Genomic DNA, 71,975 nt, shown 5'->3' with positions numbered 1-71,975 from the left:
GATGCTTAAAGCATCCACACAACTAGAAAAATTTGCATTTCCTGCGAAAATGCAGTGTGGATGCTTAAAGCTGAAGCTGCATGCAAAAAGTAGCTGAAAAAGCTGAAAAGTTGCAGAAATTGTAAAAACTTTGCAGAAGCAAAAGAACTTTGCTAAAATGGAATAACTTAGCAGAACTGCAATATCTTAGAGGAAACATAATACTTGGCAGAAATACAATAGCATAGCAGAACTTTGCAGAAATATTGTAACTTACCAGAAACATGATAACTTCTCAAAAATACAAGAACTTAGGAGATATAGTATAAGATAACAGAAAGAATATATTTAGCCAAAAATACTTAAACATTACAGAAACACTATGATTTAGAAAAATAGTACAACATAGCAGAAATACTGTGATTTACCAGAGACACTGTGATGAACTATGAATATTGTAATTTTAAATTAAGACTATGTTTTAGCACAAATACTATAATTTGACAGAAATACTATCATTTGGCAGAAATACTATGATACAGGAGAAGTACTGAGATGTAGTAAAAGTACTTTGATTTAACAGAAATACAATTATGGAGGAGTAATACTTTAAAATGGGAGAAATATTGATACACACACACACATACACAGAGCCTAAAGGGAAGAGTATTTGTGCCATGGAGTGTTAACAAGAATGTGAGGTCCATATTAGAAAAGCTCGTAAAATCACAAAAGTTTGCAGAATTGTAATAAATGATGAATATGAATTACTGGTCTGTGACAGTGTATTAATTTGTAGGGAAAAAAAATGTTGACCAAGGTGGAATCGAACCGGCGACCTTTGGCTTGCAGACCCGTGTCATTACCAACTGCGCCACTGGGAAAAAGAGCAGCCGCTTGGAAAAACAGGGTGATGAGCAGTCAGAATTAGATCGAGGTGAGAGGCGAAAAACGCAGTTTTTTGGAGTTACAAAACGTTGTGTAACTCAAAAACTAGGTGGACTAGAAGCATAATTCTTCTACTGGCTGAATCAGCGGACTTTGGTGTACTTTGACTGTGATTTTCATTGCTCTTTGTACAACCGTCGCTGAGATATGACGAGAGAGGAAACGGAAGACCTCAGATATGATTGGCTGGCTGGGAAGCAGGCCCTGATCTGTGTATTTGAATGTCTGAGTTCTCACAGAGGATTGGCTGCCTGGGGACCTGGCAGAAATATATAGAAATAGTATGATTAAGCATAAATACTACATTTAGCAGAAATACTATATTAAGCACAAATCCTATAAAAAGCAGAAATACTATATTAGGTACAAATCCTATAAAAAGCAGAAATACTATATTAGGCACAAATCTTATAAAAAGCAGAAATGGTATGATTAAGCATAAATACTACATTTAGTAGAAATACTTTGTTTTAGCACAAATCCCATAAAAAGCAGAAATACTATAATTTAGCAGAAATACTATATTAAGCACAAATCCTATAAAAAGCAGAAATGGTATGATTAAGCATAAATACTACATTTAGTAGAAATACTTTGTTTTAGCACAAATCCCATAAAAAGCAGAAATACTATACTATGATTTAGTAGAAAAACTATAATTAATCAGAAATACTAAATTTAGCAGAAATACTATATTAAGCACAAATCCTATGAAAAGCAGAAATAATATGATTAAGCATAAATACTACATTTAGCAGAAATACTATATTAAGCACAAATCTTATAAAAAGCAGAAATACTATATTAAGCACAAATCCTATAAAAGCAGAAATAGTATATTAAGCACAAATCTTATAAAATAGCAGAAATAGTATGATTTAGCACAATAGTAATAAGTTAAACAGAAAAATTGGAAAAGCAAAATGGACAGCTGAAAAAATGCTGAACATGCTGAGGGTCCCCCAAATATACTTGTTAAATGACAAAAATCTGAAAAAAAATTTATGACAGCCACACAATTACAAATATGTACACATGAGGAAACACACATGCACAGAGAGACACACACACAAGATCCAATTCAGTCAACCAGTCTAACTATATTCAATTTAAATCCTACAATGACATGCTGCCAAATAAGGGCAGGGTCCTCTCTCTCCCACTAAACACACACACACACACACACACACACACACACACACACACACACACACACACACACACACACACACACACACAGACAGACACAGAGGGAGAGAGCTGCCGAATTTAAATCCACCAATCAGAGTGGCTGTTTACGTTTTCCCGCCAAAACAGGTGCATCTTTTTACACACGCAGCACAGAGAGGCACAGGATTATTGCAGTCTATTTCTCATAGTGAGGACTCCCCTCAAACAAATGACCATAATTTCCTAACTGTAGGGGCTAGAGCGGTCATTCTTACACCGTTTTGTTCAGAAGTGATTGGGGAATCTTCAAGTGTTGACAATTTATCATTCAAATATGAATTTTTAGAGATATATGACATGGATGACTTGTTGACTTAGAAGCCACGAATTCCCCAATATGCAAATTTGAATGCCTGAGGCCACATATATGATTGGCTGCCTGGGAAGCCATGCAGGCCCTGATTTGTGGATTTGAATTCCTCAGCCCTCAGATATGATTGGCTGGTTTAGAAGCCATGAAGGCCCCAATATGCAAATTTGAATGCCTCAGGACACATATATGATTGGCTGGGAAACCGTGCAGGCCCTGATTTGAAAATTTGAATGTCTAAGTCCTCACAGAGGATTGGCTGCCTGGGGACCTGGCAGAAATATATAGAAATACTATGATTAAGCATAAATACTACATTTAGTAGAAATACTATGTTTTAGCACAAATACTATAAAAAGCAGAAATACTATAATTTAGCAGAAATACTATATTAAGCACAAATCCTATAAAAAGCAGAAATAGCATGATTAAGCATAAACACTACATTTAGTAGAAATACTATGTTTGAGCAAAAATCCTATAAAAAGCAGAAATACTATATTAGGCACAAATCCCATAAAAAGCAGAAATAGTATGATTAAGCATAAATACTACATTTAGTAGAAATACTATGTTTTAGCACAAATAGTATAAAAAGCAGAAATACTGTAATTTAGCAGAAATACTATATTAGGCACAAATCTTATAAAATAGCAGAAATAGTATGATTTAGCACAATAGTAATAAGTTAAACAGAAAAATTGGAAAAGCAAAATGGACAGCTGAAAAAATGCTGAACATGCTGAGGGTCCCTCAAATATACTTGTTAAATGAAAAAATCAGCAAAAAAATGCACAGGGAGAGAGAAGTAAGTTTCTAGGTCAGCCTGGGAGCTGCTGAATTTGAATCCACCAATCAGAGAGCCTGTGTACTTTTTCCCGCCAAAACATGTGCCTCTTTTTACACACGCAGCAGAGAGAGGCACAGGATTATTGCAGCCTATTTCTCATAGTGAGGACTCCCCTCAAACAAATGACCATAATTTCCAAACCGTAGGGGCTAGAGCGGTCATTCTTACACCGTTTTGTTCAGAAGAGATGGGGGAATCTTCCAGTGTTTACAATTTATCATTAAAATATGAATTATTAAAGATATTTGACTTCTAATGCACCATAACTGAGTAGAGCGAAGCAAAAACTGCCTTGACTTGCCCTCAAACAACGCTTTGTGACTTGAAATCTATTTGGAGTATCGATATCATTCTTTCACCGTAAGAGACAGCAGGCTTTGGTGAACAATCATGGAAATTTTCAGGTCTCTGTGGAAATCCAACAAAAAGTTATGACGAGAGAAAAAAGTGGTTCATTTCCACAGTTTGAAATCTGAAGAAATCTGAGCGAAGGACGAATTTCCTACCCTCAAACAAGTCCAACTCATTTCAGAACGGTAATAGGTGAGAAAGAAATTCTTGAATTGTGAGCGTCAGGGGTGTCTGAAGATATTCGGGGACAAGCCTCATGTCTTAACTTTGCTTCGTTAAGGAGATATGACGATTCGAATATGCCTCTCATTACAGAAATCCAGCGGTGATTTTGAACAAGCTCTCCATTGACTTTATATGGAGAGTTTTGAGACATTGTATTGGTCTGAGGAGATTTGCGAAAATTCTATAAATCCCACAACAATGATAGTGACATTTCCTGAAAGCCAGCAAAAATACCTACGTTTTGATGTATAATTTGTGGAAGTTGAGTGAAAATTGAGCAAGTAGCAAACAGTTGTTCGGACATGAAGAGAAGACTGCAAAACCTTCAGTGACACACTGGAAGCCAAGAGCATAGCAACCATAACAACGCATGTATTTTGTGAAAAATCACAATTGTGCAACTCAAAACTTTAAGAGGCATAAAAGTAAAACAGTAGAAGATTTGAAAAAGCTGAATCATACCTGAATAGCCCAATAATTTGTGAACATTTTAAAATTTGAATGGTTGTTCTAGGTGAAAATATGAGGAAGTAGTTAAGTTTCAAAAACAAGCAAATTTTAGCAGAATTGCTGAAGTTTCCCATTCATTTCAATGGGACAAATTAAAGGAAAAAAGCTTAATATTTTAAAAAGTATAATAGCAAAAAATACCAAAAGTCATAGCGCACATTAGCAGAAATAGCAGAATAGTTTAAAATTTGAACGGTGAAAATCGGCTGAAAATTGTGGAAGTAGTTAAGTGCCAAAAAGTGTACGGAAGCAACTAGAATAATAATAATAAAGAATAAAGAGAAACAGGAACTCAATAGTGTGGATGCTTAAAGCATCCACACAATAACTAGAAAAAATTGCATTTCCTGCGAAAATGCAGTGTGGATGCTTAAAGCTGAAGCTGTATGCAAAAAGTAGCTGAAAAAGCTGAAAAGTTGCAGAAATTGTAAAAACTTTGCAGAAGCAAAAGAAGTTTGCTAAAATGGAATAACTTAGCAGAACTGCAATATCTTAGAGGAAACATAATACTTGGCAGAAATACAATAGCATAGCAGAATTTAGCAGAAATATTGTAACTTACCAGAAACATGATAACTTCTCAAAAATACAAGAATTTAGGAGAAATAGTATAAGATAACAGAAAGAATATATTTAGCCAAAAATACTTAAACATTACAGAAACACTATGATTTAGAAAAATAGTACAACAGAGCAGAAATATTGTGATTTACCAGAGACACTGTGATGAACTATGAATATTGTAATTTTAAATTGAGACTATGTTTTAGCACAAATATTATAATTTGGCAGAAATACTATAATTTAGCAGAAATACTATATTAAGCACAAATCCTATAAAAAGCAGAAATGGTATGATTAAGCATAAATACTACATTTAGTAGAAATACTTTGTTTTAGCACAAATCCCATAAAAAGCAGAAATACTGTACTATGATTTAGTAGAAAAACTATAATTAATCAGAAATACTAAATTTAGCAGAAATACTATATTAAGCACAAATCCTATGAAAAGCAGAAATAATATGATTAAGCATAAATACTACATTTAGCAGAAATACTATATTAAGCACAAATCTTATAAAAAGCAGAAATACTATATTAAGCACAAATCCTATAAAAGCAGAAGTAGTATATTAAGCACAAATCTTATAAAATAGCAGAAATAGTATGATTTAGCACAATAGTAATAAGTTAAACAGAAAAATTGGAAAAGCAAAATGGACAGCTGAAAAAATGCTGAACATGCTGAGGGTCCCTCAAATATACTTGTTAAATGACAAAAATCTGAAAAAAATTTTATGACAGCCACACAATTACAAATATGTACACATGAGGAAACACACATGCACAGAGAGACACACACACAAGATCCAATTCAGTCAACCAGTCTAACTATATTCAATTTAAATCCTTCAATGACATGCTGCCAAATAAGGGCAGGGTCCTCTCTCTCCCACTAAACACACACACACACACACACACACACACACACACACACACACAGAGGGAGAGAGCTGCCGAATTTAAATCCACCAATCAGAGTGGCTGTTTACGTTTTCCCGCCAAAACAGGTGCATCTTTTTACACACGCAGCACAGAGAGGCACAGGATTATTGCAGCCTATTTCTCATAGTGAGGACTCCCCTCAAACAAATGACCATAATTTCCTAACTGTAGGGGCTAGAGCGGTCATTCTTACACCGTTTTGTTCAGAAGTGATTGGGGAATCTTCAAGTGTTGACAATTTATCATTCAAATATGAATTTTTAGAGATATATGACATGGATGACTTATTGACTTAGAAGCCACGAATTCCCCAATATGCAAATTTGAATGGCTGAGACCACATATATGATTGGCTGGCTGGGAAGCCATGCAGGCCCTGATTTGTGGATTTGAATTCCTCAGCCCTGATATGATTGGCTGGCTTAGAAGCCATGAAGGCCCCAATATGCAAATTTGAATGCCTCAGGACACATATATGATTGGCTGGGAAACCGTGCAGGCCCTGATTTGAAAATTTGAATGTCTAAGTCCTCACAGAGGATTGGCTGCCTGGGGACCTGGCAGAAATATATAGAAATACTATGATTAAGCATAAATACTACATTTAGTAGAAATACTATGTTTTAGCACAAATACTATAAAAAGCAGAAATACTATAATTTAGCAGAAATACTATATTAAGCACAAATCCTATAAAAAGCAGAAATAGGATGATTAAGCATAAATACTACATTTAGTAGAAATACTATGTTTTAGCACAAATAGTATAAAAAGCAGAAATACTGTAATTTAGCAGAAATACTATATTAGGCACAAATCTTATAAAATAGCAGAAATGGTATGATTTAGCACAATAGTAATCAGTTAAACAGAAAAATTGGAAAAGCAAAATGGACAGCTGAAAAAATGCTGAACATGCTGAGGGTCCCTCAAATATACTTGTTAAATGAAAAAATCAGCAAAAAAATGCACAGGGAGAGAGAAGTAAGTTTCTAGGTCAGCCTGGGAGCTGCTGAATTTGAAGCCACCAATCAGAGAGCCTGTGTACTTTTTCCCGCCAAAACATGTGCCTCTTTTTACACACGCAGCACAGAGAGGCACAGGATTATTGCAGCCTATTTCTCATAGTGATGACTCCCCTCAAACAAATGACCATAATTTCCTAACCGTAGGGGCTAGAGCCGTCATTCTTACACCGTTTTGTTCAGAAGAGATGGGGGAATCTTCCAGTGTTTACAATTTATCATTAAAATATGAATTATTAAAGATATTTGACTTGTAATGCACCATAACTGAGTAGAGCGAAGCAAAAACTGCCTTGACTTGCCCTCAAACAACGCTTTCTAACTCGAAATCTATTTGGAGTATCGATATCATTCTTTCACCGTAAGAGACAGCAGGCTTTGGTGAACAATCATGGAAATTTTCAGGTCTCTGTGGAAATCCAACAAAAAGTTATGACGAGAGAAAAAAGTGCTTCATTTCCACAGTTTGAAATCTGAAGAAATCTGAGCGAAGGACGAATTTCCTACCCTCAAACAAGTCCAACTCATTTCAGAACGGTAATAGGTGAGAAAGAAATTCTTGAATTGTGAGCGTCAGGAGTGTCTGAAGATATACCGGGACAAGCCTCATGTCTTAACTTTGCTTCGTTAAGGAGATATGACGATTCGAATATGCCTCTCATTACAGAAATCCAGCGATGATTTTGAACAAGCTCTCCATTGACTTTCTATGCAGAGTTTTGAGACCTTGTGTTGGTCTGAGGAGATTTGCCAAAATTCTATAAATCCCACAACAATGATAGTGACATTTTCTGAAAGCCAGCAAAAATACCTACGTTTTGATGTATAATTTGTGGAAGTTGAGTGAAAATTGAGGAAGTAGCAAACAGTTGTTCGGACATGAAGAGAAGGCTGCAAAAGCTTCAGTGTCACACTGGAAGCCAAGAGCATAGCAACCATAACAACGCATGTATTTTGTGAGAAATCACAATTTTGCAACTGAAAACTTTAAGAGGCATAAAAGTAAAACGGTAAAATATTTGAAAAAGCTGAAACATACATGAATAGCCCAATAATTTGTGAACATTTTAAAGTTTGAATGGTTGTTCTAGGTGAAAATTTGAGGAAGTAGTTAAGTTTCAAAAACAAGCAAAATTTAGCAGAATTGCTGAAGTTTCCCATTAATTTCAATGGGACAAATTAAAGGAAAAAAGTGGAATATTTTAAAAAGTATAATAGTTAAAAATACCAAAAGATATAGCCGGAAAGAGCAAAAATAGCAGAATAGTTTAAAATTTGAATGGTGAAAATCGGCTGAAAATTGTGGAAGTAGTTCTACGGCGAAAAGTGTACGGAAACACCCGGAATAATAATAATAATAAAGAATAAAGAGAAACAGGAACTCAATAGTGTGGATGCTTAAAGCATCCACACAACTAGAAAAATTTGCATTTCCTGCGAAAATGCAGTGTGGATGCTTAAAGCTGAAGCTGCATGCAAAAAGTAGCTGAAAAAGCTGAAAAGTTGCAGAAATTGTAAAAACTTTGCAGAAGCAAAAGAACTTTGCTAAAATGGAATAACTTAGCAGAACTGCAATATCTTAGAGGAAACATAATACTTGGCAGAAATACAATAGCATAGCAGAACTTTGCAGAAATATTGTAACTTACCAGAAACATGATAACTTCTCAAAAATACAAGAACTTAGGAGATATAGTATAAGATAACAGAAAGAATATATTTAGCCAAAAATACTTAAACATTACAGAAACACTATGATTTAGAAAAATAGTACAACATAGCAGAAATACTGTGATTTACCAGAGACACTGTGATGAACTATGAATATTGTAATTTTAAATTAAGACTATGTTTTAGCACAAATACTATAATTTGACAGAAATACTATCATTTGGCAGAAATACTATGATACAGGAGAAGTACTGAGATGTAGTAAAAGTACTTTGATTTAACAGAAATACAATTATGGAGGAGTAATACTTTAAAATGGGAGAAATATTGATACACACACACACATACACAGAGCCTAAAGGGAAGAGTATTTGTGCCATGGAGTGTTAACAAGAATGTGAGGTCCATATTAGAAAAGCTCGTAAAATCACAAAAGTTTGCAGAATTGTAATAAATGATGAATATGAATTACTGGTCTGTGACAGTGTATTAATTTGTAGGGAAAAAAAATGTTGACCAAGGTGGAATCGAACCGGCGACCTTTGGCTTGCAGACCCGTGTCATTACCAACTGCGCCACTGGGAAAAAGAGCAGCCGCTTGGAAAAACAGGGTGATGAGCAGTCAGAATTAGATCGAGGTGAGAGGCGAAAAACGCAGTTTTTTGGAGTTACAAAACGTTGTGTAACTCAAACACTAGGTGGACTAGAAGCATAGTCCTTGTACTGGGTGAATCAGCGGACTTTGGTGTACTTTGACTGCGATTTTCATTGCTCTATGTACATCCGTCGCTGAGATATGACGAGAGAGGAAACAAAAGACCTCAGACATGATTGGCTGGCTGGGAAGCCGTGCAGGCCCTGATATGTGATATGAGTCTGAGTCCTCACAGAGGATTGGCTGCCTGGCAGAAATATATAGAAATAGTATGATTAAGCATAAATACTACATTTAGCAGAAATAGTATGATTAAGCACAAATCCTATAAGAAGCAGAAATAGTATATTAAGCACAAATCCTATTAAAAGCAGAAATAGTATATTAAGCACAAATCTTATAAAATAGCAGACATAGTATGAATTAGCAGAATAGTAATACGTTAAACAGAAAAATTGGAAAAGCAAAATGGACAGCTGAAAAAATGCTGAACATGCTGAGGGTCACTTAAATATACTTGTTAAATGAAAAAAATCAGCAAAAAAATATATATAACAGCCACACAATCAGAAATATGTACACATAAGGAAGCACACATGCACAGAGAGAGACACACACAAGATCCAATTCAGTCAACCAGTCTAAATATATTGAATTTGAATCTTAGAATGAGATCATCCCATTAAAAGCCTCTCTCTCTCTCTCTCTCTCTCTCTCTCTCTCTCACACACACACACACACACACACACACACACACACACACACACACACACACACACAGGGAGAGAGAAGTAAGTTTCTAGGTCAGCCTGGGAGCTGCTGAATTTGAATCCACCAATCAGAGTGGCTGTTTATGTTTTCCCGCCAAAACAGGTGCATCTTTTTACACACGCGGCACAGAGAGGCACAGGATTATTGCAGTCTATTTCTCATAGTGAGGACTCCCCTCAAACAAATGACCATAATTTCCTAACTGTAGGGGCTAGAGCGGTCATTCTTACACCGTTTTGATCAGAAGAGATGGGGGAATCTTCAAGTGTTGACAATTTATCATGAAAATGTGAATTTTTAGAGATATATGACATGGATGACTTGTTGACTTAGAAGCCATGAAGGCCCCAATATGCAAATTTGAATGACTCAGGACCAGTATATGATTGGCTGGGAAGCCGTGCAGGCCCTGATTTGAAAATTTGAATGTCTCAGTCCTCACAGAGGATTGGCTGCCTGGGGACCTGGCAGAAATATATAGAAATAGTATGATTAAGCATAAATCCTATAAAAAGCAGAAATAGTATATTAAGCACAAATCCTATAAAAAGCAGAAATAGTATATTAAGCACAAATCCTATAAAAAGCATAACTAGTATATTAAGCAGAAATCTTATGAAATAGCAGAAATAGTATGATTTAGCACAATAGTAATAACTTAAACAGAAAAATTGGAAAAGCAAAATGGACAGCTGAAAAAATGCTGAACATGCTGAAGGTCCCTCAACTATACTTGTTAAATGAAAAAAATCAGCAAAAAAATCTAAAACAGCCACATAATCACAAATATGTACACATAAGGAAACACACATGCACAGAGAGACACACACACAAGATCAAATTCAGTCACCCAGTCTAAATATATTGAATTTGAATCTTACAATGAGATCATCCCATTAAAAGGCTTTCTCTCTCTCTCTCTCTCTCTCTCTCTCTCTCTCTCTCTCTCTCTCTCTCTCTCCCTGTCACACACAGACACACACACACACACACACACACACACAGGGAGAGAGAAGTAAGTTTCTAGGTCAGCCTGGGAGCTGCTGAATTTGAATCCACCAATCAGAGAGGCTGTGCACTTTTCCCCACCAAAACGGGTGCTTCTGTTTACACACGCAGCACAGAGAGAGACACTGGATTATTGCAGTCTATTTCTAATAGTGACGACTCCCCTCAAACAAATGACCATAATTTCCTAACCGTAGGGGCTAGAACGGTCATTCTTATACCGTTTTGTTCAGAAGAGATGGGGGAATCTTCAAGTGTTGACAATTTATCATTAAAATATGAATTTTTAGAGATATATGACATGGATGACTTGTTGACTTAGAAGCCACGAATTCCCCAATATGCAAATTTGAATGCCTGAGGCCACATATGTGATTGGCTGGCTGGGAAGCTGTGCAGGCCCTGATTTGTGGATTTGAATTCCTCAGCCCTCAGATATGATTGGCTGGCTTAGAAGCCATGAAGGCCCCAATATGCAAATTTGAATGCCTCAGGACACTTATATGATTGGCTGGGAAACCGTGCAGGCCCTGATTTGAAAATTTGAATGTCTCAGTCCTCACAGAGGATTGGCTGCCTGGGGACCTGGCAGAAATATATAGAAATAGTATGATTAAGCATAAATACTACATTTAGTAGAAATACTATGTTTTAGCACAAATACTATAAAAAGCAGAAATACTATAATTTAGCAGAAATACCATATTAAGCACAAATCATATAAAAAGCAGAAATACTATATTAAGCACAAATTCTATAAAAAGCAGAAATACTATATTAAGCACAAATCTTATAAAATAGCAGAAACAGTATGATTTAGCACAATAGTAATAAGTTAAACAGAAAAATTGGAAAAGCAAAATGGACAGCTGAAAAAATGCTGAACATGCTGAGGGTCCCTCAAATATACTTGTTAAATGAAAAAATCAGCAAAAAAATGCACAGGGAGAGAGAAGTAAGTTTCTAGGTCAGCCTGGGAGCTGCTGAATTTGAATCCACCAATTAGAGAGCCTGTGTACTTTTTCCCGCCAAAACAGGTGCATCTTTTTACACACGCAGCAGAGAGAGGCACAGGATTATTGCAGCCTATTTCTCATAGTGAGGACTCCCCTCAAACAAATGACCATAATTTCCAAACCGTAGGGGCTAGAGCGGTCATTCTTACACCGTTTTGTTCAGAAGAGATGGGGGAATCTTCCAGTGTTAACAATTTATCATTAAAATGTGAATTTTTAGAGATATACGACATGGATGACTTGTTGACTTAGAAGCCACGAATTCCCCCAATATGCAAATTTGAATGCCTGAGGCCACATATATGATTGGCTGCCTGGGAAGCCGTGCAGGCCCTGATTTGTGGATTTGAATTCCTCAGCCCTCAGATATGATTGGCTGGCTTAGAAGCCATGAAGGCCCCAATATGCAAATTTGAATGCCTCAGGACACATATATGATTGGCTGGGAAGCCGTGCAGGCCCTGATTTGAAAATTTGAATGTCTAAGTCCTCACAGAGGATTGGCTGCCTGGGGACCTGGCAGAAATATATAGAAATACTATGATTAAGCATAAATACTACATTTAGTAGAAATACTTTGTTTTAGCACAAATCCTATAAAAAGCAGAAATACTGTACTATGATTTAGTAGAAAAACTATAATTAATCAGAAATACTAAATTTAGCAGAAATACTATATTAAGCACAAATCCTATAAAAAGCAGAAATACTGTACTATGATTTAGTAGAAAAACTATAATTAATCAGAAATACTAAATTTAGCAGAAATACTATATTAAGCACAAATCCTATGAAAAGCAGAAATAGTATGATTAAGCATAAATACTACATTTAGCAGAAATACTATATTAAGCACAAATCTTATAAAATAGCAGAAATAGTATGATTTAGCACAATAGTAATAAGTTAAACAGAAAAATTGGAAAAGCAAAATGGACAGCTGAAAAAATGCTGAACATGCTGAGGGTCCCTCAAATATACTTGTTAAATGACAAAAATCTGCAAAAAAATCTATAACAGCCACACAATTACAAATATGTACACATGAGGAAACACACATGCACAGAGAGACACACACACAAGATCCAATTCAGTCAACCAGTCTAAATATATTGAATTTGAATCTTACAATGAGATCATCCCATAAAAAGGCTTCCTCTCTCTCTCTCTCTCTCTCTCTCTCTCTCTCTGTCACACACACACACACACACAGACACACACACACACACACACACACACACACACACACACAAACACAAAGAGGGAGAGAGCTGCTGAATTTGAATCCACCAATCAGAGTGGCTGTGTACTTTTTCCCGCCAAAACAGGTGCTTCTGTTTACACACGCAGCACAGAGAGACACAGGATTATTGCAGTCTATTTCTCATAGTGAGGACTCCCCTCAAACAAATGACCATAATTTCCTAACTGTAGGGGCTAGAGCGGTCATTCTTACACCGTTTTGTTCAGAAGTGATTGGGGAATCTTCAAGTGTTGACAATTTATCATTAAAATATGAATTTTTAGAGATATATGACATGGATGACTTATTGACTTAGAAGCCACGAATTCCCCAATATGCAAATTTGAATGGCTGAGGCCACATATATGATTGGCTGGCTGGGAAGCCGTGCAGGCCCTGATTTGTGGATTTGAATTCCTCAGCCCTGATATGATTGGCTGGCTTAGAAGCCATGAAGGCCCCAATATGCAAATTTGAATGCCTCAGGACACATATATGATTGGCTGGGAAGCCGTGCAGGCCCTGATTTGAAAATTTGAATGTCTAAGTCCTCACAGAGGATTGGCTGCCTGGGGACCTGGCAGAAATATATAGAAATACTATGATTAAGCATAAATACTACATTTAGTAGAAATACTATGTTTTAGCACAAATACTATAAAAAGCAGAAATACTATAATTTAGCAGAAATACTATATTAAGCACAAATCCTATAAAAAGCAGAAATAGCATGATTAAGCATAAACACTACATTTAGTAGAAATACTATGTTTGAGCAAAAATCCTATAAAAAGCAGAAATACTATATTAGGCACAAATCCCATAAAAAGCAGAAATAGTATGATTAAGCATAAATACTACATTTAGTAGAAATACTATGTTTTAGCACAAATAGTATAAAAAGCAGAAATACTGTAATTTAGCAGAAATACTATATTAGGCACAAATCTTATAAAATAGCAGAAATAGTATGATTTAGCACAATAGTAATAAGTTAAACAGAAAAATTGGAAAAGCAAAATGGACAGCTGAAAAAATGCTGAACATGCTGAGGGTCCCTCAAATATACTTGTTAAATGAAAAAATCAGCAAAAAAATGCACAGGGAGAGAGAAGTAAGTTTCTAGGTCAGCCTGGGAGCTGCTGAATTTGAATCCACCAATCAGAGAGCCTGTGTACTTTTTCCCGCCAAAACATGTGCCTCTTTTTACACACGCAGCACAGAGAGGCACAGGATTATTGCAGCCTATTTCTCATAGTGAGGACTCCCCTCAAACAAATGACCATAATTTCCAAACCGTAGGGGCTAGAGCGGTCATTCTTACACCGTTTTGTTCAGAAGAGATGGGGGAATCTTCCAGTGTTTACAATTTATCATTAAAATATGAATTATTAAAGATATTTGACTTCTAATGCACCATAACTGAGTAGAGCGAAGCAAAAACTGCCTTGACTTGCCCTCAAACAACGCTTTGTGACTTGAAATCTATTTGGAGTATCGATATCATTCTTTCACCGTAAGAGACAGCAGGCTTTGGTGAACAATCATGGAAATTTTCAGGTCTCTGTGGAAATCCAACAAAAAGTTATGACGAGAGAAAAAAGTGGTTCATTTCCACAGTTTGAAATCTGAAGAAATCTGAGCGAAGGACGAATTTCCTACCCTCAAACAAGTCCAACTCATTTCAGAACGGTAATAGGTGAGAAAGAAATTCTTGAATTGTGAGCGTCAGGGGTGTCTGAAGATATTCGGGGACAAGCCTCATGTCTTAACTTTGCTTCGTTAAGGAGATATGACGATTCGAATATGCCTCTCATTACAGAAATCCAGCGGTGATTTTGAACAAGCTCTCCATTCACTTTATATGGAGAGTTTTCTGACATTGTGTTGGTCTGAGGAGATTTGCGAAAATTCTATAAATCCCACAACAATGATAGTGACATTTCCTGAAAGCCAGCAAAAATACCTACGTTTTGATGTATAATTTGTGGAAGTTGAGTGAAAATTGAGCAAGTAGCAAACAGTTGTTCGGACATGAAGAGAAGACTGCAAAACCTTCAGTGACACACTGGAAGCCAAGAGCATAGCAACCATAACAACGCATGTATTTTGTGAAAAATCACAATTTTGCAACTCAAAACTTTAAGAGGCATAAAAGTAAAACAGTAGAAGATTTGAAAAAGCTGAATCATACCTGAATAGCCCAATAATTTGTGAACATTTTAAAATTTGAATGGTTGTTCTAGGTGAAAATATGAGGAAGTAGTTAAGTTTCAAAAACAAGCAAATTTTAGCAGAATTGCAGAAGTTTCCCATTCATTTCAATGGGACAAATTAAAGGAAAAAAGCTTAATATTTTAAAAAGTATAATAGCAAAAAATACCAAAAGTCATAGCGCACATTAGCAGAAATAGCAGAATAGTTTAAAATTTGAACGGTGAAAATCGGCTGAAAATTGTGGAAGTAGTTAAGTGCCAAAAAGTGTACGGAAGCAACTAGAATAATAACTAGAAAAATTTGCATTTCCTGCGAAAATGCAGTGTGGATGCTTAAAGCTGAAGCTGCATGCAAAAAGTAGCTGAAAAAGCTGAAAAGTTGCAGAAATTGTAAAAACTTTGCAGAAGCAAAAGAACTTTGCTAAAATGGAATAACTTAGCAGAACTGCAATGTCTTAGAGGAAACATAATACTTGGCAGAAATACAATAGCATAGCAGAACTTTGCAGAAATATTGTAACTTACCAGAAACATGATAACTTCTCAAAAATACAAGAACTTAGGAGAAATAGTATAAGATAACAGAAAGAATATATTTAGCCAAAAATACTTAAACATTACAGAAACACTATGATTTAGAAAAATAGTACAACATAGCAGAAATACTGTGATTTACCAGAGACACTGTGATGAACTATGAATATTGTAATTTTAAATTAATACTATGTTTTAGCACAAGTACTATAATTTGACAGAAATACTATCATTTGGCAGAAATACTATGATACAGGAGAAGTACTGAGATGTAGTAAAAGTACTTTGATTTAACAGAAATACAATTATGGAGGAGTAATACTTTAAAATGGGAGAAATATTGATACACACACACACATACACAGAGCCTAAAGGGAAGAGTATTTGTGCCATGGAGTGTTAACAAGAATGTGAGGTCCATATTAGAAAAGCTCGTAAAATCACAAAAGTTTGCAGAATTGTAATAAATGATGAATATGAATTACTGGTCTGTGACAGTGTATTAATTTGTAGGGAAAAAAAATGTTGACCAAGGTGGAATCGAACCGGCGACCTTTGGCTTGCAGACCCGTGTCATTACCAACTGCGCCACTGGGAAAAAGAGCAGCCGCTTGGAAAAACAGGGTGATGAGCAGTCAGAATTAGATCGAGGTGAGAGGCGAAAAACGCAGTTTTTTGGAGTTACAAAACGTTGTGTAACTCAAACACTAGGTGGACTAGAAGCATAATCCTTGTACTGGGTGAATCAGCGGACTTTGGTGTACTTTGACTGCGATTTTCATTGCTCTATGTACATCCGTCGCTGAGATATGACGAGAGAGGAAACGAAAGACCTCAGACATGATTGGCTGGCTGGGAAGCCGTGCAGGCCCTGATATGTGATATGAGTCTGAGTCCTCACAGAGGATTGGCTGCCTGGCAGAAATATATAGAAATAGTATGATTAAGCATAAATACTACATTTAGCAGAAATAGTATGATTAAGCACAAATCCTATAAAAAGCAGAAATAGTATATTAAGCACAAATCCTATAAGAAGCAGAAATAGTATATTAAGCACAAATCCTATTAAAAGCAGAAATAGTATATTAAGCACAAATCTTATAAAATAGCAGACATAGTATGAATTAGCAGAATAGTAATACGTTAAACAGAAAAATTGGAAAAGCAAAATGGACAGCTGAAAAAATGCTGAACATGCTGAGGGTCACTTAAATATACTTGTTAAATGAAAAAAATCAGCAAAAAATATATATATAACAGCCACACAATCAGAAATATGTACACATAAGGAAGCACACATGCACAGAGAGACACACACACAAGATCCAATTCAGTCAACCAGTCTAAATATATTGAATTTGAATCTTAGAATGAGATCATCCCATTAAAAGCCTCTCTCTCTCTCTCTCTCTCTCTCTCTCTCTGTCTCACACACACACACACACACACACACACACACACACAGGGAAAGAGAAGTAAGTTTCTAGGTCAGCCTGGGAGCTGCTGAATTTGAATCCACCAATCAGAGTGGCTGTTTATGTTTTCCCGCCAAAACAGGTGCATCTTTTTACACACGCGGCACAGAGAGGCACAGGATTATTGCAGTCTATTTCTCATAGTGAGGACTCCCCTCAAACAAATGACCATAATTTCCTAACTGTAGGGGCTAGAGCGGTCATTCTTACACCGTTTTGATCAGAAGAGATGGGGGAATCTTCAAGTGTTGACAATTTATCATGAAAATGTGAATTTTTAGAGATATATGACATGGATGACTTGTTGACTTAGAAGCCATGAAGGCCCCAATATGCAAATTTGAATGACTCAGGACCAATATATGATTGGCTGGGAAGCCGTGCAGGCCCTGATTTGAAAATTTGAATGTCTCAGTCCTCACAGAGGATTGGCTGCCTGGGGACCTGGCAGAAATATATAGAAATAGTATGATTAAGCATAAATCCTATAAAAAGCAGAAATAGTATATTAAGCACAAATCCTATAAAAAGCATAACTAGTATATTAAGCAGAAATCTTATGAAATAGCAGAAATAGTATGATTTAGCACAATAGTAATAAGTTAAACAGAAAAATTGGAAAAGCAAAATGGACAGCTGAAAAAATGCTGAACATGCTGAAGGTCCCTCAACTATACTTGTTAAATGAAAAAAATCAGCAAAAAAATCTAAAACAGCCACACAATCACAAATATGTACACATAAGGAAACACACATGCACAGAGAGACACACACACAAGATCAAATTCAGTCACCCAGTCTAAATATATTGAATTTGAATCTTACAATGAGATCATCCCATTAAAAGGCTTTCTCTCTCTCTCTCTCTCTCTCTCTCTGTCACACACAGACACACACACACACACACACAGGGAGAGAGAAGTAAGTTTCTAGGTCAGCCTGGGAGCTGCTGAATTTGAATCCACCAATCAGAGAGGCTGTGCACTTTTCCCCACCAAAACGGGTGCTTCTGTTTACACACGCAGCACAGAGAGAGACACTGGATTATTGCAGTCTATTTCTCATAGTGACGACTCCCCTCAAACAAATGACCATAATTTCCTAACCGTAGGGGCTAGAACGGTCATTCTTACACCGTTTTGTTCAGAAGAGATGGGGGAATCTTCAAGTGTTGACAATTTATCATTAAAATATGAATTTTTAGAGATATATGACATGGATGACTTGTTGACTTAGAAGCCACGAATTCCCCAATATGCAAATTTGAATGCCTGAGGCCACATATATGATTGGCTGGCTGGGAAGCTGTGCAGGCCCTGATTTGTGGATTTGAATTCCTCAGCCCTCAGATATGATTGGCTGGCTTAGAAGCCATGAAGGCCCCAATATGCAAATTTGAATGCCTTAGGACACTTATATGATTGGCTGGGAAACCGTGCAGGCCCTGATTTGAAAATTTGAATGTCTCAGTCCTCACAGAGGATTGGCTGCCTGGGGACCTGGCAGAAATATATAGAAATAGTATGATTAAGCATAAATACTACATTTAGTAGAAATACTATGTTTTAGCACAAATACTATAAAAAGCAGAAATACTATAATTTAGCAGAAATACCATATTAAGCACAAATCATATAAAAAGCAGAAATACTATATTAAGCACAAATTCTATAAAAAGCAGAAATACTATATTAAGCACAAATCCTATTAAAAGCAGAAATACTATATTAAGCACAAATCTTATGAAATAGCAGAAACAGTATGATTTAGCACAATAGTAATAAGTTAAACAGAAAAATTGGAAAAGCAAAATGGACAGCTGAAAAAATGCTGAACATGCTGAGGGTCCCTCAAATATACTTGTTAAATGAAAAAATCAGCATAAAAATGCACAGGGAGAGAGAAGTAAGTTTCTAGGTCAGCCTGGGAGCTGCTGAATTTGAATCCACCAATCAGAGAGCCTGTGTACTTTTTCCCGCCAAAACAGGTGCATCTTTTTACACACGCAGCAGAGAGAGGCACAGGATTATTGCAGCCTATTTCTCATAGTGAGGACTCCCCTCAAACAAATGACCATAATTTCCTAACCGTAGGGGCTAGAGCGGTCATTCTTACACCGTTTTGTTCAGAAGAGATGGGGGAATCTTCCAGTGTTAACAATTTATCATTAAAATGTGAATTTTTAGAGATATATGACATGGATGACTTGTTGACTTAGAAGCCACGAATTCCCCAATATGCAAATTTGAATGCCTGAGGCCACATATATGATTGGCTGGCTGGGAAGCCGTGCAGGCCCTGATTTGTGGATTTGAATTCCTCAGCCCTCAGATATGATTGGCTGGCTTAGAAGCCACGAAGGCCCCAATATGTAAATTTGAATGCCTCAGGACACTTATTTGATTGGCTGGGAAACTGTGCAGGCCCTGATTTGAAAATTTGAATGTCTCAGTCCTCACAGAGGATTGGCTGCCTGCGGACCTGGCAGAAATATATAGAAATACTATTATTAAGCATAAATACTACATTTAGTAGAAATACTATGTTTTAGCACAAATACTATAAAAAGAAGAAAAACTATAATTTAGCAGAAATACTATATTAAGCACAAATCCTATAAAAAGCAGAAATACTATAATTTAGCAGAAATACTATGTTAGGCACAAATCCTATAAAAAGCAGAAATACTATAATTTAGCAGAAATACTATATTAGGCATAAATCCTATGAAAAGCAGAAATAGTATGATTTAGCAGAAATACTGTATTTAGCACAAGTACCGAAAAGTACCAGAAATACTATGATTTAGCAGAATAGTAATAACTTATTGAAACACAAATGCACAGAGGGACACACAAACGCAGGCTCTAATCCAGTCAACCAGTCTAACTATGTTCAATTTAAATCCTACAATGACATGCTGCCAAATAAGGGCAGGGTCCTCTCTCTCCCACTAAACACACACACACACACACACACACACACACACACACACACACACACACACACACACACACACAGGGAGAGAGGACTAAGTTTCTAGGTCAGCCTGGGAGCTGCTGAATTTGAATCCACCAATCAGAGAGGCTGTTTACATTTTCCCGCCAAAACAGGTGCATCTTTTTACACACGCAGCACAGAGACATAGACCTGCTTCTTTCAGTTTATTTCACATAGTGAGGATTCCCCTCAAACAAATGACCATAATTTCCTAACCGTAGGGGCTAGAGCGGTCATTCTTACACCGTTTTGTTCAGAAGAGATGGGGGAATCTTCAAGTGTTGACAATTTATCATTAAAATATGAATTTTTAGAGATATATGACATGGATGACTTGTTGACTTAGAAGCCACGAATTCCCCAATATGCAAATTTGAATACCTGGAGCCCACATACATGATTGGCTGGCTGGGAAGCTGTGCAGGCCCTGATTTGTGGATTTGAATTCCTCAGCCCTCAGATATGATTGGCTGGCTTAGAAGCCATGAAGGCCCCAATATGCAAATTTGAATGCCTCAGGACACATATATGATTGGCTGGGAAACCGTGCAGGCCCTGATTTGAAAATTTGAATGTCTAAGTCCTCACAGAGGATTGGCTGCCTGGGGACCTGGCAGAAATATATAGAAATACTATGATTAAGCATAAATACTACATTTAGTAGAAATACTATGTTTTAGCACAAATACTATAAAAAGCAGAAATACTATAATTTAGCAGAAATACTATATTAAGCACAAATCCTATAAAAAGCAGAAATAGGATGATTAAGCATAAACACTACATTTAGTAGAAATACTATGTTTGAGCAAAAATCCTATAAAAAGCAGAAATACTATATTAGGCACAAATCCCATAAAAAGCAGAAATAGTATGATTAAGCATAAATACTACATTTAGTAGAAATACTATAATTTAGCACAAATACTATAAAAAGCAGAAATACTATAATTTAGCAGAAATACTATATTAAGCACAAACCCTATAAAAAGCAGAAATACTGTACTATGATTTGGTAGAAAAAACTATAATTAATCAGAAATACTATATTTGGCAGAAATACGGTATTTGGCACAAATCTTATAAAATAGCAGAAATAGTATGATTTAGCACAATAGTAATAACTTAAACAGAAAAATTGGAAAAGCAAAAATGGACAGCTGAAAAAATGATGAACATGCTGAAGGTCCCTCAACTATACTTGTTAAATGAAAAAAATCAGCAAAAAAATCTATAACAGCCACACAATCACAAATATGTACACATAAGAAAACACACATGCACAGAGAGACACACACACAAGATCCAATTCAGTCAACCAGTCTAAATATATTGAATTTGAATCTTAGAATGAGATCATCCCATTAAAAGCCTTTCTCTCTCTCTCTCTCTCTCTCTGTCACACACACACACACACACACACACACACACACACACACACACACACACACACAGGGAGAGAAAAGTGAGTTTCTAGGTCAGCCTGGGAGCTGCTGAATTTGAATCCACCAATCAGACAGAGAGCCTGTGCACTCTTTCACTCCAAAACAGGTGCATCCTTTTTACACACGCAGCACAGAGAGACACAGGATCATTGCAGTCTATTTCTCATAATGACGACTCCCCTCAAACAAATGACCATAATTTCCTAACCGTAGGAGCTAGAACGGTCATTCTTACACCGTTTTGTTCAGAAGAGATGGGGGAATCTTCAAGTGTTGACAATTTATCATTAAAATATGAATTTTTAGAGATATATGACACGGATGACTTGTTGACTTAGAAGCCACGAATTCCCCAATATGCAAATTTGAATACCTGGAGCCCACATACATGATTGGCTGGCTGGGAAGCTGTGCAGGCCCTGATTTGTGGATTTGAATTCCTCAGCCCTCAGATATGATTGGCTGGCTTAGAAGCCATGAAGTCCCCAATATGCAAATTTGAATGCCTCAGGACACATATATGATTGGCTGGGAAACCGTGCAGGACCTGATTTGAAAATTTGAATGTCTAAGTCCTCACAGAGGATTGGCTGCCTGGGGACCAGGCAGAAATATATAGAAATACTATGATTAAGCATAAATACTACATTTAGTAGAAATACTATGTTTTAGCACAAATCCTATAAAAAGCAGAAATACTATAATTTAGCAGAAATACTATATTAAGCACAAATCCTATAAAAAGCAGAAATAGTATGATTAAGCATAAATACTACATTTAGTAGAAATACTATGTTTTAGCACAAATCCTATAAAAAGCAGAAATACTATAATTTAGCAGAAATACCATATTAAGCACAAATCATATAAAAAGCAGAAATACTATATTAAGCACAAATCCTATAAAAAGCAGAAATACTATATTAGGCACAAATCCCATAAAAAGCAGAACTAGTATGATTAAGCATAAATACTACATTTAGTAGAAATACTATGTTTTAGCACAAATAGTATAAAAAGCAGAAATACTGTAATTTAGCAGAAATACTATATTAGGCACAAATCTTATAAAATAGCAGAAATAGTATGATTTAGCACAATAGTAATAAGTTAAACAGAAAAATTGGAAAAGCAAAATGGACAGCTGAAAAAATGCTGAACATGCTGAGGGTCCCTCAAATATACTTGTTAAATGAAAAAAATCAGCAAAAAAATGCACAGGGAGAGAGAAGTAAGTTTCTAGGTCAGCCTGGGAGCTGCTGAATTTGAATCCACCAATCAGAGAGCCTGTGTACTTTTTCCCGCCAAAACATGTGCATCTGTTTACACACGCAGCACAGAGAGGCACAGGATTATTGCAGCCTATTTCTCATAGTGAGGACTCCCCTCAAACAAATGACCATAATTTCCTAACCGTAGGGGCTAGAGCGGTCATTCTTACACCGTTTTGTTCAGAAGAGATGGGGGAATCTTCCAGTGTTTACAATTTATCATTAAAATATGAATTATTAAAGATATTTGACTTCTAATGCACCATAACTGAGTAGAGCGAAGCAAAAACTGCCTTGACTTGCCCTCAAACAACGCTTTGTAACTCGAAATCTATTTGGAGTATCGATATCATTCTTTCACCGTAAGAGACAGCAGGCTTTGGTGAACAGTCATGGAAATTTTCAGGTCTCTGTGGAAATCCAAAAAAAAGTTATGACGAGAGAAAAAAGTGGTTCATTTCCACAGTTTGAAATCTGAAGAAATCTGAGCGAAGGACAAATTTCCTACCCTCAAACAAGTCCAACTCATTTCAGAACGGTAATAGGTGAGAAAGAAATTCTTGAATTGTGAGCGTCAGGGGTGTCTGAAGATATTCGGGGACAAGCCTCATGTCTTAAAGTCGCTTCGTTAAGGAGATATGACGATTCGAATATGCCTCTCATTACAGAAATCCAGCGATGATTTTGAACAAGCTCTCCATTGACTTTATATGGAGAGTTTTGAGACCTTGTGTTGGTCTGAGGAGATTTGCAAAAATTCTATAAATCCCACAACAATGATAGTGACATTTTCTGAAAGCCAGCAAAAATACCTACGTTTTGATGTATAATTTGTGGAAGTTGAGTGAAAATTGAGCAAGTAGCAAGAAGTTGTTCGGACATGAAGTGAAAATTGCAAAACCTTCAGTGACACACTGGAAGCCAAGAGCATAGCAACCATAACAACGCATGTATTTTGTGAAAAATCACAATTTTGCAACTCAAAACTTTAAGAGGCATAAAAGTAAAACAGTAAAAGATTTCAAAAAGCTGAATCATACCTGAATAGCCCAATAATTTATGAACATTTTAAAGTTTGAATGGTTGTTCTAGGTGAAAATATGAGGAAGTAGTTAAGTTTCAAAAACAAGCAAATTTTAGCAGAATTGCAGAAGTTTCCCATTCATTTCAATGGGACAAATTAAAGGAAAAAAGTGGAATATTTTAAAAAGTATAATAGTTAAAAATAGCAAAAATCATAGCGTAAATTAGCAGAAATAGCAGAATAGTTTAAAATTTGAACGGTGAAAATCGGCTGAAAATTGTGGAAGTAGTTAAGTGCCAAAAAGTGTACGGAAGCAACTAGAATAATAATAATAAAGAATAAAGAGAAACAGGAACTCAATAGTGTGGATGCTTAAAGCATCCACACAATAATAAAGAATAAAGAGAAACAGGAACTCAATAGTGTGGATGCTTAAGCATCCACACAATAAAGAATAAAGAGAAACAGGAACTCAATAGTGTGGATGCTTAAAGCATCCACACAATAATAATAAATCCGAGCAATAGTAATAAGTGTGCCTTCGCATAGGCACACTTAATAATTAAAGACAGACATTTTTTGACGCGCTTGTAAGCACCTAAAAAAATAGTAACGATTTTATGTGGCAAATCTATAAAACATCGTAATGTTTCATGAAATGAGTCCCGTTTCGATTACAAAATCATTTTTGACCTTTTTTATATGGCGCTTGCAACGAAAAGTGTTGTTTTTTATTTGTTTTTGTTTTTTTAAATCGTGCATTGTACCAAGTTGCACAGAAAAAAATCAGGGGCAAGGCAGCAATCCAGCATAGCACCTGTATTGTTTTTCTTGACTTCTGTCACAAGTTGCCGTGTAATTTTTGAGAGGACAGTGGCGGATTTTATGGACACAGCTGACAGCGCATGTCTGCACCAGGGGCGGAGCGGGGGGGTGGCTTACGGGGCTTAAGCCCGGGTTGTTTTGTCAGAAGCCCGGGGTATTTTGGAGTGTAATTTTTTCATAGTTAGATGCCTGGCTGACAACTGTATAAAACAAAAAGTACACACAATATTCGAAGCACATAGTGCACACTGTGGGAATTTACGACTGTGCGTGAATCCCCCCCTGATATTGGTATGATCCAAGCTCAGGCACTAAGCGACTGAGCGAGGGGGCGGGGCAGCTGCTGCCCGTGAGTGCGCTGTTGGAGAGACGGAGCCAGCCATACTAAGGAGAGCTTAAGTTTGACCAGGTACCAAAGCAAATCATTCGTACCGTACAAATAATGTAAATATGACGGTGCATCACGAAAGATTGATATGAAACTGATCACTTGACCAATATTACGTTACTTGCTCTTCAAGTGAATCAACAAATGGCAAAATGAAAAGCTGAACAAATGCTATTTTTTTTAGAGAGTCTTAGCTTACGTGTGTTTATTTCATATTTTCAGTTCTTACCCTCCCCGACTAAATCGGTTTCAGTAATGCACTGAAATATAAGAATGGACATTAGAGGGTTCTTTCAAAGAAAAAACTCAGGTAAATGTTATTTTATATATTATGCTTTGTATGTTGTTCAGTATATTTCTATGCAAAATAAGAGGGATTTCAGTACACAGCAGGATATTCACATTTGTAACCAGATATTTACATACACTTTAGGGAGAAAACATAAAACATTTTTACTGTACAACATCAATTTAGAGTAAATTTTTGTTTTAGATAAATATTGAAATATATTTTGAATTAGTTAAATTTCAGAATAAAGAGAGACAGAGCTATTTTTATCACTTTCATCAAATTTAGGAGTACATGTACACTAAATTTATTGTTAATTAATAAGAAAACTCCAGACGATTCCATTCTGAGCTGAAGAAGCTTCTGATAGGTTAGTAGAGTCCATGTGAGTAAATTGGTGGCACACCTGTGGATGCATATAAGGCAAAACACAGAGCCTGTTTCTTTGACATGGAAAAATCAAGAGATATCAACCAAAACACCAGGAAAAGAACTGTGGAGCTCCATAAATGTGGCTCAAGTTTGAATACAATTTGGTGCCATTTGCAATTAAGAAATACAGATAGTTTCTCTCTTTACTCTTAAAGTTAACAAATATGTTTTTATATTTATCAATCTAAAAAAATAAACATTTAGTCTGATTTGATGTTACAATTAAAAAAGTGTTTTTATCTGAAGAGTAAATATCTGGTTTCAACTGTATATTTGATGATTGTCAGCACAAAGAGGGAGAGAGGAGAACGAGGACAGAACAGATGAACAAGAGCAGGTGAGACACACATGTTAGTCAAATGGTTGTTTACCAAAAGTATCACCGTATCATAGGTCCTCATGTATCTCGTACCTAGTGTTTCTTTTTAGGTTTGTTATTTTTCAAATTCTGTATTTATTAAGTTCTGCAGGCTTGTTTGCACAACAAGGCTAAATAATTATATAAACTTTTCTCAATCTAAATAGTGGACTTTGGTAGAATTAAAAAAATAAGTGTAGTGCAGGTCTATGATGATTTTTAGTGCTATCATCTAGTTCTGATTCTGGTTCTGTCTTGGTTAAGTCTTCAGTAGTCCTGATTTTGAACTGTTGTAGTCCTGTTTTAATTCTGGATCAGTTCTGGGTCTGGTTGAATTGGGGTTTAGTCCTCGTGTCTTGATACAGCCCTGACCTTGTTCTGCCTTGCTGCTTAATTAAAAAACTAGTTTAAGGTGTCCTGCACATGTGATATATATTTTTCCCTATATGAAGTCATTCTTTTTTGAACAGAGCCTATTAATCTTTCAGTCATTTCTACACCCCCCCCCCCCCCCCCCCCCCAAAAAAAAAAAAAAAAAAAATCCCACATGCATACTACTCTTTGGGCTAAGCCCCGGGTGTTTCAAATGTCTGGCTCCGCCTCTGGTCTGCACCCTAGTGGACTGAGAAAAAAGTACTGCATCTGGTTTCAGGTGTTACTGTGCTTTTAAATGTTTTCAAATTTTCAAACTCCTTGGCGGCCGCTTATCGGGGCCTGGAGCCTGGGGCTCGCTCGGGCCACTTCGGAGGTGGGGTGCCCCCGGCCTCTCGGCCTGGGGCTCGGTCACTCAGGCACGGCTGGCTGCCGGCGGAGCTCACGGGCGCGTCACTGCAACTCCCCCTGGCTTCTGCTCCGCGGCTGCTGAGTGAGCCCTCATCTGGGACTCTCCTCAGTTCTTTCTAGGACAGTGGCGCGGCTGCCCCTCTGTTGGTCTTCCTTGGTCTCCTGTGTTCTGGGGGCCTCTGGATGTCTGGAGTTTTGATCTCCTCCATACCTGCTTCATGCCCTGGAGGACGGGGGCTGTGACCCCCCCACACCCTCTAGCAGATCATTACATGAAGGAACCAGTGGCGTGTCTAGAAAATTTTTGTTGGGGGGGCCAGGTAGGGGCACAGATTTGGAGAAGGGTGGCAGATGTAATTGGCAGATAATGTTTAAAAAAAATTTCTACCAACCGTTAACCATAATCCAATAACCCTGTAAACCTAATAACTGAATGCGCTTTTAACTCTTATTAGAATGAGATTTTAACCACTATGGTGCAAAGTTTTTAGATACTGCGTTGATAAAGTACAAGAGATACAATCAGTGCTTTGTCAGTGTTTACTCAGCATTCAAGGAGAGCAATATTTGCATAGTATTTTTACTGACATATAGTGCACATATGTTTTGGACAAAAACATTTTTGAATATTAAAATACGAACATTTGTAACATACAATTGACAAATTAGCCAATGCCAATGCAAAACTTTGTGCCTATTAAAAAAAGAAGATAATCTTCTCACAAACTGGTGTTTGATTTTGAAACAGGAAAAAAGTGGGGAAACAACTGAAAAGACTAACATTTGAATAAAACCTGAAAGCAAGTAAATACTTTCTATGCTGCCTTATGGTAAACTTTGGTAATATTGATCAAGAACAACACTGGCTGATGATGAAATCCAGTCAGCTGGCATGGTGACACTACCAGTATTAACCTGCAGGGCTGGACTGGGACAGAAAATCGGGCATTTTGACTACAGACCGGCCCACCAGGTATTAAAGCCATAAAGACTGAATGAAAACAAACCCTGTTGTGACAGTGATGTACACTGTCTTGTTGGTATATGTATGATTTCTATACATTTTACATCAGATAAAAACTTTGGTTGTAAGATTTAGATAATTATTTAATAAAAGCTAGATATTTTAAATGAGAGTAAGAAAGAAAAGTATTTCTTTGTGCCCCCCTCTCCCTGTTAATGCCCTACCTGGCCCCCTGGTAAAACTTTCCTGCACAGTTACCAGCTGTCAGCTACATAAAAAAGGCTCCTGGTGTTATTAGTCTCTCAGAAACAGCTCATAACTTCCCTTCAACTCGTTCATGTCACCTAAAAGGTAAACCTGTTTCTCCATCACAGCTCTGATGATTCAGTAAGGACATCTCCTGGTTTCATCTTCATGTTTCCCTCTCACCACATATCCAAACCGACATCATGACCAGCAGCTTTACAGCTGTGGCTCCAGCAAACATCAGCTGATAGTAGAAATTAATATTAAATACATTCTAACAACAGCTGATCAAGCTTAAACGTGCTGCTGTTGTTTAGCGCAACATCTGCTGGTTTCCTGTTTCTGGTGCAAAGTGGGCGATAAACAAACAAGAGAGAAAAGCCGATCAGCTGATCATTGATCAGTTTCATGATTGAAGTAGCAACAGGAGAGGCAGGGGGAGAGAATGAGAGAAGAAGAGGCAGCTGTGCAGCATAACGATAGAATAACTCCAGCTTTGTGTCTTTTTTTCATTATAGCGAAAGTTCGGGACAAACTGCGTCTCTTCTCAGCTCAATATGAAACGTGTAATATTTTCTCTGAATGAGGGACCATTCCATTTTTTAAGGAGCCGTTGGCAACTCTACTAACTAACCTTATGAATAAAATAAAGTTCACTATCTGTAACATCAGCACGGTGGCACAGTGGTTAGCACTGTTGCCGCGCAGCAAGAAGGTCCTGAGTTCAATTCCACCATCAGGCCGGGGTCTTTCTGTGTGGAGTTTGCATGTTCTCCCCGTGTTTGCGTGGGTTCTCTCGGGTACTCCGGCTTCCTCCCACCGTCCAAAGACATGCAACTTGTGGGGATAGGTTAATTGAATAATCCAAATTGTCACTAGGTGTGAATGTGAGTGTGAATGGTTGTCTGTCCCTATGTGTTGGCTCTGTGACAGACTGGCGACCTGTCCAGGGTGTACCCCGCCTTTCGCCCTATGACAGCTGGGATAGGCTCCCGCGACCCTGAAAAGGATAAGCGGAAGCGAATGGATGGATCAGTAACATCATAGCACCCACCCAGCTGTATTAAAAACTCTGTCAAGCTGGCTAGAACGCAGTACGAGTTATTGCAACTGAGGGTAAAAAGTCAGCACAACGAAAATAAACTGCACCTAAACTTGGTTTATATTTGACCCAGATAGACTGCAGGTCATAACTTCTTACATGAAGTTCAGTTCACCTGACACTCGGACTGGCGGCTGCCTCGGGTCTCTGCTCCTGCCTCCCCTTCCCTCATCCACCTGCTGGCCTCTGTGGAAGCCCCACCAAACAACTGAGTTATTTTTACACATCGACCTGCATCTGGCCAATCCACCACCTCATGCCATTACAAAAAAATAAATAAATAAGTCACCGGGCATATGCCCGATGGCCAGTCCAGCTATGTTAACCTGCAACCAAATCTGCAGCTCCATACAGCAATGTTACGACTTAGATTATATCTTATAACTCATAACTCTTATGTTAGCTCCCCTCAGTAGCATACTGTCTGATATATTCGACGGCTGCAATAATTCTTTAAGTGTTATTTTTTCTTTGGTATTCTAATTTCACCGAAGTTTACTAAACTCAACAAACTTAATATTACTTACCGGGACATTTATTCTCTCCTCATTTTCTTTCACCGAAAAATTGTTTCCTGCAGTGCTGTCTTTCGTGCTTGGCTCTCCTACCTTTGCTAACGTGATGCACATAGCGCAGAAGCCGATGCTGCATTCACTTACACTCGGATATCTGAGCTTCACCGTGAAAACATAATCGGATATTTGATTGAATTTTATTGTTTTGCCTTTGGGGTGGCACCTGGGGTGGCCAGTCTGGTTGGGAGGGGGGTGGCCTGTGCCCCCCCCAGGCCACCCTGCTGGACACGCCACTGGAAGGAACCTTTTGAAAAAAACAAGCGCGTCCATGCTCACAGGTGTACACACGGGTGATCACACCCACAAACTACACCCTTTTTGGCTCCTACCTCAAAGCACACTGTGTTCTGTTGATCTTATGTGCTGCACAATAATGTTTAATATTTAGTATTTACTGTCATATTCCCATATATCATTGTGATGTTGTTTATTCTATTACTCTTGTTCTCTTCTGCTTGTTTTCTTTTTTCTTTCTCAGCAGGTGATCCAGGTGATTGATATAGGCCTATGCATTTTTTTCTCTCTGCTCATTCTGTTGGTTTTTGTTTTTTGCCCTTCTCCCCCGTCCCTCTTCTCAGCTGTTTCTCTTTCCCTCTTTCTTTCTCCCCTTCTATTCAGCAAGTGAAAATAAAATAAACAATAAAAGGTGAATCAAATGGACCATTACGGCAAGGCTGGGATGGTCAATTTGGTAAAGTAAATCCGTTGGGCATCTTTCTTCGCCTTTAGACAACAATTCTGATGGCAAAAAGAGCCAAACGGGACAGGCCAAAAAAAAAAAAAAAAAAAAGTTTTCAAATTTCACAGATGAGAAGCGTGTGTATATAAGATTTTTTTGAATTCATTAGTTTAAGGTGTAAGGTTTTTAGTGAAGTATGGGGGTATATTGCAAATGTGAAGCACATATGGAGACTTACCTGGCTCTGTGTGGGGGCCAAAGAAAACAAAACGTGTGTGCTCAGATCTGGTTCTCAGACTGGTTTGATTTTTCCAGTTCAAAAATAAAATGTACGCTGTATTCAGTTAGGGCCATACTTTGTTGAACAGACAATTTTTTTTGCCACCACAGTATATTTTAAATAAAAAAAAATCAATATAATAATCAATAAATCAATATAAAGTTTAAGAATTACAGCCATTTGTATACAAAGTCCCCATTTACAGAGGTTAAAAAGTAATGGGGAAATTGGCTGATGAGCAGTTTCATGGGTGGGTGAGGCCTGTTCCCTTATTTCACAACAAACGATGCAGATGTGATATCTGAAACCGATTCTAAGTGTTGAATTTGCATAATCTGCATTATTTAAATTTGCATTCAATAGATTTTCACTGTCGTTTTAAACACGAGGGCCACAGACATGTCAGTGGAAGTGAAGGAGGCCATCATTAGACTGAAAGAACAAAATAAATCTAACAGGAGACGTAAAATCAGCAATTAGGTTCTTTAAAAGAAGAAATGCACTGGGTCAGTTCAGCAACACTAAAAAAACCCTGCAAGACCACAGAAGACAACTGAAGATGAAACCAAGTTTAACGTGTACCACACGATCTGTCCCAAATGGTGGAGGCACCATCATGGCATCTATGGTTGCCAGTGATACTGGGTCACTGGTGTTTACTGATGATGTGACTGCTGATAGAAGCAGCAGGATGAATTATAAAGTGTACTCACTGTAAAGATTGCTGCAAAACTAATTGGGCAGTGCAAACAGATAATGACCCAAAAGGAAACTACAAAAGCAATGGCCAAGTCAGTCACTTGACCTCAACCCAACAGTGCATCCGTTTCAGTTACTGAGGACTAAACAGAAGTCAGAGTCCAACAAACAAGTACTAACAGTGTCTGGAGGAATGGAGGAAACAGCATTTGGTGAAGCCTATTTGTACTCGACTTCAGGCAGATATTCACTAACTCCAAGCATTAAAAACCTGACAACTTACATTACGAGTTTTGTGTTGTCCAGTTAATATGGAGGCTCTTAAAATTGGGCACTCCAACTCCTAAACAATTAATGCAAATGTTTTATTAAAGCCCTTCAGCCCAGCTGAAAATCAGGACTTGATCTATCATTGCATTTAAAATTAAATATTATATTAAATATTTTGGTGCACAGAAGCAAAACTGCAAAAAATTTTCTTTATCCAACAAATTCTGGACCCAACTGTACACATACACGCCTGCACTGCAGAGACATTAAGAATGAAGGTTCGTGTGGACGTCTCAGGCAGTCACAGATTCAGGATTTGTAATGACAGAAAATGTGCTGATTTTAAAACTGTGTGAGCAGATAAACTGAATGTTAAAGTGCAGAAATGATAGCTGACATAACAGATTTTTATAAAGATGTATAAAAATGCAGCAGATAATTTTTTTTTACATCTTTAAACATGGCTGGAAAACATTTGAGTAGATCAAACAGATCCTGATTCACCCAGGTAATGCAGTATATTCAAAAACCAAGACACTAAAAAGGGGAAGGTTTTGTTAATAAAAATGGCACATTTATTGCTACATTACTGTTATATACACAACAGTTCTCAATATCTACTTTATATATAAAAAATAGGAAACTGGAGGCACTTTGAGGACATAGCCTACATAGATGTTGTCCTCAAACATGAGTGAAGACAGATCTATAGCAGGTCAGCTGTTGTGGTGGGCAGAAAGGGTCAGGTGCATGTGTTTGATACAGATTTACTGCATCTTTCATGTAAAGAAATCAAAGTGTTCAGTAGCAATAAACCACATCACAAACACACACACACACACACGTTATTGTGGAGGGAAAAAGACCAGAGTGAGTGGCAAAGAAAATGATATTTGGGGGCTTCTCCACAGGCCAACTTTGTGAAATAATGACAAATACTGTTACAAATCAGTATCAGCTTGCAATGATAAAGCTGATAAGGACATATCATACAGCTGTACATATGTATCAATGCACATGCCAGTTCAGAACAAAATCATAAGTAAAATTCTGAACACAAAAGACAAGAAGTACAGTTTTCAGCATCAAAGTTGTAGACCACATAAGTCATCTTACATCTCATGAGACATACACACACACACACACACAGAAGCTGGTCACAGAGAGTGACTCTTCATTTAGGTGTTTGAGACACTGACCGGTTTTGCTGAAGTGCATATGCTTTTATACATCTCTATTATTTAAGGGGGGGTAAAAAAGGTATAACCTACAAATCCTTAAATGCAACATTATCCACCGTGTAGCAGAGACATATTCAGGCACTGGTGAGAAACCAATATCAAAACTCCCATGGTAAGGAAAATGACCAGGGCCACCCTTTTTTATTTTTTTATGCTTCATATTAATATGAAACAGCAAATTTTGTTGCAGATTGTGCAGACCTCCGCTTCTGCACCTTCCTCAGAAACTAATCAACAGGCTCATCAAAGAGTCTGACATCAGGGGAAGCAGAAGAAGGGGGTAAGCTAAAGAAAAAACCCATTAAATTTCATTTTAAGAGAAACTGTCAAACAGCAGAACAATCAAACTACAAACGGCCTGACAGGTTTTTGTGTTCAAAGAGTTAAAAAAAATAAATAAATAAAAAATTAGAGTCACAACATGTGATGTTGCAGCCATTTCTAATATTTTTTTTACCCCCCACATCTGGCACTAAAGCAAACACCTCACTTTGTTCCTGGAATCTAAACGGGGTCATCTTACACTCAAAACAATTTAAACAAACAAAAACATTTTAAATGATACAAACAAAACTCTTACAACTATCATACAGAGTAAAAAAACAACAATGACAAATCAGTTCTACAAAAGGAAGATCCTTATAACAGGCTCTGCAATTGTTCAGAAGGAGAGGGGGAAAAAACAAAACACCAAACACCGAGCAACCAAAACAAGTCAGTCAGTGGCAATAAATTCTCCAAAAGGTGGCAGTAACACTCATGATCCCTTTAAATACTCAGTTATTTCTGTCTTCTAGCAAAATGTAATATACCACAACACAAACTGTTCTGAGACTTGTGTTAAGTAAGGTTTACGTGCTGTAACAGCATCTTTATATACGATTGGATGCTGGCAGGCTGATGCGGCTGAAACTGAGAAGGATGCTCAAGTCCTCACGGGCGGACAGGGGTTGGCGTGTCGGTGTGCATGTTTGATTCAACAGCACTGTGGGTTCTGCACAGTCATGTGTTTGTCTCTTCTCGTCTTTCCATTCCACTTGCATGGCAGTGACAGTAACAGATGTGTAGGACTTTCAGGTCGGCTCCACACTTAAAGAGCAAACATGAACCCAGTGCGAGTGTGCGACGCCTTCTCAGCCGCTTTAATAAATGTAGGAAATACAGCCCGGATTACCAGCATGGCAAAAAGAGCAGTCAGCTTCCACTGGCAGGTGTAAGCTGCCTCTTCAATTCAGTCAAGAGAATATTTATTATTTTCATCAACACTATGCATAAAGCCCACTTCTGGTGTAATTAAACAGATAAATCCACCCTTTTTTCTTGTGAAGAATGTAAGACCTCCTTTTTTCTGATGGGAATGGCGATAATGATCCATCAATACAAATCCTAACTTTGCTCTCATGAGCAATTGATCCAAACGCTTCATTTGATCCAAACAAGTTTTGCTCCCAAAGCATAAAGAAATTTTTTAAATGTCTTACAAAACTACGATGATCATAAGAATGTCCTTATGTCCAGTTTCCACTCTCTTTAAACCAGTGCCCTCAGTTCAACGCGTTTCTGTGTGGAGATCAATAAATCTTTCTTCTTCGCTTTTTGTATCAGTGTGCTTGTTATTCTTGGATTCATCGTCAGGAATGTGGCCACCTGCTTCGTCAGTAATGAGGTGTGTGCGTGTGTTTTCCAACAGTCGATTAACACGCTGAGATCCATGACTATGAAATATTAAGGCTTCTTGTTCTTAGGGCTGTACAATCGACAGGAACTAGAAGGAAAAAGAAGAAAAAAAAATTGCTTCTTCTACAAATTTAAATAAGCACCGAAAACAAACAACACATAAGACGGAAGAACAAGATGTTCTCACTGTAGGTCAGGGGTGTCAAACATAAGGTTTGGGGGACAAAATGAGCCTGGTAAAGACTCCAAACTGGCCCACTGGATGGCTTTGGATATTTATAAAGAAAGCCATAGATGTTTGGACTTAAAAATGTATTTTTACAAGTTTTACATCTTTTCCTGTGGATAAAGACCTCCACCATGGCCATTCATACCATATCAAAGTAATTAAGTAACAGATACACAACTAAATAACAAAGAAGTTCCTTTTTTCCCCAATTCTGTGAATTTACAAAGATTCTGCTTTATATGTCTTGATGCATTCTCAATCATCCAGGAAAGTAAATCTCCAAAAGTTGAATCTGTTCATCTGGACGTAGCGTTTTCTTCTTCAGTCTCCTGAAGAAGTCACTTGGATGAGCGACCAAACGTTTCTCCCACAAAACGCTACGTCCAGATGAACAGATTCAACTTTTGGAGATTCTGTATTATAATTATAGGACACGTTAAGCAAGTGAGCCACACATTTCTACACATGTCCCTCTTATAATTTATGCCCAAACAGTCATGCTGACAGATTATTCTTATGTTAAGACATCTCAGGGATTGAATGTGTAGTTAAACTTCTTTCCACTAACAGAAAGTGGAGTTTTGTCGGTCCAGTCCACATCAAATAAGTCAGCTGTATGTGGGCCACAGTGTAAAATGAGTTTGACATCCACGTAGTCTGCAAACTCACCTAAGAGTTACATATGGCTCACAGAGTTGTGTCCATCTCCTCCTACAGCTGGGTGACCCCCACTAAGCTGCATCTGGGGGTCCACACAGGACACTTTCTCCTCCTCCCTCCTCTTGAGGCAGGCAGCCTTTGGGTTCAAATTACGCTCTTGAACAAAAATTTAAAAAAGATGTATTCATTAAAAACACACAAAACTGGACTTGTTAAGCTTAGAGAAATCCTTACAGATCATACACAGCAGAGTTATGAACATACAAATGGTTTATTACAGAAGAGGGATATAAAAGAGAAAAGCAAGACGTGAGAATGGAAAGTATGGCAGAAGCTGCAGGTGTCTGGCAGAAAAGCAGGGATTTACTTCCTCAGATGCTCTCCCTTTCTCCCCCCCCACTTTAAAACAAAAACAAAAAAACAACACGCATGCGATAAAGGCAAAGAGAAAACTGCAATTTACACTTTCAGCAGGAACAGAAGAGAATGTCTTTTGGGTGACTACCTAGCGACTGATGTCCAGCTATGTTTGAGAGATGGCTGGCTGCCTGTTGGAATCAGATTGTTCTGAATTGGCTGACCTACCTCGCACCTGCTTCTCCAGACCCAGTATGACCTGGACAGCCTGTTGCAGGATGACCAGCTTGGTCTGGGCCTTGTCGCTCTGCAGGTGGACCTGACACATCCTGCCCAGCTCTCTGAAGGCTTCGTTTATGTCACGAACACGCACTCTCTCCCTAGCGTTGTTAGCAAGGCGGCGCTCACGCTCCCTCTGCTCCTTCTCCTCAGCAGTCAGGTTCTCATCGGTCACCGAGACAAGGCTGCAGCTGGGAGGACAGGTGGGGGGTTGGAAGGGCTGGTTAACAAACCCAAATCACAACCCTCACTGAACCTAGGCAAGGTGGTCTCACTAAAATTCCAGTTAGACTGCTTTTAAAAAAAATTTAAGCTAATTTCCTGTTACCAGGAAAAAATTGACCTTCGCACTGACTGCAAACTCCCACAAAGAGACCAATTAAACGTCCAATGAAGATCTCAGCGGAGCTGTACTGCAGGAGTGTGTGCGCATGGGCACATAAATCTGCTTGAGTTAAAATCACTTAAGTTTTTAGGTTGAAGACTCAACACCCAGGGGCTTCAAGCCCGAACTGGATCAAAATGCTACAGCTGACCAGCATCATTAGTTTTTAGGGTGTTTTTAGGGTACCTAATCACCAAAAAAAGCTTTCGGTCATTTGGGTCCAGGGTGGAAGTTGAGGGGATTATTGTGACTGTCCAGCAGAATGAGAGAAGTTATGGCAAGTGAGACAGAAAAGGAGAGAGAGGAAGCAACACCCTGTGCCGAAATGCATTACGCAGAAAGACACAGAAGAAACACACAATGAGATACACTGAAGGTGTCATGTTAAATACATCAGCAGCTGGAGATGTATTTATCGGAATGAGAGGAAGAATAGGTCGCGGTTGGCATCTGTAAAGAAAATAAAAGGGGATGGGAGAATGACTGGCGAAACGATTCCTTTTTATTTTAAACAGTAAAGCAAAGCTAGAGACTCAAATGCTTGAAAGAGCAACACACGCATACAAAGGCGGGTTAATACACAGCACAGAACCCTGCTTGCATGCTATAAAGGACACTGTGTGAGATTAAAGACATTAAAATGCTGAAATAACTTAATAGGTGAATAAAAGCATAATGAGACAATAGCAAAAAAACAAAAACAAAAAAAGAGCAGACAAAAGTTGTTAATGTTGTCCAAAAATGAAGCAGACAGACATGTAAGCACTTTCGCTGAAACAAGCAACTAGCTTTGAGGCTTTGCAGAACACACAGCAGTCCTGTGTGTATTACAGGAAAATTAAACTTTTACGATTTATTGGAGAATGGGCTTGTCTTAAAAACAACCAGACAGCTTGACTTACTACTCACATGTCCTTTCTTATTGGCTATTTTAGGAAATGGTGCATAAAGACTAACGTTTAAAACCAGTCGGTATGTTTAAGACTGTGGATGGAGTAACAACATCCCAACAAGATGGCTTTAATATTAGAATAGTAGGACATGAAGCTGGAAAGTGAAGCCATATGGATGTTTTATTTTGTAAAGATGACCTTCCCCTCCACTTCCTTCCTCCTTGGACACCCACTGACCTCGAACTTGCTGCTCCAGGTTGAGTATAATGTTAACAGCCTGTTGCAGTATGATCAGTTTGGTTTGTGGTTTCTCATTGTTCAGATGGAGCTGACACATGCGGCCCAGCTCCTTAAAAGCCTCGTTGATGTCCCGCACACGTAGCCGTTCGCGGGCGTTGTTTGCCAACCTCCGCACTTTCTCCCGCTCAGCCTTAATCTCCACTGGTAGATCTTCATCGTCATCCTCCTCATCCAGACTAGTGAGGAGTCATGGTAGAGGAGGAGGTAGGAAACAACAGTATGGGTACAGTTCACTTGTTGTACATCTGATATAAGACACCATCGCTAAAGCTAAAAAGCTTTACCAGTAAGTAACAACTAGACTGAGTCCCTGTCAAATTTACAATACAGACTAAGATTTAACAAACAGGATTACATGCATTAATAAAATAAGGTTTAAGACTCTGTGCACCTTGTTCGAGAGCGGTTCTTCATTTCTTTTTTCTCATCTTCCGACTTGTCTGTCATGGAGCAGTTCTCATCGTCGTCCTTCAGCTCTTGTTTGATACCAGCAGTGGGGCGATTTATGTTACCAGGTAGCCCTACACACAGTCCAGAAACAAAGGTTACTGAGGAACAATATTTTTATAAAACAATGAAAGAAACAATACACAGTCAAAAAGAGGTGTAGTATTAGAAGACATGCTGTACAAAACAGGAAGACACCATGAAAAGAAAGTCGCACCTGTAAAGCCTTCATGCTGAGAGAGTGGTGGCACAGATGCAGAGCCATGGTGCCCATGCAAAAGTCCCCCACTAGATGGCAGACTAGCAGAGTCCTCGTGGTGACCAGACACCTTGAAACAGAAATTAATCTTAATACTGGCATAACAGTAGCAAAAATGGGCATACCACTTTCGCTATGTACTTTGGAATTAAACTAAAATATTAAATTTCTTCAGCTTTTCTTTCACACTATTCATGAATCTCACCATTCCCTGCAGGCGACTGGGAAGTCCAGCTGCACTGCCAGCGGTAACCAACAAGCCTGGCGGTAACCCTAAGCCCGACTGCAGCAGGCCATGAATTTCAGCAAGCCCTGGCCCGCTGGCGTGACGCTGAAGAACATTGATGGCTTCATCCAGGTGGTCCCCCATTTTACTCTGCAACAGAGAAAGAAGAACAGTGGAATGATGAGGCAAGACGAGGCATAAAGGGTTGTACAACTCTAATCTCTAATAAAAATCAAGAGTGAAAAACCTACTCACCATAGACTGAATTCCCCCATCAAAGTTAGGTGAAGGTGTGGCCTGACCAGAAGATCGAGTCCACTGGGATGCAGAGCCTGAGAAACAAAGATCACAAGTTTATTCAGAAAAAAAAGCCCTACAATTTGTAGTTGTCAGCGGGAAGTTTTCTCTCTTATTATTGATGCACCTGGGGTACTTTAAAGTGAGTAACGAGTAACAGCCTCCATACAATGTTTAGCTACATGTTATGCTTGTCTTGCATAAAGGCCTATTAGGTTTACCTTTAGAGATATTCATATGTAGAGAAAACATTTTACATCACTGTGCAAACAGTCGTGTCGTCATGCTAAAGTTTTATTCTGTCTTAGATGGTTATGTTCTCTTTTCTGTTAACATTAGGAAATATGTTCGTATACTCCTGAAAACAGGACAAAAAAAAAAAAGAAAAGAGAAAAAAGCAGTGACGCATTGAACACATTCCTTGTAGCTTTGGCCTTTCAGTCGAAGGTTAACGCTGATCTTTCCCGAGTTCAATGCGCAACAACGTTGAATGAGAGTAAAAAAAATACCACCTTCAACTACAAGAACAGGAAGTCCTGATACGCCCCTACACAGCCCCGATTTCAACACCACTGAGCCAGTATGCGACTGAAGACGCAGCTTAAATCTGCAGTATAACTGTGGCAAGTTCGCAAGATGCTTCAACAACCTAGATGCAAAGCATCATATACAAAGAGATTTTTGCACAATACATACGTTTGATTTTGTTTAGCACGTGTTTAGTGACTCAAAGCTAAATTATCAAAGTCAACTTGTTTAGCATCTTCTTTACCTTCTCCAACTGTGTTTATCATCACGGTGAATGTCGTTAATCAGGCTTTTAAATATTCTAGTATTTGTTCTCCACAACGAGCCTTGACGCAGACATGCAGAAAGGAACAGACCCATAGGTCCAAAATTGAAGTTCTGTTAACGTCACTTTCATGTGACAGTGGCCAAGTGGAAATAACATGCATACTTAAGATTGCATTTCATATGTTAGGTTGTGTGCCACTTAAACTACTTTTGTTGTTAGATTTTTCATTTTTGCCCACTAAAGTTGTTTTGGGTTATTCCCAAGAGGAAATTTTTTACTTGTCTAATGTAAATGCAATTGTAACTCATTTGATGTTTACATTTTATTGCATTATACTCACATCTATACTGTAGAACCAATTTGCAAGTTACATAGTTTAATTTGACAACTAGTCCCAAAAAGCACTATTAGCTAAAACATTGATCCATAACATGAACTGCTACCCACTAGGAATGCAAAAGCCACCATCCCCACCTTTTTCCGCCTCCATAACGTCAGACTGCTGAACAAACAACAAGCACGATCTGAACTCACTGTTCAAACAGTTGTTAATTTTAACAACATGGCTCATGTGTAATATCGTCTCTTAAGTGTAATGGCCATTAACAGATCGCAGTTCACCATGGTTATTATTAGTCATTTAAGTGCAATGTATGTTTAAATGGCCAAAATTCAAAAAGAAATGCAGACATTTCTAGTGAATAAGGTAACACAGACTCACTGCCTTCACTGTAAGTGGACCAATCATGTTCATTGTCATGTGTGGCCAACCATCAACTGCTGAGAAACTGAGAAAAACCGGGCTGTAATTTTCTGAAACTCAACACGTGAAACTGCTGTAATGTGAAAGAGACATCAAGTAAATGTGAAGATATAGATACAATAGATATGGAATGATATTGAGTATAAACTTGTTAAAATTTTCAAAGAAATTTCTCTGTCCAATATAATCTAATACGCATCACTTTTATTACTTTGTTTCTTAATTCAACAGAAGTGTTGATGAATTAGGTGGTGATGAGCTCATGCATGGACTGAACGCATATACAAATAAGGAAGCGACCCACCCTCTTTTTATTTTTACGGTATTTTCCCTTCCTCTCTCATAAGCTATATTTGGCTGGTGTATGTGTGTGAGAAAGATCAAGTGAAGGTTAAGCTGTGAATGGGGTAGTTATATCACCCCAGTTACAGTACATCTAGAGAAAATATCACTGTTTGTGGCAGAAACACCTGCATTTACAGCAAGGGTTTAATAAAATATGAAAAAAGTAGTGTTAAGTGCTTGGTGAATAACTGAACCATTCCTTACTACCAACGTGCAGCCAAATCTGATGACCTAAATGTCAAGATAATCTTGGATGCCAAACTTATCTCAGTTCTATGTTTGTACAGTGCCAATGCAAGAAAAAGGCCTTCATGAACTCAATGACACATGGCAAAAGTTCATGAACTAAGATTACTCCCATCTATGTTTCTAACTTGAACTGGTAATCAACAGTACTCCACATTAAAAAAGTCCAGCAGGTCACAAGATATATCCAAGGTAGCTTTTTAGTTTTCCATGTAATGTAAGAAATGAGAAGTATTGGAATCTATTGATGGCACTGAAACAGTTCATGGCTTAACTTAACATAAGAAAGTTAACATCCCTTTTTACACAAAATTAAAGGCTTGAACAACATGCATTACTTCCATGTTAACCCAACAGATGGAGCTGCACTGTCACTTTAAACTGTTCATGCATCGCCATAGTGAAAACAACAGGTTTTTCAAAGTATGTATCATGGCCTTGCGGAGTAGCACAGGAAAGAACAAATACATGGTTTGAACAAACAAAGCTACAAAACAGCCAGCTGAGGCCCAGCTGACCTTGAGGCCTCAGGATTAAAGGACTACAGTCACTGACTTACCTGATAAAGCCTGAGGAGAGCCAGAGGGGGTTGAAGGGGACGGAGGGAAAGCGTTGCTGTTTGGGTCTGAAGGATAGATCTGGACACAGAATTTTTTTTTTTTTTAATTTAATGAAATGCAATATAACAATTTATATGTATTATGAAACAGAGCAATCATGTTTAATATTTAAAACTATGTGATTATAATATATTGTTACTTACAGATGCCAAAGCTTTTCCAATCTCATCACCTGAACTTCTGGGTATCGCACCCCGATTTGCTAAATGGAGGGGGGGGAGGGGGGGGGGGGGGGGGGGGGGGCGGAGTAATAATCATCAATTAGGATAGCAGATAATTTAAATTAGGACAACACCAGCATTTTTCAAAAATAAAATAAAATAAAGGAGCACACATTAAAGGATTTACCCATAATGGTTTCGCTGCCAGTGATGGGGGGGGTGTGGCTGGGGACTCCAAAGCTGCTGGAGCCAGAGTGGAAGCCAGAAGGATGAGCCCCGCTCACTTCACTGGCATGCAGGGGGTAATTTTGAGGAGAGAGGGGCAGTGGCTGCCGTTTCTTGAAAGCAAACACACAAAACCATTTAAAAAGAAAAGCAGACAGAAGCTCCTAATGATGCATTTGTCTTAATGTGTGTTGTTGACCTCATCAACAAACCTAAGTGTGACTGCAGAGCTTACCAGTCTGTCTTGGGGGTTGATGGCAGTAAAGGGACCATGCTGGCTCAGATGGGGGGAGTTGCCCAGCATGGCAGAATAACCAGGCTGAACCATCGACCCGGCAGAGCCCCATGGGTCGGAGGGCGGGTGGAGGCCTTCTGTCAGGGGACATCCAGCAGAGTGGGGGGGGGGGGGGGAAGCAAGAAGGCCGAGAGAAAACCAGCCACAAGAGATAAAAGGACAATGAAGGCTACATATGAGACATGTCACATTACTGTGATCACTTCATTCAACCGTGATGCACCATTCAACACCCCGGCACCACAGCGTGTTTACTGGCATACAGTGACAGCATTTACAGACAACTAATTTCTGCTGTAAAAGCTATGAAGGAAAATAAAGGATATTTGTTTTCTACATAGGTGAGCGATTCACCTCTCAGTTCACAAAAACCTTATGAAAGTGTTTAAGTCAGGCTGAACTTTTCAACTCAACACAAAGAGAAAAAAAGGGGGGGGGGGGGGGGGGGGGGATTTCAAAACATGTTGTTTCAACTGACCTTGCATGAAGAATGGTGGTGGGTAGACGTTTCCTGTCTTGGAGCCTGTGTAGCAAGCATTGTCTCTGTTAAAATCCTCCCCTGAGGCTGATGTATAAACCTACCAAAAAAAACAAAAACAAAACAAAAACAGCTCAGTCCTTGAATGCTCAGTGTGATAAAGCTAAGTAACTGCTAAATTATATGATGACTTGTTGCAAGCATGGCATGCAGTAACTTAATTTACATTTGTCTTAAAACACTTAAAACACACAAGTGGGTTTGCTCAAACTTCATCTGGAAAATTCTCTGAACATAATTCTGTAGATAAGCAAAACTATGTTCTTAAAAATAACTGCTTCTGGGGTATTTGAAACATCAAAACTAAAATAACATATGCAGTAGGTACCTGATTACAGCCCTTAAAAGTATGGGTTCAATCCAAGGTTAGAATCTATTATTTTCTATCTGGTTTTACTACTTAAATTGAATAAACAGAGGATTACAACATTTTTACAGGCATGAGCACACAGCGGTAGTGTGTACTGAATGAATCATGCCAGCACTTTTATGGGCCCTGTCCACCATTTTTACATATTAACCTGTTAAACAGAAACATGCTGAGAATAGTTTACAGACAGGATGGGACGATGTGACCATATAATGGAAGCTTTAGCTGGATTTGGTACGTTTATGATGGCACCTAAACTTTCTCAATCAAGGCCATTCTTTGTAAATTCAAGTATCAAACTGTGTCTGAAAGTCTCAAATCCAAATGGACTGAAGTTTTCTTCTATAATTTGATTACACAGAGAAAAGGGAGAAAAAAAAGTGGGGAGAGGAGAAGAGGGAACGGAGAGATGCACTCCTAATTACTGAACCATCTGCCGTATCCTGGATGGCGGCCAACTTCTCTGGCAGCTGGGATAGAGGGAAGGGGGAGGGAGGGAGAAAGAAAGGGGAGGGCTGTTGTTTGCGGGTGATGGCGGTGGAGGGGGAAGGAGAGAGAGAGCTGGCGTGGGGTGGGGTGGAGGGTAGAGAAAATGAGGAAATAGGGTGCCCAGAGAGGGAGAGTGGGAGGGAAAAAAATGAGGAGTAAGAAGCATCAAACCCCAGTATGAATTCTCTTCTGTGATCTAACGAGTATACTTGGCAGCGGGAAAGAAATGTGGTCATAAAGTAAAGGGCCTACAAATACAACACACTATAAATACATACTGCAAATGAGGGACTGGGTGAATGAGTGGCTTTTTCCCGATTCCTTTTTTACTTGGTGGTGCAGATGCGCAGCTGTAAGAGCTGGAAGTCCTGTACTGCAGCTTTTACACTGCTCTGCAAGCCAAGGAGTGGCTTCAGATGCCAAATGGAATGTGAAAAAGGGCGTAAAGCATTAAAACCTGGGCTCGCATGGAGTGAATGCAAGATACAGTATGGGGCTGAAGTATGGATGAAGTACTCACAGAGGAGGGCAGGCCAGGGGGCACCTTCCTGATCTTTTTTGCCTGCGATTCTGTGGGGAGGCAGACAGGAGGGGAAATCATATCAGCCAGCTTACACAAAAAGACCTTATTGTACCAGTAACTATACAATCAAAGATTCTTCCTGCCGAATTGATCCATCAATCTGCATTTGTTACTGCTCATTAATGTCTAATCTAAAGATAATGAAGGTGATGTTATTGACCAATTTTCTTCCCTGGGAGCTCAGGATTTTCATTTTCTCTCACTAAGAAGAAGTGAGATTTTTCAGACACTTTTTAAAAACCTCAACAGGAGAAGTGATTGTACACACAACCTTAAAATAGATCAGAACAAGACGATAAATGTGACAGAAGATTCGGTTTCTAAGTGTTCAACACCCTGCCTGAAATAATAATTTGCACCCTTACCTATGGGGTCCTGTGAGGGTCTCCTGCGAGGGTTGCTCCCTGTATAGGAGGGATAAAACTGAGAGTTTGGCTTTGTGCCAGATGGAGAGAGGGCATCAGGACTGGGTATGGGTATCTCACTGGTCATGAAGCCCGGCTACAGAGTGCAAAATATGAGACGTAAATTAAAAAGAAAGTAAGAAAACTGACCAAGAGTCAAAATTTGTGAAAAGAAGCTTCAGCGAATGGGGATGAAGCACCATTCAAATTTATTTACCTGCATTCCAAGTGACGAGTATGGTCCTTGTTCTGCCTTCCCTGTTGAGGGGAAATTACATGAAATCAGGTTAAGGTTCTAAAAATGTAGAGGGTATTTTTATGTTAAATTACAAACTGTCTATCCCCTTTTCTCTATTTGGGTACCTCCCATTATGTGAGTATATATGAAGACTTGCGGTATTTATGGCCGCGGACAGCAAAAAGAAAAAAGACAAATTGGCCCATTATAAATGCTTCTGGGGCAATTGTGCTCACAAACACCCCCCTCCTTTGCCAGTTAACAGAGGGGAGCTATAGGCCAATGTAATCCCAAGGGACAGCCTTGTTTGTGCATGGGTGCCCTTTACACTCCGCACCCCTCCCACACTGAACACACAAACTGCACACAAACAAACCCTTCCTCCACATCCTCCCCACTACCCTACTCACACTTCATCCATTAAAAACCTTTTGCCTTAAACTGATATGTTAGTGTCCAACCTAAGAATAGCTGCTCTGTCCCCCAAACAACTCCTCGTTCTGATTCAGTCACACTACCCATTCATATAGACTTGTGTTTTTCAGTCAGTGTTCTTCCATAATTAAGTACGATTATAATCTTCATCAACATTTGCCTCACACTTCCCCGACTCTCTTTGGTTTGTAAAATGGACAATGTGAAATTTGTGGTGTCCACGCTTCAATGCCTTATTCAGTTTAGTTAACAAGTCCTTACCAACGATCCCTGATTCAAATATGGGAGCAGAAGCCATGGCCTCTTGTTCACTGTAAAGGCCTTCTTCTCCATAACCCTGAGGGAAAGAAAACAAAAGGTATTAGGAATAGAAACACAAATAAATAAAGACCAAAGCTACCATGTAAGAAAATAAACTCCTGCAGATAAAAGTAGAGTATTCTGCGAAAGTATTTCAAGCTCCCAGCTCATGGGCCTAAGAAAGACCCCTTGCTGGGCCTAAAGATTTGAGAATTTTTGTTTATTTTTTCAATCTCAGATAAAAGCTGATGCAGCTTATGAGTCTACTGCTACCCTCAAGCTTAACAACTTCAATGCTAGAAACCCTGAATACAGTTCTACAGCACTGTAGAGCACTCCAGTACTGTTGTACTGACCTTTTATAAGGTGTGAAAAAAAGTCATAAAAAGCTTCAGAATTAATATGCAACACCATGCTGGACTTTACAGATCAGTTCTGACATCGTTTAAATTAAATTAATTTAGGCTGTTCACATTATTGAGAATGGCAGGAACCTGGGCTGTAACATTAAGGGTTTATTTTTTTTTCTTAATGCAATAAGTGAAAATGAGCCATACCCTTCCCTGGTTGAAAGATGGACTGTTTTGTTCCCCTGTTCCCCAGGGACTGGACCCATTCCTCTCATCTATACCTGCAAGACAAAGCACTGGGTTAGCCATTAGCCACTAAATTCTTGTCACAGGTTTACAGTGTCACTTTGCAAAGAAATGTCTAACTTGGCGAACTTGCTTTGATACAAGTTTTTCAGGCAGCTCGAAGTAACCTCCACCGAGGAGCTTCACTTCGCAGCTCACACAGAGACAGCATAGTGACAGTGCTGTCACATAGCGTGGATATGAGCTGTAGGAAGTTTGAATAATTAACACCCAGTGTGAGGCTCCCAGAATCATCCTCAACATTCTTCATTCTCCCACTCCACTCTTTTACATTTTCCATGGCAACAGTCATTCATAGCTCATCTATTCTCACACACTTGGCCTACACCTTCGTCTTAACACAGACTCAAGGTCTCAATCTCGCACAAATTGCACAAGTCATCCCTGGCCGGAGCGCCTCAGCGTTCAAAGAGGTGAATGTGTTTGAAAGGGGTGATTTTAAGGATTGGTGAAGCAGAAATTCCTGCCTGTCCCCTTGCTCTCAATCTCCTCTCGTACCGCAACACGGCATCTCTGGGGGGGAAGCTGAAGCTTAATTGCGTACTGATTTGCATAATTGTGCATATTAATGAAGCACAGGTCTATGAATATTCATATTTTTGTTTTGTTGTCTAATTAAAAAGTGGAGGGGGGGAGAGGGGGGCTAGAATCATGACAGGATCAGCAGTACGGCAGAGTGATGGGTCCACTTTGCCGAGAGCTGCTAGATTGCTGTGACAACTGTGATCTATATAAACAGCAGCAGCAGAATAGGAGATGAAGGAGAAAATGTCTTGTCCCCTCTCTATGGCTGGCTGTCACTCTTCATGTCAATCAAAGATGATAAAGAAAATGTGTAAAAGAATTACTATTGCTGTAAATCATCAGTGCCCACAATAGAGAGAAGAAAAGGCTTCAATTCAGTGTTTTCTATTTTACACTGTTATGGATAACAAGTGCATTTCTGAAAATATTTTTAAAAAATGAAATAAATACACCAACTATTTAAAGAATCAAATTTCCACTTCATGGATTTAGCATATTAGAATGAAATGTGGGTTTACAGAGCAGTGGAGTATTTCAGCTGCTTTATTTGACCGATCGACATGAATACTGCACATTCAGAATCACGCACCATAACACAACTATCTCGCTAATTAGCAGGACATTAATATGTGGCACCTTCTCTTCTTCGACAGGAATAGAAATAGCAACGTAGAAGATAGAGAAACCTGATTTGTAATGGTAAATCTACAATCTTTTTTTTTTTAAATCGATGGTATTATTTACCAAGTGGTCTGTTTTTCCACACCGCCGCATTGCTTTAACAAAAAACAAAAAAACAAAACTACTTTAATGTGTTGTCCATGCTTTCCTACTCTTACTAATTTAGGCAAAAGAGTGATTGATAGTGACACAATTTAAATAAAATTCACTGGACCCACTGTGTAACTCAGAGGTTCAGCTTATTTTGTTAACCCAAAAACTGCTTGGCAGACAAAGAACAGCTGCGAACTGATTTTGAAAACAGATTTCCTGGACTGTGAATATACTCAGCCACTTATTCAGCTATTTGTGCAAGTTGACATTTTACATTTGCTTTGTCAAATTGTATTTCATCAACTGTGTTTTAATTAAGCTACATGGTTATAAGTTGTGTTTAACTTTTAGCTGCTGTAATGAACTCTCTCATATCGTTATGTTCTTTTTAATTTGTTTACACTTTCATCAAACTTTGATATCCAATTTAACTCGATGTATATTTCATGTTTTTGTTATTGTTAAGGCTCTAATCAACCCCACCGCGTTGTGATGGGTGAGGTTAATTAGTGCTGTGCTTTTGAAAGTATTCATTTACACTGTCACTGTTGCCATGTTTGTCCATAAATGCTGCAACTAAACAGGAGGCAACGCTCATTTCACACTCTCTCTATGTAACGTACATACTAATATTTCTACACATCTCTGCAGCAAAAACAAAACAAAACCCCACAAACATTTAGGATCATGTGACCATATGTTCAACAAAATCCATGTGGAGAACCTGTGATTTAGACTGTGCTAGAAGACCTTCTAGCAAGAAAACTAAAACCTCTCATGGGGTCTGATTTGCAGAAACATCTAGAAATCCTGTCATTTTAGAAGACCTGTATAAGGTAGCTGTCCTTCTTCAAGGCACTTACTGGGATTAACTCATGTTGTAATTGATGGTAAAAGCAAATTTAACAGCAAGAGTCAAAAGTTAAAAAAAAAAAAAAAATCAATGAAAAAAATCAATTAATAAATTAAAACTTATATAAATGCACCTTTTTTATTAGAAAAGAAAAGAAGAAGAAGAAATGTTACCTTTTCAAAACAGCTTGATTTTTGTTCTTGCTACGCTGCTGCTTCCCAATGGTTTTCTCCAACCTCAGCATATTATGCAAAACACACACCTGTCCTGATTTTTGCCACTATATAGTAAGTAAAAGGTTTGTGACCTGATATTTACAGGGCATTACATAATTTAATTATGTAAGTTAATATAACTTACTAAAAACCAGAATCAGTCCCCCAATTAAACATTTTAGAAAAGTTATTTAAAAAGTAATCAAATCTGTTGCACTGCTTTGATGAAGTAATTAAAATAGTGACATTACTTATTAGATCGTTATAACAGAACCTACCCTTTCTGAACTACTACCATTTCAAAAGAATCTTACTATCAATGCAATAAAAATGAATGAAATTAATCTGATTCAGAAAAACTGTGATGTCTGGTCATTTTCTCAAAAGTATATCATCTTGTTTTCATGCAGGATTCTTGTGTCATTTCATATGGACAGATAAATATGTGTACTTACTCTATATTTAAAGGAATTCAACAGTCATAACCCTGTTTAAATCTGTCAAAACCACAGAATGTGACCCTCTCTCTGACAAAAGCACATACTGGATGTATTTCTATTCTCCTCCTCACTACCTCCAACAGGGCCTTCATGTTTCTGACAAATCATTTTTTTGTAATGTGTTACTCATCTACATCCTCCTTTTCGGAAATTATGCTCATCCAGCTCTATAGGAAAATTTAGAGTGCTTTAACAGATAAAAATGATCAAACTGCCAACACTGCAAGAAACCTCATCATACATAAACATCCACAGGATTTTGAGCAATTGTGTGGCTACGAATTAAATAAAAAAAAAAAAAAAAAAAAGGACAAAATTATATAGCTCTCTACAGACCACATTTCCGCTAACGCCATTTGAAGTGCTACACTCGTGAGAAAATAATGAGTAGCGCGCTATTCAGACAAATTACCACAACTGGAAAGAGAAAACGAAGAGAAGGGTGAGTAACATCAGACAAAGTCTCTGGAGAACCCCAATGCACTTCTCCTCCCAGCATGCAACGCCCCTTTAAGCATGGCTAGTCTATAATTACACAGGAAGAAAGACACTGGAAACAGACAGCCAGCCTGAGTCATAGGCTTCATGAGCAAAACCCAGGCACATACATTGACCAAACTTGCAGACATGTCTTCGTTTTTACAGGAACACTGCCCCAGGCACCTATAACTGAGTGCGCCATTTGTCTACACAACTTCTTCCTTCCCTCTGCAAAGTGAGTCACACAGACACAAAGCATGATGTCAGATAAATCTCAAGAGAGTGAACACTGTTAATGAAATACTGAACAATGTACAATAGCAAAGCTCTGACTGTTTTTAAGCTGTGAGTTACCGACAACCTCTCAAACACAACACAATCCACCCTATCCTACTACCATATAGTGCTTTTACATTAAAACTTTACATTAAACCAGGACCTGAAACCAAGTGATGTTTTGGGGGGTTTTTTAAACAATTTTAACAGCAATATGTGCCAGGGATTAAAATGTTAAAGATCAAATCTGCTTCCCACCCTGTGGCACCTGGAACAGCCTCCAAGTTGGTTAAGTGGGTAAGAAAATGTACTGGCAGATGGATGGATTTAACTTGTGACTTTCAGTATCTGAGAATCACGAACACGTTTGAAAAATGAAACATTTCATGCAAATTTTTTTTACCTCCTTCTCTTCTGCATTTCTCTCCAAAGTTAAAAAATATATTTTAGGATTCTCAGTTTCCAGCAACCAAAAAAATGAAAGTACACTGAGAAAAAAAACGAGTGAAAGGTAAGCTGGGTTGCAAAAGAAATCATATTTAGTTGTACTGTTAGGTTTTAAACAGCACTACTACGAATGATACTGCTTATTGGCCGAGTGTTTTAACAGTACCTTTTTTGTTTTGGAGTTTTATTTTCTTATCTCAACTGTACAAATCATGGATCTTATCACTGAATCTGCTTAAGCTCTAAGTGCTCTGAAAACGAAACCGTGACTATCAGAATGACAAGTGATGACATGATTATATCAGACCGAATTCAGAAACACCCAATCAGCTGCCTGCTGTTAATCATTAAACCATGAAACCAAACACTACATGCATGGGTCACTGAGAGATGAACAAAGAGCCAGGCAGATGAAAACCATGCATTCCTCATGTGATGCATTTAGACCATGTTTCCATAGACTGTTCATGTCCCCCACTGAACGTGGTACTTGCTGAACTTGTGTGTTTGGTACCTAGTGCTGCCACTGCTCTTTGCGCAGAACAGCTTTCTTCTGAATTAGGAATAGCATATGACATGATTTCTCCAGTACAGAAAAGAAAACTGACATTTGTCAGTATTAAGGTCTTAATTGTTTAGCACTGCTGCCTGTTTACTACTAGGTTTCGGTACCCATCCCTAATCCCCAAAAGTCAGAAAACAGTACAATTTAGTACTACATTAAAAAAAAGAAAGAAAACAATGTAGGAAACAAAGCTTTCATTCTAAAAATGAAATGCAAGGATCTTTTAACACACTGAGATACACAAACAACAACAAAGAATGTGTCTCATTTCCTGATTAGAGAAAACAATCAATCTGCGCAACAGTATTTTGGCCTGTTGCAGAAACATGGTCGGTTTAGTATAGGTCTCTGTGGCTAGGCTGATGGTGGCAGACCTCGTAACATCACTGACATGACACGACTTCAGGAAGTCATTTCCTCGTACAAAGAAGAAGAAAAAAAATAATAAAACACGCACGCACGCACGCACGCACGCACGCACGCACGCACGCACGCACGCACGCACGCACGCACGCACGCACGCACGCACACACACACACACACACCTTCTCCAGAAGTCACACTCTCTTAGACTGACAAGATTTGATCAAATTTTTAAGCTTTCAAAGGTGTACTTTTAAACTTTGGAACAATGTTTCCCTCTTTCTTCTAAATTTGATGCCACACTAAGCTAACTACCTAACATTTTCTAATTCAAAGAACAGTATAGATCATACATGATTTAACAGCAGAAAGAACATAACACTGTGCCCCAAATATACATCAGTAACCCTTTGATAGCGTCTCACAAGTTCAACCAGTGTAAGCAAAGGATATTGAGTTAACCCTGTTTGTCATGCCAAGAATCACTATGATCAACTTGAAATCTTGTCTTTAAATTGCTAAAGTTTGTCACCTTGCTGTATCTGCTTTTAAGCCAACACTGATGTGCAACCTTGTAGATACGCTGGTTTTGCTAGGCTTTTAAGAGTGAAGCAAAGCAAAAGTAAAAACAAACTAATGTCAGGGTGTAATGAAAATGAATCCAGTTATATCTCCTCTTTAGTTCTGGCCCACAAGTTAACAACTGCCTTAGCTCCATCTATGACACTGATTGTTTGCCCACTCATACTGAATGACAACTGCTGTTCCTTATCAATCAACTTGATGAAGTATAACCCAGGCAGGCCTACTGTAGGAAATACACATACAGATAAATGTTCAAAGCAATGTCATAGGCATCTCTGAGGCTCTTTTTTTACACTGCAAGCAACACATGCGCCTTAATGTTGACTGCAAGTGTCCGCCTGGTGGGGTTGCTGATTGGGACAGATAATAGATCTAAGTGAAAATGTGGAGAAAAAAAGTAGGGCGCAAGATTGTAGGACAAGGGAATACACTTTTTCACAGAGTAAGCACAGGAGATTAATTGGGCTGCTTCCACCACCCCCACCCTCTGCCTTTGTCCTTACGTGATTGAATGGCAACAGCTGAGAAGGTGAGGATGAGGAAGTGTAAGGAAGATGATGCTTGTTCTGCATAATGTAAAATAAGATGACAATTGTTCCTGAAGTTCTCTCAAAAAGTCTGATCGAAAAACCGTTTATAAGAAGCAAAGGTGAGAAGGAACTGTCTCCTATTCTATTTTAATTCAAAACACAGAGTGTGCGAAGGTCGGATACTGAAACTGGAAAAAGCCCCTCACTGGTTCAGATAATAACAAAAAAAACCCCAATATTTCTCACTACCTTTAGTTGAGAGAAAAGATGAGAAGGGTATCGGTTGTTCAGTATTGGCATTTATATCATTATGTCTTTAAAGGAAATTTGACCTGAAACATAAGGCTCAGAGATAAAACAAATGTCTAAAAGATTTCTTTCTTACCTGAACCTCCAAATTTAGGGCTGTTGAGAGTTGTTGGCCGGTTTTTGCCATTTGAAACTGGAAGCTCAAACATCTGAAAGAGAGGAACGACACTGTAAACAAACCACTGGATTTCAGTGTAAGACTTTCCCTCCTCATTTGTGGGAAGGATAGTTAGGTAATAATTTATACTACCCTATCCTTTATCTTATCCTGTTTAACCAGCAGGTATGACAGGCATAAAGCAATCTCCACAATGCAGCTTTGCCTGACTAACACCACAAATTAAACAGACAACAAGAGTCTCATATAAAACCTTCTCATGTACCCGCTGCAGTCCTTCAATTCCTGCTCAAACATGAATGCCATACATACTTCAATCTACTTGACAAGTGTTCAAAATCTGTTATGAAAGTTAAAATCTGCCATCTGTGAGAATATGATGAATTGTATGAGATGCTCACTCAACAAGTTCAAGCAATCTCTGGAGAAATCTTACCGCGGTAAAATCCAGCAAGTCGCTGAGCTCCTTGTCTGTTTCCACTGCAGCCATTCTCTGCTGCTGCTCTTCACTTGGGCTTTTCACTCTCAGCAAGCGACTACAAGCAAAGGTAAGGAGCGTGTAAGTTTATTTTGCCTCTTTGTTAGATGGTTAACTGTTCTGACAACTGGTGCCTTCTGCAATATATCTAATCCAAAAATGGAGGCGAAATGGTCAAATTATAAAAACGTTACTTATATGAATATAGTAACCAGACAAACATATTTACTGCTTATTACACTCAGCTCAGATTTCCAGGAAATTTGATCATTTAGCTCGTTCACCTGTATAAATACGGTGTCATTTTCACCGTGCCATTCATCACTCCTAATGGTAAGGATGACATGTTATTCCCCAATTAAAAAGCTGAGAAATACAGACACAAAAAAAAAATGTTAGGATTTTAAATAAAATGTAATCTCAATCAGCAGAAATGATGTGTGTGTGTGTGTGTGTGTGTGTGTGTGTGTGTGTGTGTGTGTGTGTGTGTGTGTGTGTGTGTGTGTGTAAAAATGGCTGAGGCTGATCAAAACCTCTTTTTCTCTCTCTAAAAAAATAAAGTAACATTACAAAAATTCAGATATATGGATCTGCACTACAATGTCCATATGAAATAGATTTCTCACACTGTAGTAATGCAGGCATCGTAAAAGCACTGAGGGAAGTCAATTAAACAGCATAGTGCAACGGTAGATATACATAAGCTGCAAATTCCTCTGCTCTATATTTTTACCATTCAAATGCCATAAAGCAGGCGAGATACTGACCAAGTTATGAAAATCTTAACTTGGTAGGCCACATCTAACATGAGTGACCATGGTTGGCCACAGGCCACACTGCACTTGTTGTCAGTCAGGCACTAAACTCAAACTCCTCCCTCCAACCTCAAAACCCAACATGTTTTAAGTTTTGTTTTCACTAAAATTTACAAAGTGGTAACACACTATTTTGGAGTCCTAAACAGTACCAGCCTATATCAAAGCAAATGCAGTCTGAGTGGCGAAAACACCTTGAGAAGAATCATTTCTACACACTGTGGACAAAGTCACAAACAAAAAGAAGAAAGAAAAATAGAAGAAGAAGAAATGCCACCTGGAGGAAATCACATCTTGATTTTGCGTCAGAGATGTCGATTAAATTCAGAGTCGACTCAGAGATCATTAGCGGTAAGCAAAAGTAAAGTATGGCTACAACAAACACAAATAACCAGCCTTTAGCAATCTTTAAAAACGATTGGCGGCAATATGACTGACATAAAGACATTTTCAAGTTTTAAAACTTGCCACTTTAAAATATTTTGTACCAACGTACCCATTTGTACCTAAAAGCAACCTGAAGATATTTTGTAAAATTAAAAGAGCAGGTAATTAATTTATTAGACCCAGCAACAGTAGAATTTTGGGTCCTTATTTGCCAACACTAATAACAGGTTATGTGAAAAGTACATACTGCAAACAGAACACTGAAATATCTGCACAGTGTAATACTGAATAAACTTCAGGAATTTTCAAATGACAACCACTGGGAGGCTGTCCTTATGTCTACAATCTACTGGGAGTGTTACATGTCAGGGTTTTTCCTGGTTTAAAATGGGCCGTGGGGGGTGACTAGGCACATAATCGCCAATGGTGTTCATCTAAAGTTGATACCACCTTACTTAACAGAAAGTGCATTTTTCTGTTGTTTTTCCTTCCCCTGGATTATAAAAAATAAACCTAATTTTTTTTTAAGTTATTAAAATTAAAAATACATATCTATATTTTAATCACAGTACTGATGATTTTCCTTCAGAGAGATGCCCAGACCTCCTTGGTGTGCCTCAAAATGTTTTTCGTTTCTTTTATTTAGCAATAAACCTGTATGTTTTGGTTATTTTCATAGTGCACTGAGTGAAGACAGCAACAGGATAAGTAAATACTAAAATTAGCAACAAAAAACAACAACAACAACAACAACAACAACAATAAGGCTAGGGTGGGATGTACACTTGCCGGCCTTTAATATAATTTGTAATATATTTTTCATTATGATTGATCTTTTTTCAAAAAAAACCCAACAAAAACATTTCAATGCCACGACTGAAGATTGGCTTTTATTCTAAACACTATACACCAGAAAGGGGGAAAGCCAGTTAATTTTAGTTATGCATGGCAACTACAACTGCACTGCCCAACCCATTAAAATATCAGTAATTTGAATACCACTGTCATATCCATTACAGCAGACTTGGAAATACTGCGAGTTACCCTAGTACTTTGTCAACAATAGATATTAACAATAAAGCCAATAAAACCTACTTTACCCCGAAGTCAAGACGCGCACACTAAATCTAACAATGGTGAAAGGCCGGATAAATACTGACACAACAGCATTATGACTTACCAGTAGGGAGAAACTGTTGGTTCAGGAACAATGCGTTGACAGTATATAATCTAGCATTTTCTCTCAGTGAGCTGAGGTCAAAATGGGGGATAAGTGCTCAGCCCCTCCTAACAAATGGAAGTTGCATACGCTTGTCTTGAGCACCCCCACCTTTGGCCTGCCCATTTAGGTGTCAAGAAAAAAAGTTTTACGGCAGAAATAGCAATGCAAGTGGTGAAACCTGGCTTCACAAGAGAGCCATCGGCGGCTCATCGCTCGGTTAAAAATCCTGCGGGCCGTTTAAAAGGACTTAAAAACCTGTTGCCTGCCCTGACGTCGAGCAGCAGAATGAGACACTGATGCACACAAAGACTCGCCCCCCCCCCCTCTTTCATAAAGTTTCAGATGAATGGTAGAAACTTAAATAAAACAATAAGTAATGTAAAAACGCTATAAAATAATATCGGGGGGTTAAAAAATAAGTGGGGAAGAGAAACTAAAGCGTTTGGCGATCTTATCGCTGCTTCTTTGCTGTGGTTAACGGTTGAGAGGCTGAAGGGGGGATGAATAATACCCAAGTAATACTTTTTTTTTTTTTACTGGGGTATTTTTACATACGTAATTTTGTGGTTTATAAACGTGCCCCTGGATAAATTAATAAAACTTAAAATAAATGTATAAAATTCATTTCACTCAGCGCTGGAAATGTTTAGCATTTCCCACAAGTAGAGAAAAGCAGCCAACACCGCCTGTCTGCGTTAACGCTTCACGGCGAATGTTCGCGTCCATAAACACCTCACACTACCAATACAGACAACAAAATCCCGGAGGAGCTCACTCAGTCTGGTCATATGCTAATGTGCGTTAACGTTATAGCTCTTTGAAGTGAACAAAGAAGTCTTTTTCAGCCCACACAAGCCCCTGGCACTTACTAATAACAGTGCAAGTTCGCTCGGGCCGAAAAAAACAAGGACCCCGCTTTTCCCGGCTGTGGCACTCACAGCACAACTTCAACGATGCGCTAAAAACTTGGTTATTACTCCGCTAACAACGTGAGGAACCACTTCTGTTTGAAATGCATTTGCTTGTTATGAATGTATATTAGCACGCATTTACCTGAATTTAACAATGTGACATCCAACACAGAGAAATTAGCGGCTGGAGTACAAAAAGAGGAGGAAAAAAAAAAAACAAAGTTAGGGATAGGATCCTTTCCCCGTGGTCCGGACTGTGGCTTGATGAAGATGAGGAAAGAGAATATGAAGCGCTCCTCTGTCGCCTCGACTCGCTGTCTTTTTTGTCACGAAGCTGAACACACGTGTGTCCCACGAACCATAACTCTTGTGTTACTCGGTTTCTTCAGTGTTAAAGAAACTGTAACCATTTCATTTTCCAAGTAGACATTTTAACACCCTCCACATTGTCGGTTCCAATGGAATATCACTCCGCAGCGCAGCCTGCGGGAGGACACTGACGCTATAACATCAGCGGTGTCCGATTTCAGCTAAAAAGGGGAAAAAAATCGAGCCAAGCACGCTTCAGTAGCGTTGTTGTGTACTGATGCAGCGTTGGTTGTACACACCGCAAAATGTCACCTTTTCGTAGCTGCGAACGAAACAGAAAAGGATCTGAGGACCAATTTGGAGGGGGTCTATGTGTACTGGCGGATGGGGACAGCGGAAAGCCTAACAGACTAGACGAGCAGAAGATGGAACGATAATATCGGGGGGAGGACCAATAGGATGCGAGGAAATTTTGATTGGCATGTGGGCCGTCCAAATATGTTTCAATATCGACTTCAGGGGCTGTCTCATTTTGCCTATGGGCTTCCCTGCATTTTAATTTTGTTCTCAAATAGCGCCCGAGCTACGAAAAATGATCCCAAGTGTCAAACAGTTGAGGGAGTCCATCCTCTCTAAAGGTAAACATGGGTGAGAATATAGTAAAGTTTGTCTTAATTGGCCATGCTGTTTGAATTCGTGGCCTAAGACGCTAAACTGCGGGGTGACCTTTCCATTAATTAATTGCACTTATCACATATGTGTGAAAATATTAAATATAAAATAGCATTGTCAACGTCAGTTTGGGTAAAGGTGTTATAGCGCAGGAAGTGAGAAAAAGCACGTGCATATGTACAGTAATCTGTATACAGATTACCTTATGATACCTATGAGAATATTGAAATTTTTTTAAGGTATGATAGTTTTACTTAATTTTCAGTGATATATAAAAAAAACAAACTAACTAAAATGTCCCTGCATGTCGAGTTCAGAAGTTGCAGGGGAAAAGGAATGGCATGGCTACTTCCTTTTGTCAAACAGAAATTACAAGTTGATAGCATGGGCCAGTGTCTAACTCACTAAAATAGCCTGGCTGGTGTTTTTCATCAGTTGTACCTTGGTGGGTATGTAAACACAACTTGTTTTGCGACTTTCTAGAGAAAACCTCAACCGGTTTGAGGGGGAAATTTAAAAAAAAAACCCCAAGAAACATCTGTGCTGGCCTTTACGAGAAAACTCATCCATCCACTTTGTGGTCTCTCTCTCTCTCTCTCTCTCACACACACACACACACACACACACACACACACACACCATGCCCTGCACGCATGCAACTCAAGCACACACCTGTATGTGATTATCCATGGGACTGGTTATGTTGCTGTCTTTTAAATACACAGTCAAGGCAACATGAGGTTTTCAGTAGACCTAATATTTCTTTTCAGTGTTGCAAAAAATCCCCCAAAAATTACAACCAAATTGTTTACTTGCCCAAAGGAAATGACCATCCACGCTCAGAACTGCTTTGTTAAAGACACATGCACTTAGATGGGTAAATGCAGAAAGGGCATAAACCCAGTTCTAGCTTTTTTTGCAGCGTGAGCGCTCAGTCAGTGTGAGCACATCAACCTCATTGTGACAAAACCAGTTTTATGTCACAGATTCAGTGCAAAGCTCCTACAATACACCTGGGGAAAGTTGGTGCACGTATTCGCATGGAAGTGATCGTATCGCTGCTCTGTGCCAAACATCAAACGTTCTTTGGTCTGTTGCCTTTTTAGAAGTAGGACAAAGGGAATTGAGGAAATGCGACGTTAAAGTTGTACGGTATGGTGCAAGAAAGAAAAAAAGGGCTATATTTAGAGTGGAACTCCATTTTCCTAACCCCAAAGCGTATACCCTCCTTACCACCTACTCTTTCCTGGGCCCTTTCTTCTTCTTCTAGTCACAGGCTCTAAAGGCTTTGTAAATGGGTTACCCCCATGCAGCCACCCACGCATCAGGTACAGTATCAAAACCTGGGGCATCCTGTTATGACTTCTGGTTTCCTGTTTCCTGTAAAAAATACAGCCCCCCCTCTCCTAACACACACACAAACACAGTCTTTCATGCAGCAAACAGAGCAAAACTCTGATCAGCTGCTAACACACCATTTCAAATAGATTAGTTTGAGCTCTTGTACTTGTAATCCTGTTTCAAGAATTTGGGAAAGTATTTAGTAAGAGACACACACAAAAAACAAAAACAAAAACCGAACATCACACTGCTGATTAGATTCACTGACAGAAGATTCATCCAGATTTTTAGTGGGATTTTTTTGTGTGACACAGCATCATAGCTGTAGCCAACTGAAATATATAAAGTGGTAGTATTTTGATGAAGAATTACACCTTTTGAGCAGCTGTCTTACACTATTATTCTCTTCTAATTTGTTTTTATTTCACGTATACGTCCTCTCATTTCACATGCCACAGAGAGGAAGACGTACAAGTGTCAGGGGACCACTGAAACAGCAATAACAGCAGTGTGTGTGAATGTGTGTGTGCGCTTGTGTGTGAACTGCAGGTCCCCATTTGCCAAAATAACACTGTTTGTGACACACACCATGCTGGCAGTGCACATCTCCCACCAAGATACCTGAGCATCTCTCAACAGGGGTCAGCCCCATCACTCTTAATGAGCAGAAATCATTCTACCTTCCTGCGGTGGCTCAAGCCTGCCATGCTGACTGCTCACCGACGGCGTGAATGGTTAATTGTCGTTGGCACACGCTCCCCTCCCCATTTTTCTGAGATGTTTGCTCGTGCTGAAACTGATTTTTAGCGCCAGCATTTCTAGTGAGAGGTATCTTTCATGTTTTCAACTGCAACGGCCTTTTTAGTATCTGACGCAAGCTAAAAAAAACACTGCAATGTTTGGTAAAAGCCTTCATGCTGCACTCGTTTCCTTATTTTTGTAAGAAAGAGAGAGGAGCACAATGTCATCCTGTTCTTTTTCCTAATTTTTAGCTCATCATCCCCTCCCCCTTTCTTGCAGATTGGAATTCATTAGCAATCAAAGAGCCACTGACAAACGCCCAATCTTAATTACCCTCTCATTTGCATATTTGCATATTAATGACTGCAGACTTTGCTGTTTTTATGCTGCATTAGTCCCCCTCCCGTCAACACTTAGCCACCCCGCATACTGCAACACTGTATCGTTCTCACACCTCAGTGTCTTACATTTTAATCCTGCAAGTTGACACCCAATTAAGAGAAGGCGCTTAATCAACACTAGATAGGTTTTCATTGTCCGTGCAAAATAAGAGGGAAGGAAGGGGGGATTTTTTTTCCTTCTTCACCTGGTAGTGGCTCAGGTCAATATCAAGCTTAAGCTTTATTCAATTATGCAAACGTTAACTTGGTAGCAGAAGTGCCCTCACAATGCATCTCTCAGCCCAGATATATTTAGATATGAAGACTACTATATCTTATACTTTATTTTTTAGTATTTGTTCAGGAGGTCCTCAGTTCTATGCACCCAATATGCTTCCCCCTTCTGGTAAAACAAGTGTAAGACAGATGTGATATTTCAGTAAATGAAGCCATCATGCTTGGAAGTCACAGTGCATACCATTTATTCATCTCCAAAGCATTGTGATTTATCAAGTTTCTGAAGAATTTACCCCAAACTATGTTTTTAAACTGGTGGTGACAGGACACAAAGTCAAAATGCCCTAACGCAGGATGCACATGGCCAATCCACATCCTGTTGTTTACATTAGAGGGTATACAAAAAAAATGATAATTTGTTTAAGCTGACAATGCCCATTGAGCCATGATGGAGTTCATTCAAGGGATAAAAGCAGCCTTCTTAAAAGTAGAATCTGCCCAGGGCTGAATTTCCAGGATTTGCAAAGGAAGTCTTTTACTAAACATACGAAACCTGCAGAAGGAAAATTCAGAGATGTTTAACTTTAAAAACAAAACATAACCCTATAACGGAGAGGCAACAGAGAACAGACTATTTTTAACGTTTGTAAAAACACTTTTTTATTATTTTTGGCTTTGACATGAGGGTCATGCTGTAAAGCATGAAACATTGTGCTTCACCTCAAGACATCTGAAAATTAGTAGAAATCTCCCATGTTAAGAAAAGCAAGAAACTTCAGAAACATCTCAGATGCGCGCAACCTGTTCAGTAAAATAAGCTAATCCTTACATTTCTCAGTGTATTTGCATAACAGACATATAAAGAAACTCATAAGTATATTTTTCTGTAGACACACAAAGCCTAGCCATGATTGTAATAACTGGGATTGGCATACTTGTACTGTAATGCCGTTTTCAAACATGCACTGCAGCCCTTAATTGGACATTACCCAGTGGAGCCGCATGCAAGGGAGACCATATAGAGTAACTGGGTGAGTATCCACACTGGATTCTTTCAACATTTTCCAGTGCATGTGTGAAAACAGCGTAAGCCTCAGAGCACTTCAGAAAATTTCAGACAAGAAAGCTGGAAAACTGCATTGGATTTAGGGGGGCTGGGGATGAAATTACAAATATTGGTTATTTCTTTTGTTCTGTTTTATGAACCTTTTCAAGCAAGTCTTTTACAATTCTATACAGTATATGTACGATCTGCTGTATGTCAAAAAGCTACTGGGGGCAAAAAAAAAAAAAAAAAAATAATAGTGCATCAGTGGCCCAGATATGTGGCTTAATGAGTCAAAATCCTGAACCGAATAAATCTCTAATACTCTATGCTGTCAACACTTCCAACAATCATTTGTGTGTGTTTTTTTTAAATATCTATCCTGGGATGTGAATTATGTGATAAAATATCATAGAGCTGATTTGAAGATGAAGCTTTTACGGATCCACCTGAGGGAGGATGTGTCACACAAGGTGTATACAGTATATCTGAATGTACAGTTTTAGGCAGCAGTGTCTTCATGTTTTTACATAATGTCTGAGTGAATATACATAGCTCAATCTGCAGTGCGTGTGGGAGTGCTGGGTTGGTTCAGTCCCATTGTTTTACAAAGCCACCCAGCGAAATCCACCTCCTCTGCTTCAGACCGCTTGATAAACGTGTGGTTCTGAAAAAGCACAAATATTAACAACACACTAACTCAGCTGACTAAATATATAGTTGCTATCAAGTTAAACAGCACTGCCGGTTTAGTTGAGAAGTTTTTTACTATAAAAATGACAGTGATTTAGGCCTGTCACATATTTCACTTTGTGATAATCTGTTTAAAAAAAATAGGGAACTTAAAGTCAAACTGACACTTACCATTAACATTTTTAAGTCAGCCCTGTCTGCTGGATTTTTGATGAGACTGGACACAAAGAAGATCAAGATAATCCATCAAGTTAGTAAACATGTAATCCAATGTTATGTCACTATTACTTGTCATGCTACTTGACGCTTAACATGTGTAAGTGAGGAAAGGTGAGCAATATGTTGAGTTTTAAAATGTCCTACCACTTGGTCACAAAATCCTGAAAATCAGGGGTGAATACTCCATGGGGTAGTTTAGGCGGTGGCTGAAAGTTAAAAGAAAATGTTGTAGTATAAACAGCAGAAAGTGACTCATTCGTGATTTTACGTGGTTGACAATAAATGCTGCTTTGGATAACTTCTTATAATCTTACCTCATTGACAATGTAGTCTAGTAGTTCAAAGATAGCCATTACCGGACCGTGGCCTGGGGAAGTCAGTTTAACAAAACAAGTGAGAACTCAATCAGAAAAAAACCTTCAATTAAAAACATGGCAAACATTCCTTTGGGGCATCGAGCAATCACGGAGCTGACAGGTTCATAAATCAGAGTGTCTAATTCACTGATATCAGCAAGTTACGTGATTTCTCATGTGGAAACTTGGAGCAGTCTGCATGCAAGGTTTGCCTACTGCACTTTCAGCCAGCCACCTGAAACACACACAGATGATTGTGTAGCTTACCACTAACAGGTCTACCCGGAGGTTTGGGTCTAGGGGATGTGCTGTGGGTCTGTCCCTGTGTATCATCCAAGATTGGTCGTCCAAATATGGCCTCCAGCTCCTTAGCATCTGGAGGGGGGATGGGAAAGCGTCCAACTGACAGCTCTACAAGGGACAAGCCCATACTCCACACATCAGACTGCACAGAGTAATGAGTCCCCTGCAATCTCTCAGGCTAGACATCAAACATAAACAACACACAAAACAATCATCAGTTCTTTATTATAGTAATATGGAACTGTTGAACACTGTTCAAACAGCTGAAGCATTAATCTCAAGTTAAATATGTATCAGTGGATAAATCTCTTCATCAAAATTAGCACAAAAGAATCCTGTTATTCAAGTTACCGACCTAAAATGAGTTAAAAAGATTCTCACATTACATGAACATTGATGCGAAACAAACTTGTCCACAGGTTTCATAAACAGACCCAAACATACCGACATGTAGGATCTTGTTCCAACAAAGGAATTGGCCATTGAGTCTATGAGCTGCCCGCTCACACCAAAGTCACACAGCTTGATCTCCCCGCGTGAGTTTACCAGGATGTTTGAGGGTTTCACATCTGAGATAAAAAGGACATTTTATTACTTATAAAATTACATGAAAATGTTATCCAACTGAATCTCTATACTATGGATGTCAAACAGCCTGAGGCCCAGAATCAGCCCACCAAAGGATGCACTAAGATCCTCTGGATTAGAGCAGGGCGATATGACCGAAAATATTCATCATGATATACATTTGAAAATTTGCGATAACGATATAACTCACGATATATTTGACACTAGACAAAATACTTTACAACTCCACAACTTTATTAGTGCATAAAAAGCTCATCAATGTATTTTCACTTCAACAAGCAGCTGTTTTTTAAGTGCATTAAAGTTATATAAAAATTTTACAGTGCAAATGCAAATTCCTTGCTGACAGTTTAACCAAAAGGCATTTCCAGTGGGAATTGGCCGACATATCCTCAGCATAACCATGTATAATATCCACAAAACTTAAAAAGAAGTTATACACAAACAATACGGTAATATAGAGATTGAAAATGTGACGTCACTCAGGGGTAAAATCGCAAAGAATTCTGGGAACTCGTGGCAAGAGGTACTAGCGCACGCAGGCTTTCAATTGAAATCAGTTATACAGCAATAAAAAGAAACACAAAAAATGGCAAGAAGCTGTTGTGTTATTAACTGCAATAGCCGGTCGCATGACAGCCACGGGAAGCCGACGGGTAAAGAGATCGGTTGTTATCAGATTACGTCGTTGAAGAGAAATTGTTCGAGCCATGTTTCCGAAGTAACAAAGAGGCGACTGGATTGCAGCCATTCAAAGACAAAATATAACGTCCTAGAACACTCCAGCTCACAGGTTAGTCTGCTCCAAGCATTTCCACAAAGGTCAGTCTGCTGTTGTAGTTAATGCGTCATTTTTCTTAACATAATTGGTGATATAGGTTACAAGCAAGTCTGGCGTTGAACAGAAATTGTCGCGCTATGCTCCTTTGTTTATTGTGCATAAATAGTAAATTGTCCTGACACAATATTGTGTTTCGCTTCTGTTATTACCATGGTACACTGACAAAAACATATACTTTTATTCACAGGGTAAAACAGTTTTGTATCACTAATTGCCCAGTACGATTACAGCATACAATATTATTGTCACTGCTACATTTCTGTAATGCTACCAGAAATTATTTCCACTACTAATTAATTACCATTGAGCTCAAAGGTCCTATTAATAAACGGTTAACGAATGTGTATTTATGAAGACGATTTGTGAGACTGGTAAACTTATGATATGTACGATGGTCTTTCGTTCTACACGGTGCATTTCAAGGTCCTGCACCCATCCGTCGGTAAACTGTACCTGGGCTTGTTGCAGTGACCTGAAGTTACTAAACTTCATGAGTGCATGCTAGGGCTGGGCGATATGACCCAAAATTCATATCTCGATATTTTTTAGCTGGATGGCGATATAAGATATATATCTCGATATATTTTTTTTAAAGCAATAAAGTAAGAACAAAAAGAGAGTTCTTAGTCAAAGCTGTGTCCCAGATGTCACACAGGCACTTTTATTAACATAGAGCAGATGTACATAAAATTTACTCAAAAATAAATTATGAGCATTTATTAAATAATAATGCTCCATAAATAAAAGAAAACAATGTTGTTTTTGTGCATAACAAAAAGCTCACAAATGTGCAGTCAAAATGTAAACTAAAAGACGCTGAGCACAATAACAAAGACAGATTTCACAGCTGCTCTGTTCCCAACTTGTACTGCTTGACTTGACAGCCTGGAGTTTGTAATCCGCTTCGCAACCACGTCTCTTAACAGATGACATTTACGGTCCTTATACACAGTAGGGTAATATTACGTTGAAGCACAGTACGTATCACTCCGCGAGGCTCAGCCGTAATGCTCCGACAATCCATCAAGCGGTGCAGCTCCGTAGCTTACCAAAGTCGTACTAAAACATTTTTTGACAGATTGCTGAGCGCCGTGTACCACATAAAATCGGTTCGCGGCCATCAAGCACAACCAGAATTCATACATAAGGCGCGCTGTCAACTTTTGAGAAAATGAAAGGGTTTTAGTCCGTGCAGCACCTCTGGGCTGCATGGCGTTAGCGTGGTTAGCTCGTTAGCGTGGTTAGCTAGCTAACACGTTGACGCCGTCCAGCCCCACGCACAGGGCGATGCGCAGTAACTCGTTAACGGAGATTTGCCGTGTCCATCTTGTCGCTTCCTGCAGGTGAAGCGATGGGGGAGGAGGGGGAGTTGTGTTCAGTGAAGGAGAGGCGAGGCCGAGTAACGTTGCGTAAAGACGAAAGTGGACGAAAGAGAGGCAAACTTGCGGCTCCGCAAGTATAATTATAACGTAACATAGACTATATCGATATAAAGGATATGGTCACATCTTATATCTCGTATAAAAATATATCGATATTTTTTTAAAACTCGATATATCGCCCAGCTCTAGTGCATGCACTCACTCCAAGAACCGTATGATTATAAATATGAGCGTGGTGAAAGTTGGGCAGCACGCTAACGTATTTTGTCCCTCTGTGTGCTCGTAAGGGTCTAACCCTTTCACTGGTTTGATTTTTTTCCTCATATCTTTTCTTTGACTTTTCATCAAGTCTGTCTTTGTACGGACCGGCATTGTTCTCCTTCGTTTTGTACATACCTTTTTGGGGGGCAAAGAAAAAGCAAGAATTTATTGGAACCGAAGAATGAACGTTTTGCGGTGCTGCAAATGCTTGCATTTGATGCAGGTACTTGGATTGTTTTGCCACGAGTTCCCGGCATGCAATGCGCGAAAGTCACGTGGTCTGTCAATCTCTATTATGTTGAAGCACAGTACGTATCACTCTGCGAGGCGCCTGCCTACGATAGCCGTAATGGTCCGACAATCCATCAAGCGGTGCGGGTTCGTGGCTTAGCAAAGTCGTACTAAAACATTTGATAGATTTTCGAGCGCCGTGTACCACATAAAATCGTTTCGAGGTCAGTAAAAACAACCAGAATTCATACATAAGGCGCACGGGATTATAAGGGGATCTGTCGATTTTCAGAAAAATCAAAGGATTGATTTTAAGTGTGCCGTATTTTCCAAAAAACACGGTAATAACGACGGAAAGCTAGCATGCTCTACCGAAAATAGTGTTTTGTTCTGTATCTGACGGACGAAAGCCAAACCAGTTCCACCACTGAAGTTGCAGCATTTTTACAAACCAATTCTGGTTCATCCGTTTCATTCAACGATTGGCTTTCGCCCTTCTCATTCTCCATCGCCGCCATGTGCGTATGTAAACAAAGGCACTGCGCATGCGCGTTTTACCCATATTCTATCGCGATATTTCATTTTCTTATCGTTGCCCAACATTACACCGGTATTACCGTGAATGGTATGATATGGTCCAGCCCTTCTCTGGATGGCTTTGCAAAGTGTCAAAGTTGTAGTAAAATCATAAATATCCTCATTTTTTTTCAACAAGCCACACTGCTTTTCTGGGAAAAATGATGAAAGTTTTAATACCCAAATGAATCTGTATGGAAAAAATTACTATCCCAACAACTTGTTTCAGTCAAAAACAGTAAAACCCTATAGTTTAGTTCCAAAAAATGTATATAGCAAGTTTAATTTATTTTAATAATGAACGGGGTCTAGAAGGAGTTGGGAACAAACATACACGCACACAATGATCGTTATAGTAAGATGTTATTATGCAGTTCTTTTACTAATCTGGCCCACTTGAGATCAAACTAGGCTGTAAATAGAAACTGCTCCACATCCTACTTGCAGATGAAACTCATTTATTCAAGATACAATCATAAACTTAATGAAAATGCTGATACCTCTATGCATGATTTGATGTTTTTCTCTTAGGTAGGCAAGGCCTCTCAAAACCTGTTTCAAAGCGGAGAAAAATTAAGGAAGTCAATGACGCTAAACAGGCTTGATGCTACAGAAAACAATATGACAGAACTCATCCTGAACTAAGGCTACGTTCACACTGCAGGTCTTAATGCTCAATTCCGATTTTTTGATCAAATCCAATTTTTTTGTCTGCTCGTTCACGCTACAAATAAAATGCGACAGCAAACGCGCGCTCTACTGTGAACGCTCAAAGCGGCCCGCATGCGCAAAAGAAGATGTCACACACAACGCGCTCTGTTTAGACCCAGAGCAACAGTATTGTTTGACTGATGGCCCTTAATATAAAGACTTCGGACTTCACGTTTCCCAATTTTTGCTTTAAGTTATTTTGTTATTTACATAATAATGTAAATAACCTAATAATGATCCTTATTGCTGTTTAAGAGAGGAGCGGTGCTTCAAATGATAGCTGCAGATTTCTGTCAGAATCTGCAGATTATACAGTACAAATAAAATGTTTACGTTGTCTTCCCAACAGTGTCACTGACATCTACACTGGATGGCCAGGAAGCGTTCGCGATGTCTTCTCTGGCGCTGATAATTGGCTTCAGTCTTGTGTCGGTGACGTAAAAGGCGGAGTTAATGCGACTTGACCGTTCAAACAGCAGTCACTTTCTAAAACATCAGATATGTATCGGATTCAGTACCACATACGAAAGTGACCCAGATCGGATTTGAAAATATCGGATTTGCGCCGTTCACACTGTCATACCATGATCGGATATGGGTCGCATAGGGTCAAAAAAATCGGATTTGATGCGCTTTCGCCTGCAGTGTGAACGTAGCCTAAGAGTGACAAGTGTTTAGATGCACTTGTGCAAAGCAAGTATGGTTATTTTGATCCTAATCTCAATACAAATCATAACATAACTATGACAGAACGTGATTGTTTGGTTGTTTGTTTGTTTTTAAACACCTCAATTAATTAAATTAAAACACTACATTGTTTCATTAATGTCTACCACTTACTACCACATTAGAACATGACAGCAAAAAATAATATACTTACAGCAATGCTGACTTTGCCCAGAATCTCTTCAGGAATCCGCTTTGCTTCTTTCATCACCTGGTCCAGAGAGCCACCATCCTACACCAGAGAGATTACAGCAACTTATGATACGAGTGCTAAAATAACAGAAGGCAGCCTGAAGACCTTATTCAGAAAGACCCTATTCAGAAAGTAAATGAAAATGCCAACAGATTGATTCTTAAAAACAGTTACGCAAAAGTAATAACAGACCTGCGTCTGTAAGGGGCTGATGATGAAAATGAGGTGGAATTCAATTGAAGATTGAACTGAGATGTACATTGAGACTGGCAAGAATTGGCAGGATTAGGAACAAGTATATCAGATGGAGAGTGTATATCTTGGGACAAGGAAGAAGGCACTGTCAGGTGCAAAGAAGAACTCAAGGCGACTAATGTAGCCAGTGACTGGCTAGATTATTCTATCCTTTTTGTGAATACTGTAAAGAATTAACACAGTTTGTGTACCTCATTAACCCACTTCCAGCAAATTACTGCTGCATATGCATACACGCATATACACACACCCACACCCACCAGATTAATTCAATTACAAAGACATTGGGCAAAATGGATAGGGATTTTAGACAACATCATTTGATTGTTTGGGTAAAAAACACTTTTTAATCCAGTTGTCCTCTCTATAAATCTTCAGCAACAGATAAGAGAAAAGATGATATCTTTGTTGGGATCAAAACACTACTGGAATACAATTTTTTTTAATTCTTACCATGTGTTCCATGCAGATGCTGATTTCTCCATCGCTGTAAAAAGCTCCATAGAAACCCACAATGTAGGGAGAATTACACTCGTGTAGTACCTGAAGCTCTCTGATGATCTGGTTTCTTATTGCAGGTTTTATTTCTAAATGTATGAGCTAAACACAGAAGAAAGGTGTTATATTAAATGGGTATCAAAGGGTGAACACTAATACCAGAAAGATCAACTCAAGTATAAAAGACCCAGCAGCTTTTTGTTTTATAATTGCAAAAGCTCACTTTTCTGGCCATGATTATGCCTGAAGGTTTGTGGCACTCCTTGTTGACCACTCCTCCGTTGCCTGCACCCAGCTCACAGATACGATGGAAGTCATCATCTTTCAGCTCGCCAACCTTGGCCTTCTGGGTAAGGAAAGCTTCTAATCTTTTCTTTTGTTGTTCATCCAGGTCCAGCTCCTCCAGTATTTTCTTCAGCGCTTCTAAATTGGCCCTGATAAAATTAAGAGACAGTTTAGAATAACATATTTTCAAACAACTGCAAAATTTTAACTCAGCAGGTCAACTTACTCAGATGTAATCTCTGTATTCATGGAGGTGGATAATCCATCACTAGCAGGAGCAATGTTTAAGGGCACTGGTCTCTTTTTAGGAGCCATGTTTATTTGAGGGTAAAATATGAACTTGGACTGAGTGACACTTTCCTCTACAGCTACAGATGATAAGATCCTGTAATCTATATGATTTAGAAATTGCTGACAAGGTAAGGGGCCTGTGATTAGCACGTGCAACTTTGGGAGGTTAGATAATAGACAAACACTGTCTTGTAGACTAGATGCTATCTACTTGACGTTTTCTGTTTAGCTGTTACCAGGTAGGACAGTTAACCTGGCTAAACTTACTTAATTTGTGTCTTCAAATCAACGCCGGCTTAACCTGTGACTCAGCTTAAATCTAATTTACTACAAGAGCGACACATCAAATTATGAATACAAATACGGTAATATAACACCAGTCTTAGCTAGCTAGGTTAGTGTTAGATGAGTAGACGTAGCACGACAACTAGCATAATGGTCACCGCACTTGCACCAAAATGTAAATGTCCAATTAATCGAGGATTAACTAGCTACAACGTAAAGGCAAAAAAAAGATTTTCAAAGCTAAAGCCATAACTATCAGCACATACACGTTAGCTAGCTATCTAACTAACTTCATCTGCTAGCTGTTGCGTGACACCCGCACATTTCACGCGAGTCGAAAGCAAGCGGATGTTTGTTCACTTTTCTTCCGGTGACTTCCCCCTTTGTTTAAGTTAGAAACATTAGCTTAACTGGCTGTTTTATCCCAATATCTTCTTTCAGCAGGGTAGGTGTGTTATTGCTGTAGACACCGGGGTCTAGTGTCTTCAGCAGGGACGATCACGGGGGCGCGGTGCAGTCAAGACTGAGCCTTAAGTAGTCCAGAGTAGCAATCTCGCGATATTTTAGACAGCTGCGCGAGCAGCAGTATGAACCATCGACGGTATGAACGCTGACTTATATAGATACTTAATGCTTCCAACAGATACCAAAGCATACGTAAACAGATGGCCGAATGAAATGAAACTCTTTAGTAAAAAAGGAAAAATAAAAATAATTAAACAAAACCCGTAAATTAGTCTCGTTATTTGATCATTTAAATTTAATTCGATTTTTAAAAAACGTATTTTATTTTATCGCTCTACTTGTGTATTTACATCACATTTTTTTAAAACGTGCAACCTTTTGTACAAAGGACTTTAGCGAATACATGCTGTGAGGGCCTTTTGTTTTGTAAAATGGGAAATAACAAAGTTGTAAAAAATATTGTAAAATAATAAAAAAACAAAAGATTTAAAGTTCATTCTATTTGTTAACCTGCCTTCAAAGACATATGGATCTATCTTTGAAGGCACTAATAACACTTATTTCTTTAGAACACTATCCGGAATGCAGGGTTTTCAAATATTTATTTATATAAATAAATAATCGTGAAGCTGATGGTACTGCTTGAAAGTCTTTCGGATCTATAGCCTTCCAAGCTGCCTGTTTGATTGGCTAACAATTCATCCATTCACCTGAAGCACAAAACGGAGGCCTGAGACTTTCTATTGTGACTGCGCTTCTTTCTCGGATTACCAATGTACATTACCGTGCGAAGGTCTCAAGCCAGCCTTCATTTCTTTATTTCATCCTTCCACGCTGCCAGCCTTTCTTGTATTTATTTATTTAT

At 38.6% G+C, this 71,975-nt stretch overlaps 2 protein-coding genes across 6 annotated transcripts; both read right to left on the bottom strand.

The window, feature by feature from the left end:
• Window positions 1–32,711: 32,711 nt before the first annotated feature.
• tcf3a (transcription factor 3a) lies at window positions 32,712–57,933 on the bottom strand. Of its 5 annotated transcripts, XM_085390106.1 has the most exons (21): window positions 57,369–57,933; window positions 53,850–53,949; window positions 53,372–53,444; window positions 46,775–46,848; window positions 46,179–46,254; window positions 45,462–45,502; window positions 45,206–45,341; window positions 44,778–44,827; window positions 43,339–43,438; window positions 42,801–42,937; window positions 42,528–42,678; window positions 42,323–42,381; window positions 42,119–42,197; window positions 39,368–39,444; window positions 39,092–39,262; window positions 38,845–38,956; window positions 38,572–38,701; window positions 38,288–38,356; window positions 36,552–36,787; window positions 35,976–36,122; window positions 32,712–35,165 (listed from the first exon to the last, which is right to left on the bottom strand). In XM_085390106.1, exons 2-20 carry the CDS (start codon window positions 53,901–53,903, stop codon window positions 35,983–35,985), a joined length of 1,965 nt encoding a protein of 654 aa, XP_085246232.1. In that variant the 5' UTR covers window positions 53,904–53,949; window positions 57,369–57,933; the 3' UTR covers window positions 32,712–35,165; window positions 35,976–35,982. The 5 variants fall into 5 exon arrangements, with proteins under 5 accessions (XP_085246232.1, XP_085246228.1, XP_085246230.1 ...); XM_085390102.1 differs by lacking the exon at window positions 38,288–38,356 and having other exon boundaries at window positions 36,552–36,793; window positions 57,369–57,931; XM_085390104.1 differs by lacking the exon at window positions 36,552–36,787 and having other exon boundaries at window positions 38,118–38,356; window positions 57,369–57,925.
• Window positions 57,934–62,155: 4,222 nt separating this feature from the next.
• Window positions 62,156–71,173, bottom strand: map2k2b (mitogen-activated protein kinase kinase 2b). The gene is made up of 11 exons (XM_085390107.1): window positions 70,296–71,173; window positions 70,008–70,218; window positions 69,740–69,886; window positions 68,993–69,070; window positions 67,902–67,953; window positions 63,967–64,091; window positions 63,487–63,700; window positions 63,178–63,230; window positions 63,008–63,069; window positions 62,816–62,861; window positions 62,156–62,618 (listed from the first exon to the last, which is right to left on the bottom strand). The coding sequence occupies exons 1-11, from the start codon at window positions 70,382–70,384 to the stop codon at window positions 62,508–62,510; spliced, it is 1,188 nt and encodes a 395-aa protein (XP_085246233.1). The 5' UTR covers window positions 70,385–71,173; the 3' UTR covers window positions 62,156–62,507.
• Between the last annotated feature and the right edge of the window lie 802 nt (window positions 71,174–71,975).

This window comes from Rhamphochromis longiceps, linkage group LG18 (assembly GCF_057381845.1).
Source record: "Rhamphochromis longiceps isolate RC_006_pf linkage group LG18, R_longiceps_female_GT1.1, whole genome shotgun sequence".
NCBI lineage: Eukaryota > Metazoa > Chordata > Actinopteri > Cichliformes > Cichlidae > Rhamphochromis > Rhamphochromis longiceps.
This window is presented reverse-complemented; position numbering and strand designations above follow the sequence as displayed.

What these genes read in the sequence shown, in the direction of transcription:
- tcf3a (XM_085390106.1), bottom strand. Translation starts at nt 53,903, where the DNA reads ATGGCTGCAGTGGAAACAGACAAGGAGCTCAGCGACTTGCTGGATTTT. An exon ending in TCAACCCCCAAGACAGACTG is followed by an intron (nt 42,679 to 42,800) that starts GTAAGCTCTGCA and finishes TTTGCTTTCAAG; the next exon opens with AAACGGCAGCCACTGCCCCT. An exon ending in TCTGGAGAAGCAGGTGCGAG is followed by an intron (nt 36,123 to 36,551) that starts GTAGGTCAGCCA and finishes TTTTTGTTCAAG; the next exon opens with AGCGTAATTTGAACCCAAAG.
- map2k2b (XM_085390107.1), bottom strand. Translation starts at nt 70,384, where the DNA reads ATGGCTCCTAAAAAGAGACCAGTGCCCTTAAACATTGCTCCTGCTAGT. An exon ending in GCATCTGCATGGAACACATG is followed by an intron (nt 69,071 to 69,739) that starts GTAAGAATTAAA and finishes TCTCTGGTGTAG; the next exon opens with GATGGTGGCTCTCTGGACCA. An exon ending in TGGGCAAAGTCAGCATTGCT is followed by an intron (nt 67,954 to 68,992) that starts GTAAGTATATTA and finishes GCTTTGAAACAG; the next exon opens with GTTTTGAGAGGCCTTGCCTA.